The sequence below is a fragment of the Hetaerina americana genome, unplaced genomic scaffold (genome assembly GCF_022747635.1).
Source record: "Hetaerina americana unplaced genomic scaffold, ioHetAmer1.1.p SCAF_34, whole genome shotgun sequence".
Lineage (NCBI taxonomy): Eukaryota > Metazoa > Arthropoda > Insecta > Odonata > Calopterygidae > Hetaerina > Hetaerina americana.
In genome coordinates, this window is record NW_027286919.1 from 732,436 (window position 1) to 804,524 (window position 72,089).

Genomic DNA, 72,089 nt, shown 5'->3' on the forward strand with positions numbered 1-72,089 from the left:
TAGAGTAGGATGATGGATTTTGTGTTTTGTTGGGAGTAATAAAGTATTTGTTTGGTAGTTGTGTCCATCCAAAAACCTACCTTAACCGGTAGATTACCTTAAAAAAAAATTCATCGGCAGTGTGATGTTGAAGAATGTAATAGAGAGAATGGGAGGAGGGTGAATGTTGGGAAAACGAGGAAAGGGCTGGAATAGGATAGAGATGTTAGAGTAGGACTTTAAGTTGTGTTTTGATGGGAGGAACTTGATTTTAATTTTGTCGTTGTGTCCATGGAAAACATACCTTGACTGATAGATTACCTTTTATACGAGGGTAGCATATTTTTATTTTTCAGCCTAATAATGAAAAGAGAGTCAATAATTGTAAAAAAAATGGCTTTGTTGTTTTTCCAAGTATTCTCCATGATAATCAATACACTTTTGCATGTGCTCGAACCAATCTATCGTAACACTTTCTCCACTTCTATAGCGGTAACTCAAAAAATTGGTTTTTGAATGCATTAACGGCTTCTTCAGGCGCCGAAAAACGTTGCCTACGCAGTTTTTTCTTTATTAACAGAAAGAAAAAGAAGTCATTTACTGCTAAATTAGGGCTTACGGAAGATAGAAAGACGGAAGATAGAAAGACAGTAATTTATGTAACCCATCAATTTGATGTTTTGGCTAGTCAAGCAGGTAGTTGTTTAAGCCGATCTGTGAGAGCTTGCATTGTCAAGATGACAAATGATCCTTCCTTTTTCTACACTTCGCCAAGCACTTCTGGCAAACAAATACTCGTTCACCATTCAGAATACACAGTTCTGCGTTGCTCTAATGGTACGGTTGTCATGTGTCCAGGTATTCCCAAGAAACAGGCGATCATCTGCTTCGATGGGCTTCGTGAACGAATCACTTTTGCCGGAGTTGGCTCGTCTTGAAAGACCCATTCAGTGGATGACTGCTTTGTTTCAAGGCTCATACGCATAGATCCAAGGTTTATCACCTGTGTAGATGTTATACACAGCTTTTGATGCACCGCGATTATATTTGTTGAGCATTACTTTGAACCATACAACGCAAATCTTTTTTAGCTTCTATCCAATTATGCTGGATGTAAAGCGAAAAAATTTTTTCACAAATAAATTTTCATGCAATATCTTATTGATGTTCATCATACAAATCTTAAAGGATGCTTTGATCTCAAGATAAGTCACATGACTATCTTTCTAAACTAGTTCTCTGGCAAAGAACTGATTTTGGACGACCTTCACGACTTTCAACGTTGAGCGAACGGTGGCAATAATGGAATTCGTTATACCAGCGTTTGGCAGTGGCGAAGGATGGGGCTTCATCGCCAAAAGTGGCATTAAGTTGACTAATGCACTCTTGTCATGATAATTCATGCCGAAAGTGTAAAAAATCAACCCACGAAAGTGTTCACGAGTTAACTCAATTAATATATTATTATTAGGTAATCTACCGGTTAAGGTAGGTTTTTGTTGGACACAGCTCCTAAATAAAATTTTGTGACTCCTAGCAAAACACAACATCCTACTCTACAGCAGGTCCCTCTTCATCTCTGAATACCTTCTTCCTCCCTTCCTCCCGTCCAACATCCCTATCCTGTTCCTTCCCTTTCCTCGTTTGCCCAACATTCTCCCCTATTCACAGTCTTCAACCTCCCACTACCGGTCAATACCCCCTTCATCCACTTTTCCTGCCTCCATAGGATTTCTCTCAACAAACCCCTGTCTTCACCTACCAAACCAAGTAATTCCTCATTTGTTTTCATCTCTGTCCATTTAGCCTTATCCATTCTTCTCCACACCCGCATTTCAAAAGCCTCCAATCTATATCTATCCTCCTGTTTCAATGACCAAGTTTCATTGCCGTACGAAGCTGCGCACCATATCAAAGTTTTTACGAGTCTTTTCTTAACATCCTTACTCAAAGTCCCTGTCATCAACTCCCTCCTCCTTGTGAAAGCCTCTTTGCCTAGCGCAATTCTTCTCCTTACGTCCCTACTATTTTGACCGTGTTGGTCCAAAACACTACCGAGATACCTAATCTGTTCTACCTGCTCTAGTTTTTGCCCTCCTATGTTAATGTTAAGCTTGGCCTTTTTCTTTCTAGAAAATCGCATTACCTATGTTTTATTAATATTGATTCTCATCCCATACCTGTCGCGATGAATTTACAATCACTCAGCAATGCTTGCAACCCATTGGCTAACTGACAAACTAAAGCCTGGTCATCAGCAAACCTAACTGATTTTACGAATTCCCCGCCCACTTTCATTCCTACCTCCAGTTCTTCCCATGCCTCTTTAATCATTTCCTCTGTATACAGGTTGCAGGAACAGCAACGGTGAAAATGGCCCAACCTGCCTTACACCTTTTCTTAACACTGCCGCGGATTAGCCTCCTTTTCCTCCAATCTATTCCTATTTTCTGCCATATACTCATTAGTTTTTCCCAATTCACTCCATCAAACGCTTTTTCGAAATCTACGATACAGGCAAATACCTCCTTGCTGTATTCTATATTCCTCTCGATTCATAATCTCATTACTGCAATGGCATCACACGCTCCTCTCCCCTTTCTGAACCCATACTGATCATCCCATAAGTAATCATTTTCTCTTTCCCTACTCTTTATCCTTTTTTTTATGATCCCGAGAACAACTTAAGCTGCGTGGGATATCAAACTTATCGTCCTGTATTCCTCACATGATTTAGCCTTTACCTTTTTCGGAATATGAACTAAAACTGATCTCACAAAGTCTTCCGGCCAGATTCCCTCCTCAGAAATACTACGAATCAGCCCATATAGCCTCTTCCTCCCACATTTTCCTAAACATTTCAATAGTTCAGCGGGAATGTTTTCCCCCGTAACGGCCTTATTTAGTTTCATCTCCCTTTATACCCTTTCCATCTAATCGCCGAGTATGCCCGGACCTACGCTATCTTCCTCTACATTATTTTCCTTTTCTATGTCTTACTTTGTTGGTGTAAGTTCTTTACTATACAGTTCTTCTTGATATTTGTTCCATCCCTCTTGGATCTTTCCCTTGTCAACTATCTTACCCACCTTATCTCTAACTATTAGCATATATCTTCCTTTTCTTACTTCCGGATAGAGATTTAACTTTGCTATACAGCGCACCCATTTCACCCTTCCTCTGCAGACTTTCCATATCCTCGCACTGCGTCTTCCACCAAGCTTCTTTTGCTTTATTTGTTACCCACCTCAATTTATTGTTTAATTCTTTGTACCTCATTTTCCCTAACTCTGTATTTACACTCATCCATTTTCGCCGCTCATCCATCTTGGTAATCATCTCATCCGTGATCCATGGTTTCCTAGTCCTTTTAGTGTTAACGGTTCCAATAGTGCCTTTTGCGACTTTGGACAACCCTTTCTTTATACTTTCCCATTTTTCTTCGATAGTACTAGGCTCTTTACCATCCTCCATGATTTATTCTGCCGCCTGTTTGTATTCCTTCCATTTCAAACTATTTAATGCTTCTACATTCTATTTTCTAACCCGCCGCCTCCGCCTTATCATTTTGAAACGGACGCTACATTTCATAACAACTAAATTTTGGTCAGAGTCCGCATCCGCTCCCGGGAAGCTGTGCGAATTTATCACACTGTTCCTAAACCTATACCTGACCAGGATATAATCTAGCTGATTTCTTCCTGAGTCACCTGGCATTTTCCATGTGTACCTGCGTCTTTTGTGGTGTCTAAACCAAGTGTTGGTGACGACTAAGCCCTGTCTCCCGCAGAACTCTACTGCTTTCTCCCCGTGGTCGTTCCTCGTGCCTAAACCGTAGTCCCCGAACTCGTCACCATCTCCTCCTTCGCCTACCGTCGCATTCCAATCCCCCATCACTATCAAATGTTTCCCTGCGGGAACACACGCAATTGTGTCCTCTAACTGATCGTATATCCTATCGACCTCTTCTTCCTTATGGTTGCTCCGTGGCATGTATACCTGAATAATGACGAAGTTCGTCGGTTCTGCTTTTATCTCTATTGGTAATAAATTATCCGTTACCTGCTCAATGTTTACACCGCTTCTTCCTACCTCTTAATTCAATACTATGGCAACCCCTCGCAGGATCTCGTCCCCGCCGCTGTAGAGTATTCTATAACTATCACTCCAGTAATCCCCGCTATCCTTCCATCTCACCTCGCATAGACCTAAAATATCCATATTTCCCCTTTCCATCTCTCGCTTAACATTCTCAAATTTCTCTGTCCTCATCATAGTCTTACCATTCTACGTTCCTATTCTAGCTGATGTGGTCTAATTCTTCTGCGTCTTCCTTCCTGCTGCTGCCGGTTTTCCCTTACAAGGGTTTCGTTGGATGGGAAGTCGTACCTAAATGTCTCCATCCGCCTTCTCGGCCCTATCATCCCCATTACCCGCGCCCCTCATTCTATGCACCACGGACGGGGAGCAAGGGAGATTGGGATTGGTGCGGTGGCTATCGTACTCGCTTCCCACCCGGAGGGCTCGGATTCAAATCATGGCGGTATTGAATATTTTTAAGAGGTATTTTGAGCCTTTCTTGTGGTACTTTGTGGAGGGTACTTTGATTGAGTACGCCGCCCGTCGGATGGGACGTTATGCTGCGGACACTTGGCGCCTTTCGCAAAGAGCAGGCTTTTGCCGACGGCGGGTTTCTCTCCACCCTTCATCCTTTCCTGTCCATCCCTAATGGCGCAAATGACCTCAGCAATCGGTCGCCTCCCCTAAATACTACCACTACGGGGAGACGCGAACGGCAAGTAGCTCACAGCGTGTGCCTTGGGATTTCGTGCGTAGCCATCGCGGTCCGATCCTACAGATCTGGTATTAGCTTGATTGATCCCAATAATTCAATGGTGGGATGCTGTTTGAATAAGGTTCCAGGGGGGGTTTAAGAGTGGTCGCGCAACAAAGGAAAGAGCAGTTTCTGAATCAGGCTCTGATAGGAGGGAATTAAATTAGGGGATTGGGAAGGAGATGATAAGAGAAGACATTGCATTTAGAGACGTTGAAGACAGGAGAGAAGGTAGGCGTATATTAATTAGTGGCCGATGAATAGTTGTCATACTTGTAGATAGGTGGACTAAACGTACCAGCAATGATTGATTCAAAAGAGTTGGTATCACTCCACAAGAGTGAGAGAGTACAGGGTCCGTACAATAAGTATCGAGACTGGCTCGCTGTAGCCTTAACGGAGCGGTGGATGGGTTTCCGACCGGTCGGCTCGGTAGAGGGGTCCCCCACCACTCAGGCACACTTCAGTTCAGTCGCCTCCGGGCATGCGTTCAGACGGGAGGTGGATTTTTGTGATGTGTGATTGTTTGTGGTGCCGTCGCTCGAGCATGGAGTGCGCTGTCGAGCAACACCACGCTGTCAAGTTTTGCGTTAAACTCGGGAAATCCGCGTCGGAGACCCTTAAACTCATTAAACAGGCTTATAGGGATGATGCCTTAAGCCGCACAAGAGTCAATGAGTGGCACAAAATGTTTAACGAAGGCCGGGAGCTCGTCAGAGAAGAGCACCGCGTCGGACGCCCGACGACCGCTCGAACCGATGCTCAGGCGGCCAAAGTGAAAAAAGTTTTGGACTCTAACAGGTATTTAACCATCGCCCTTATCAGTGAGGAGACCGGCCTTTCAGTCGGAACCGTCCATACCATTTTAATAGAGGGCCTTGCGATGAGGAAAAAATGCGAGAGGATGGTGCCAAAAGTCTTGAGCGAGGAACAAAAACTGTCGCGAGTGGAAATTTCGTAAGAAATTTTGGACTGCGTGTAGGAAGATGAATAGTTTCTCGACAATGTTGTTACTTCAAAGGATAGCACAGAAGGAGCTCAAAGGATATCAGTTCGACTCCATCGAGGTGGTTCAAGTGGCGACGACAAAGGCTCTCCCCAGTATTCCGGAAACAAACTAAGCCGAACTAAGTGTATCGATGCTGGAGGAATGTATTATGAAGATTATTAAATAAATTTAATCATAAATGCAATAAATTTTGATTTCTTGAACCAGTCCCGATACGTATTTTGCGGACCAAGTATTCTTCATTTTTATTTCTACGTCCGCCATCCAGGTAGATAAAAGAGTGCGAATGTAACATGAAATCCCGGGAACACCAGCAGATCAGTACAGAAGCGTGCGTTAAAAAGTGATTCGTCCATGTTTATTCGAAATTCTGGAATAATTTTCGATGTTGTGCCATTCTCTTAAAGTATAATTTCAATGAATGTTCAATCCTGATTGTGAAATATTAATTTGAAACCCCAACTAATGTGGGAGGCAAAGTAGTTGATAAAATTGATTGGAATTGCACCGACTTAATAGTAATGTTGATATCAAGTATGGCAATTACAAAATTCATGATCAAAACAATTATAAGCACTTTGCATGTCCATTCTACCAACTTGGGAATATATTTTATCAGCATTTGCTCGAATTCTTATGAAAAAGCTGTGGCTCACTAAATGAGGTGACCTAATATTCCTCTCCACAGGAAGCCTATGTAGATACACTGCAAAATGTCGTATTAAACAAAATCGTCTGCAAACATTCCTTTTTCTGCTCCTTAATCATTGACCCCTTTCCTCATTTGCAGCTCCAGGGTTACTTGCTAATCATAAAGGATAGTGTTCTCGGCTGCCATCACTACAGGTGTATTCAGTGAGCTTTTCAATTTTTCGTCTCAGGCGACTAACTTACAACTCTGTAATCATCGCAGTGCGCAATGGTGCTGGAGGAGACACCATCCAGAGGTGACAATCCCAAAGCTCCAATAAATCATGACACCAGCGGCATCAAGCACGAGAAGCAATTGGCAATTCAACCAGAGCCTGCTTTTTTGGGAGTCCGCATTAGTGTGAGAAGGGCAGACAAGAAATTATGAGAAACGGGGAGAAGGCCCGGCCGAAGAAGGATAGGAGAAAAAATTACGCGGGTGGGACGGAGGGATAGGAGGTTTGAGAGGGATGGGGGAATCCGTCCCGGATGGGACTCATTTATTATTCCAGCGGCCCCTCGTGGCACTCCTGATCCCAGGGTCCTCCCACCCCCTCCATCTCTCTCAAAGTCTTTCTCCGCCACACCTTCCACCCCAGGAAAAAGTCCACCTTCCCTCTCCACACCTTCGCTCCGCTTCGTGCCCCATCCCTTCATCCCCCCAACGGACCCTCCCCACCCCCCGTCGCCCCTCTCTTCCTCCCCTCCACACTTCGGATGCAATGAAACCTCTCTTTGAGGGTTCAGTAATCGGGGCTGAACGTATCGATGATTTTTTCGCTTACTCCGATGAGATGTGATGTGTGTAAAGCTATTCTGGGACTAAGTTAGCAGCTGAAATTGCGTCGGTGAACAATTTTGTTATTGCCAGCGTGACTCGTTGCGCTGTTTTACTCTGCGCAGGCTACCTCGCGCCCTTCAATCGCCCGAGACAAATTTAAAAAAAGGCTTATTTGAAGGCATTGGGGGAAAATCCATTCTGACTCTTGGCTGATAATTTACAAAAAATGTACCAAAATTCACAAGCGACTTCAAAAGATAAAGGTCTGCAGAAAATGACGTGGTTGCTGGCAACTGGATGTTTGACTATATTGGATAGAATAATGGATATTAGTGTGGACTAAATAGAGGATGCATTCCCAAAGGAATGCAAAAATAATAGTTTTTCATAATAAATGTATTGAAGAGATTTGCACAAACACTCAAAATTCTTCAAAGTACTGTCCTTGGGCCTCTAAAACATTTATTCAACCTCGCATTTTATTATTATTATTATTAAAATACACATGTGCTGATAGACATTGTCAGGTGGCACACAAGTCCCAAATAATCACAAAAGATAATACATAAAACCAGACTTCAAAACACAAATCTCTTTAACAAAACAAGTGAATCCCCATCCCATTTACAGCCATTAATCAGCAAGAAAAAGAAAAGATAAATTAAAAAAAATTAAGCTATTACATATAATACACCACACATCAATCAAATTCTTACATATATGCCTTACATCTATTCTTAAAAGTACACACTCTGTTAGGAAAGGGCTCGAATATTTTTGCAGGTAAGGTGTTCCATTCAACAATTGTTCTATTTAGAAAAGAATTTTTTTTTTATTTGTTCTTTGTGCCCGGCATTTTACCTTAAATTTGTGATCATTTCTGCCTATAAAATTTGGGTTCCCCGCCTCTTTCCTAAGATCTGCCCAAGCTTTCTCCCCCTTCAAAATTCGGAACATTCCACAAAGTCTGCTTACTTTCCTTCTAGTTTGTAGAGGTTCCCAGCCCAGCGTTTCTAGCATGTCAGACACACTCTCCATCCTCCTATGCTTCCCCAGTACATATCGGGCAGCCTTTCTTTGCACCTTTTCCAGTTTTTTAATATGACCTTCTTCATGAGGGTCCCATACATAAGAGGTGTACTCTAAAATTGGTCTTACTAGGGTCTGATAAGCCTTCTCCTTGGTTGCTCTAACACTCCCTTTGAGGTTTCTCATCACCCAATGAATGAGTTTATAAAGCTTTCTTATAGATGTACTCCACATTTAGCCCCCACCCTAAGTCCTTAGTTAAATATACACCTAAGAATTTGCAAGTATCACTTCTAGGAATGACATTTTCTGAGAATTTATATTCCCTATTGTTTCCATTTACCTTATTGCTAAAAGTGATGGATTTGCATTTACTAAATTTAATATCCATCCCATTTTTTGTCACCCAATCTGCCCAGCGACTCTGCCATGGCCAGTACGCGCTCTGGAAGGAGTCTTCGGGGACCTCTCGCAAGGTCTTCGTTACCGCTGATTGGATCTCTTCTTGGGACGAAAAACGGGTTCCTTTCAGGGCTGCCTTAATCCGAGGGAACAAAAAGGCGTCTGCTGGGGAGACGTCAGGATTATAATGGAGGTAGGGTAGCGTTGGTACCTGATGTTTGGCCAGGAACTCGCAGACTCATCTACATCTACATAATACCCCGCAAGCCGCCGCAAGGGCGTGTGTTAGGTCACCAACCGTAAAAAGGAATCATGTCGAAATGTGGCAAACATCTAAGGCATGAGCTTGGCGTACAATTTTCTCATCGCTATATCTTCAATAACAATGCGAACCACTACAGTAGACGGCAAATTCAGTTCATTGGCAACCGTCCTGATACTCAGTCGACGGTCAGAGTCCAAACATTGTCAAACATGAGCTACATTGTTGTAAACTTTGTTAGCTAACGGCCACTCAGAACGTTGTTCGCAGTGTACTTCCCGGCCTTCCCTAAAGGCCCTTAACCACCTCGAAACTTGTGAGTAGGGCAGAGCAGAGCCTTACGAATCATACTTTTAGTCTCCTCAAGAGATTTTATCTGTTTAGCACAAAAGATAGTAATCGCGTAACGTTGCTCGATCGTCGATTCCATTTTTTTCATGGCAAGGTCGTCGTGCAGAGGTTTACAATAACTGCCACCCTACAGCTTCCACAGCTTGGAGAGCACTGAGACCGATTCCACGGCAAAGCTTGGCGTCCCCTTCACCTACTCCAAGTAGTTTGATCTCACTGCAACCAAAAAATGCAGCGTGAGATATTGATTGCATTACTTTTGGAACACAACCTGTGTATTCCTGCTGCACATCAGGATGGCAATTTGTGCCCATCTAGTTATGAAAAAAGTATTAAATAAAGATTAAAATAAAAAATAATTTTTTTCTCTCCCACTTCTCAGCCCATTAATTAAAGATGCGATCTTTATTTTATACAATTAAATCTCTAGTGAATATCTTTCGAAACCCTTTTTTTCGCCTTTAATGCGATAAGAAATAAATTATGCTCCAAAATAAATATTTCCTTGAGGCTGATATCATATTTTTATCACTTAGCCATCATGCACACTATAATATTCTTTAAATGGTGCCATCTTTTGAGTTGGCAGAGGAAAAATTGAGAGAATAGGGCTTCATTTTCTTTATTTTTCCATCTATGAGTGGTGTGCTTGGAGCAGTATTTATAAAATGCAACTTTTCAGAAAAAGCAAACATATATATGAAAATAACTGAGAAAAGATATATCTTCTTAGTAATGAAGAATAAACTGAATGTATCGAAGAAAACTTATAGTCTCCGCTTGTTCGTATTATTTGAAATGTTTATTTTGGTTAGTATTTAAAGATAGATAAATATAATCTCCACATGGTAAATCATTCCAACAAACACTACAATAATTAGATATTTTTAGAGGCATTGCACTAAACGTAATTATTTTTGAGAAACTTGGAAAGAAAGGAAAATTACGATCTCAGGTATAATATTTCAAAGTTTAGCTTTCAGGCTAATTAGTTTAAGCCTAGTAACCTTTAGGAGTAATTTAAATAATCTTGGATAATGACTTTTCATGAAAACAGCTTAAGAAAATTACCCAGAACGTAATTTCTTCTGCCCGTGGCTAATTTAAAAATTTTTCGCATGTAAGTATTCAGAAATTCACTTCTGTCTCCAATTTCACATTTTTTCTCATGCTTAAAACTTGATAGCTTCATCCCAATAAAATACGTTGAAACAAATCGCGGCCCCTGATGAAAGGTTGATGGCGTTCGAAAGCAGAGAATATTGTTTCCTAGAGTCAAGACAGGAGGCGAGAGCGCATCTTCTTTGGTGAATAGATATTTAACCACCATTATACCAATAGACAATACCTGTCTTGTTATGGTAAAGGGGGTCTAACGGATAAATGGTTTCGTTTATTTTTAATCCCTTTTTTCGCACCAAACATAACTAATTTATAAGGTGAATAAACCACTGTTTTGAATTTATTTTTTCTCCAGCATGTATACACATTCGCACGTCTTTTTAATAATTTTTATCGAATATTTTCCCTTTTCCCTTCCTCTCCAATATCCTTCTTTACCACCCTTCCTATCTGGTGCTTGCACCTTCCTGCCACACACTTTTTGTTGGATTACTGGGTATTCATGTATCTGTTGATACGAGTACTCGTAACTGAGTAGAGAGAATATCGGCCGGGTAAAACTGCAATTAACAGGGAGCAATAAATTAAATGGGGTGCCCTTTAACGGTTTTATTTCATTTGTATTGAGAATTAACACTCTGCCTCATTATACGAGTACTCGTACTTCATTTAGAAGAAGAGATGTTTTGTAAACAATATGTATGGAATAATGGTTTTAAAATAATTTATAAAAAGCAGAGAAAATGATCATAGTAAAACATTATTAATGTGTACACACCTACGATTTATTCTTAAAAATAGATAATGTCCATCTACTGGAACGAAGTTTTTTATTTATAATTAAAATTCCTAGAAATTAGGAAGTCCAAAAGTATTTGTTTCACTTCCAAAATTGACGTATACAGGTATGGTGACTTTAATGGTTATTTTTAGCTTAACTAGTTCCTCGATGGTAAAGGCAAGTGTTCTCCCAACCATTCTCACATATCCCTATTTTGTGCCTGTTTATTCATGGTAAATAAGTTTTCTCTCTCTCATAGTTTTACTGTTTAAATCTTCAAAATCATTTTCCTATTTTAATAGAATGTCAAAATTTGCCATGAAATAAAATTGCACCCAATATGGCCAAACACATGCATTTTTCTTTTAAATTAATGGTCCTCGTAAATTAAATCTCGTAATCCTCTAATCTCTCTTTTCTTACTATTTTTTCTCTTTTGAAATATTTCGTCTTCACGTTATGTAATAACTATTTATTATCATTTAACTCATATATGTATATTTTCCCACATTTTTACTATCAATCTATAGCACATCAATTTCTCCATTTGCTTCACTTTCTCATTCCTCTACGGCAGGTTATTTCATCTACATCTACATAATACCCCGCAAGCCGCCGCAAGGGCGTGTGGCGGGGGGTGTTAGGTCACCAACCGTAAAAAGGAACAATACCACATGCAAAACAACAACGTGGGAAATTACACCAACAGCAGCGCAAACACTCATGCAACAATCCTTTCTTCCTACACTCATGTAAACACATACATCTACATCTACTCAATACCCCGCAAGCCGCCGCAAGGGCGTGTGGCGGGGGGTGTTAGGACACCACCCGTAATTAGGAAAGAAAAAGAGAAAAAAAAAACGCAAACCAACATAAAACTGCACCCCAGGATGCAGCACGAAAGCCATCCAAGAACACGCAAGCCAGGACACAACAAGCAAGAATGTGAAACACCACTACCACATGAACATGCACCACAAAACACTCTACCCCCCAAAGAGACTGTAAAAGGCAGGGAATGCGACCCAACGTTGCAGGTAGCAAGAATTTGCCCCCGCGGAGAGGGACGAGGGATTGAAAGGGAGACTTAAAAACAGATGAACAGAACACGAATGAGGTAATTCCGAAATAATGGGTTATTATAACAAAACACATAAGGTTAGTGGAAGAGCATGCATTTGAGTAGAACTAATTATTCCCTAGACGCTGAGGGTGGCAAGTGGAATTTTTGCTATCTATAACCCTGCAGTTGCTATCCCGTATTGTCCGTGGGAAGAAGGAGTCCTTGAGTCGGCTAGTTCTGGCATCTATTTCCCGAATTTTATATATGTACATGATCCAAGCGACCAATGTATGCAGGAGTACGAATAATTTGCAAGATCTCGGCGCTGAAACATGCGGATCTGAATTTATTTAATAATTTCAATTTTGCATTGAATCGTCTCTCTTCTAATGATTCCCACCCCAACACCATGAGCATTTCGGTGACACTTTGCGTTTTATCGTAAGAATGTTTTACAAAACGGGCTGCTTCCAATGAACACGCCTGAATCTTGGAATCGGGGGAAAGAAACAAGTGGATACTATTTCCTTGGTTTAGAAAAGGCCTTTTATAAAATTCCATTCGCTAAATCGTTGCGAGGCCATGGAATAATCGACTATGTAATAAATTCAATTCAGGATTTCCTCACAAACCATGCACAAAATGTGATGATATAGGGATCTACATCTACATCTACATAATACCCCGCTAGCCGCCGCAGGGCGTGTGGCGGGGGGTGTTAGGTCACCAACCGTAAAAAGGAAAAATAACACATGCAAAAAAAACAACACGGAAAATTACACCTACAGCAGCGCACACACTCATGCAAAAATCCCTTCATCCAATACTCATGCAAATACATATACCGCAAAACAACTAAAAAAATGCACCCCATGATGCAGCACGAAAGACATTCTACAACACGGAAGCCAGGACACAACAAGCAAGAAATTGAAACATCACTACCACATGAAAATGCACCACAAAACACTCTACCCCCAAAGAGTCTCTAAAAGGCAGGGAATGCGACCCAACGTTGCAGGTAGCAGGAATTTCCCCCGCGGAGTGTTTGCATGTGTGTGGGGTGTAAGTGTTCTTGCATGAATGTATGCCATGTTTTTTGTGAATTTTAAAATTTGTGGCTCTTGCATGCCGGGTTTTTTTCCTTTCTAAATTACGCGTGGTGTCCTAACACCCCCCGCCACGCGCCCTTGCGGCGGCTTGCGGGGTATTAAGTAGATGTAGATTTAGACGTAGATGTAGATCTCTTGCCCTTCTATTAGAAACTCCATAAAACTTATTCTTAATTTCTACAAGTTTCAAAGGAATTCTAATCATTAAATAAACTCGAAAAATTCAAAACATGAACTCACAGGTCAAGGTGAGTAATTTCGATACGATGATATTTCCATGTTAGTGCGTACCTGTGGATTATTCCATTCAAGTAACTTACACGGCATTTCCTCCAGCTCTTTAAATCCATATGATTTTTTATTTAAACGTTAGTCAACTGAAAAATTGTGTGAATTTGCCTGAGAATTGAGGGAACCATAGCAATGAGTGAAAAACACATTGGTGTAGAAATTTGACTTTATCATATAATTCGCTCAAGTTAATGTCGTGCTTCCCGTGGAATAGCAAAAGATAGAGGTGTGGTCAAAGTTTGATTTAATGACTCATTGTTATTAAATGAGCTCGCTAGTGACTCCAATTGCAATTATGTGGGCAAATTAATGTAGGAATTAAGGGGTTTAAGTAAGTAAACTGATGAGCAGAGAGAGAGAGAGAGTGTGTGTGCAAATCATCAGTTGCTCCCTCGTAGAGGCCATGGGGTTGGGCGCAGTGCAGGGGTGATCGACGGGGGTTTGAGTAGAGAAGGGTCGGGATGGGCACCGGTGGGAGGAGGCGCGGAGGGAAAGGAGAAGGGATATATACGAGGCCGCGCCAACCCATTCTCCAGTTATTCACAAGTCTGCTGTATCTTTATCATCATCCCTGTGCGATCCACTCACGTCACTCGTTCGCCCTGGAGGGCAGGTTATTCATCGTCAATTTATCCGGGAAAAATAGAGTCAAATCTTAAATCATAATCATATAGAAATACTTAAAATGTTTTTATATAGAGTCAGCATTTATATCAAATGATTCAATTAAATACAATAAATAATAAAAGGGGTGAAGAGTAATAGAACACTCATAAAGTCATAAATATTATTTTAAGAAAATTTTTTATTCAATTACCACTATGTTAATTTTATACCATAGAGGAATGCTCCGAGGGTAATTATTACTTATATAGAGTTTTGAATGTAATTGTTACTTATATAACTGCCATGACCATCGTCATGGTAATAAACATTAGGCTCACCATTATAGTGATTGATGCATTATATTATTTAATGATTGCCGAGTTTAGAAAATGTTTGATTAATTAAAACACTCGTCTTCATTTCTTGAAGAGTAAGATTCTCATTTTCTTTTCTCGTGATGACTGATATTATTATCAGTGAGTAATGAGAGAGATTTTCATGTTTTGCCCTTAGCAATCAAAAATTTTAGTTTCATCGTGAAAGGAATTAAAAAAAGAAACAATATAAACTTATAAATTATATGAGAAATATTCACACCATAAACTCTTTTTTTTAGGCAATATTAAATAGCTTACTACGCAAAAGCCTCCCTCTTAACCTTAACTGGTCAATGTATGTCAAAATAAGTAAGAAGAGACCGGGGTTTTTCCTCTTGAGATTCCAATTATAAAGATTATAGTGAATGCCGCAGTGAGGACTGGTCCTTTGGGGGGTTCACCGTAACTGTTCACAAGGGGACGGCCCTTCCCGGAAACGTTAGTCCTGAAAAATACTTTATGGTACGATACCAGAAGGACATAAATATATAGCGTAGGGACTCCATTCAGGAATACGCTCTCCTCATCCCTGATTTTATTTCCTGCGCCCACATTAACATTCAAGTCGGCAAACCACCGGGAGTGTAAAAAACACCACAAATTTCGGGATTTTCGGAGCGTAAAGCGGAGAACGCAAAAGGAAGGATCCGAAAGTAGGAGGGCGGGTTGGGAAGGGGAGAGAGGGGGAGCGGGTAGGGTAGGAAGAGGAAGGGAGAGGAAGGGTGGGAGGGAGGGAGATGGAAGAGAAATGAGAGGAAAGAGAAGCGGTGGGCTGCGAGGGATGGGAGTAAAGTCAGCGAGCGCAGAGCGAAGGGAAGCCGATAAAATGGCAATTCAGAGCAGAAGAAATGCACCACCTGAGGAGCAGCTGCTACCGCCATGGTGGCCACCCGCGTTTACCTAGAATATTTTCTGAAAGGGTTAGTTTAATAAGAACGATTCAAATGCAAAGAGCACTGAAACGATGCCCATCCCTTTGAAGGTGCAATAAAGATTTTATTCAGAGAGTTCATTTAGCAAGCGAGCCCTCATTATGTATTCAAAAATGATTTCAGTATATTTTCTCAGAAAATGTTTTCTTAGTTACAATTCTTGAGTAGGCGCATTTATTAAAAGAAATCATGGTATAAATTATCATAGTGTTAAATCATAATTGTTTTTGAGGAATCTACATGTAAAGTAAGATCGGGACTGATATGTAAATAGCTTTGCCAGATTGAAAAATATAGTACCAAGAACTGTGCGATGGCACTCATAAAAGCAGAATTTTATCGGATCGCGTCCTGAATATTTAAGAGTCATGATAACTGATGTGAACTATGAAGAATTGCGACCGTTTGGCTCCATTTGAAGATGGATGAACAACGGTAAGACGGAAATTGCGTGTCGGATGAAAAATGGGAAAGCAAATGAAGACTATTCCACAAGACGAGTGAAGAAGATAAATGAATTTCCGTAACATAACGAACGAAGTTACTCCCTGGTCTCGGGCCGTTTTTTTCAAGTATATTCAATACACCTACAAAATTATAACATTCTCAGCAACATTCTGGGTGAATTAATTGTGTCACCGAGGAGATTATTTTAACCTGTAGGAATTTATAAATTTTACGGTGGTGCTTAACAAGTGCTACCAATCAGATATTTTCCTGTAATCATTGGTATTTCACTGCCCTTCTCTACATTATCAAGTTCAGTCGTGGACACACAACCCATTTCTAAAGCATGAAAACAGGTGTCGCCTACCTGATGTCCACCGCTGTTCTGAAATTCCACCCTCCCTAAATATAAATGACTTGACTTATCTCGCATAGAATACGGCCACCCATCGGTTCACCAAAGCCCTTTTCCCAACTCCGCTCACACTCCTCTCTTTGATTCATCTTGTCATTTTACATTCATGAAACAGTTAAAAGAATGAGGTATGTCCTCATCGGATATATTTTCAGACGCGATGACCTGAAGAAGATAGTCGCCAAGGCAGAAACTGAAAGGGAAGAGATTGGGCGAGTCCGGAGTTGGGCGATGCATCAGTAAAGAAATAATGGCCGGCGTCAGAGCAAAGGAATATGCCTTGGCCCGAGGAGTTCATCCGACGAGAGAAAAATGAAGAAGGATGCATCAGGTCAGTCGTACGAGTGATGTGCGGCGATGATGACCATATCCATCCAGTGCGAATGGTTCAACGGTAATGGCACTAATCAACAGCAGACATACTTTTATTTTCTTATGAAATAGGATGCCAGCTTGTTGCTACATTCCTCAGCGAATAACAATGCACTCTTTCAACCATCTCATAATAATCCTCTTCGACTTTCCCCCATTATTCTAGGGTCACGGCAGCATGGATTCGGCCTCCAAGGGAGCACACTTATCAAATCCTCCAGGTGAATTTATAGAAGCTCCATCGGACCAAATCCAGAAAACAGACGGGTTTTGATTGACGGGAAACACACACTCTCAGTCATTCGGCAGTCCGAAAATATAATATGATTAATTCTCCACAATAAACGGAATCGAAAAATTAATAGTAATCTAAAACAAACAATTCATTTAAGTAATGTATTTAAATAAAAGAAATAAAAAATCAGCCGAGGTGTAATACATTTCCCGTCCATTCTGAGGTCCTTTTTAAGATGGAAAAATATTAAGCATGGATGAAAATCATATCATCTAAGGTTGCTCTCAACATCGTTAGCAGGAGGTATAGCGACAAAGTTGATTTTTAAAGAATAGAGTAAAATATTTGTGAATTATATATATATATATATATATATATATAATCGTATAAATATGATCACATTTTTATTTTTCTATTCTATTCTCAGCAAAAGATTTTGTTAGAGATGTGCCATAAAAATATCGATTCAACCTTTTACTTCTTTATAAGGTATTTTGACATAGAACTAAACACTTTATTTTTAAAGGTGACGATACTCAGGCTTATTTTTTACCAAATCAAAAAAAGTTGACTGCAGTCATGAAAAATTTTATTTCTAAATTGCTCGATCCAATTTACCAAATTCGAATGAAATATTCTGTAGTAGGTGATTTCGAACGAATATTCTGTAGTAGTATAACATAAACGAGGCCGGCTTTAAAAGTTTCCAACCTAACAAAGAAACAAGACATTTTTTCGGAATTTTTTGAAATTTTTGAGGTCGTAAACTTTTCAGACCACCCATTTATACACGACATGTGATGCCATCAAATATTACTGTCAATGAAGTCATCTTGAAGGATCAAATGTGTCTCATCTCATTTTTCAACAAGATAATCCTTACCATGGTTGTCGAAGTTTCCTTCCACAGAGAAATAATCAAATAAAATCTAAATAAATGAACATGGGTGTGATTTCTTCTCAAGGCAATTTCTCGGGGGATTCTAAATAAATATCCTTTGAAACATTGATTTCTACGCCAAACAAATATGAAACTCTCCAAAGTCTGCTTTCATGCGTATACATGAAATTGCATGACTCTTTACGGGGCCTATCATACCCTAATCCCTTAAATTCCGAGTACGTTTATGCTCGATGATTTGATTCGTCTTTTTTGCAAACGTGTTCCCGATTGACAAGCCACTCTTGAGAGTAACGCAAAGAATGCAAAAATTTCGGAATGTCCACCTTTGGTCTTTTCCACTGTCCCTTCCTGAAAATCAATCCCCTTTGATGTAGCATACTTGCTTATCCTACAAAATGTTCTCAATACTACCTTTATTATCTGAAGCTTCTCCTTGATGGAAGGAAACGTCTTGGGAAGGAGGGAGGAAAGCGTCCTCATTTCTCACACAGTTTTCCTCTCCACATTAGGTCACCCTCAGAACCCACTTTCACACCGTCGCATATACGGAGCAAGTTATCCGATTTGCTATTTTTACACATTAATGTGTTTAAGAAATTTGATCGTTTGGGAGGAAACGTAAAATATTCAGTGACCATTTTACCTAGATGGCAGGGAAATTGTACGGATAATATAAATCTCGCGTTAAATCATACATACACGGCATCACTTGAGCATTTCAAAGATATTTCTGTTGTGTAACACATTTTGAATAAATACTAGGTTTCACGTAGATCGGCCTATCGCCTGGTTGCAGCATTTGGTTGAATGGTAAGGGTGGAGTTTCATTCAAAAATATGGATGAAATCGATTTTCGTGTCGATCGAACATTATTTTCTCAAAAAAAAATAGCCCAAGAGGCTATGGAGGAGCATGAAAATTATTAAACTAACCTTTTTTCTTCAATGAGAAATTTCAAGAAAAGTTGTCTCAAAATGTTTTCAATTGACAGTATGAACAGATGTAACGAAATTTCTAGACCCCCAATAGAGGTAATTACATATATACATCTACATCTGCTAAATACCCCGCAAGCCGCCGCAAGGGCGTGTGGCGGGGGGTGTTAGGACACCACCTGTAATTTAGAAAAGAAAAAGAAAAAAAACCATACATACATCTACATAATCTATAACATACCCCGTAAGCCGCCGCAAGGGCCGCAATTGGGATTTATTAGACGCATTGTCGGCAAAAGTGACTCGAAGGTCAAGGAACATTGTTACCACGCTCTTGTAAGGCCTCATTTAGAATACGCAGCGTGTGGGATCCGAGTGAAAAAGGCCTCATTCGAGAAATTGAAAAGGTTCAACGCCGATCAGCCCGTTTTGTAAAAAATTCTTACGATAAAATTCAAAGCGTCACTGATATGCTCATGGAGTTGGGGTGGGAATCATTGGCTGAGAGACGATTCAATGCAAGATTGAAATTATTAAATAAATTTAGATCCGCATGTTTCAGCACCGAGGTCTCGCAAATTATTCGTACTCCTACATACATCGGTCGCTTGGATCATGCATATAAAATTCGGGAAATAGATGCCAGAACTAGCCAACTCAAGGACTCCTTCTTCCCACGGACAATACGGGATAGCAACTGCAGGGTTATAGATAGCAAAAATTCCACTTGCCACCCTCAGCGTCTAAAAAATATTAGTTCCACTTAAATGCATGTTCTTCCAATAGCCTAATGTGTTTTGTTATCATATCCCATTCTTTCCGAATGACCTCATTCATGTTCTGTTCATCTGTTTTTAAGTCTCCCTTTCAATCCCTCGTCCCTCTCCGCGGGGGCAAATTCTTGCTACCTGCAACGCTGGGTCGCATTCCCTGCCTTTTACAGTCTCTTTGGGGGGTAGAGTGTTTTGTGGTGCATGTTCATGTGGTAGTGGTGTTTCACATTCTTGCTTGTTGAGTCCTGGCTTACGTGTTGTAGGATGGCTTTCGTGCTGCATCCTGGGGTGCAGTTTTTTGTTGGTTTGCGGTATATGTGTTTGCATGAGTGCCGGATGAAGGGATTGTTGCATGAGTGTGCGCGCCGCTGTGGGTGTAATTTTCCACGTTGTTGTTTTGCATGTGGTATTGTTCCTTTTTACGCTTTGTGACCTAACAACCCCCGCCACACGCCATTGCGGTGGCTTGCAGGGTATTATGTAGATGTAGATGTAGAAGGGCGTGTGGCGGGGGGTGTTAGGTCACCACCCAAAAGGGAAAAAACCTCATTAAAATACAACACATAAATGCAAACCCCTACCCACAGTGGCGCATACATTCATGCAAAAATTCCTATTATTTTACTCGCATGCACATATACTATCATCTAACAAATAATAGCCCCGTAGGGTACAGTAAGAAATTTTTCCAGCAAAGTTCAAGCCAGAATTTGATAAGTAAGAAGGCGCGATTCCACTATCACATGGAGATGCAGCATTCAACGGTCTCCTCCCCCATGGACACAGGTAGGGAATGTGACCCAACGCTGTAGGTAGCGGGAGGGTCTTGAAAAGTAAACTAAGATAAGACTTCATATCTGACTCTGAAATATGATTGTTAAAACAACATACATTGTAAATCAATCCATCTAGCGTATACCGTTAAAATAAAGATCACTAAGTTCCGAACTGGCGCTCTAACAGTAATCGAGGGATCACATTAGAAAATAACCAGTAGGACTTCTTAACAAATCACACAATGCATTGCTTTGCACCGATAGTAAAACAGATAATGGAATAGGAACAGAAAAATCACGGTAATAATTATTTCCTTCCAATCACCGAAACGTTTAGACAGCTAAGAGTTTGCGATAAATAATTCCAGTCTATTGCTATCCATGTGATGGTGCTAAGGTAAAATTGTACCAGCGATTTTAAAAATAATTCACGCTACATACGGAAACTAATTTGTAGATCGTGCTGCAAAATGTCCCAGAAACTGAGTAATTGCCGAGAATTTGCTTCAATAGAAAAATGTTTGATAATGCTGAATAGGCTATCCTCGATTACCGGGTTACTTATTTACTTAGTTACTTATTTACCAAAGGTTTCCAATGTATAATCTGCGCGCCTAATGTTTATTATTCCCAATGGGCCATATATATTTGGTTTTAGGTAAGTCCTCCAGTTTCTTGAGATGATTAAACGAAGGAAGTAGTCATAAATAAGCCAATTAAGATCACAAAATATGTGGTGAAATTAAATTAAAATATAATATATATACTTTCAGTGTTAATTGATGAAAAAACCAAATAAGGGATGCTCATAGATAAATCGCTGCAATATCCATTGCACCAACTATTGAGAGTAGTATGAGCCCCACATCCCGAATCTGTGTGGCAGAAAGAGGTTAACCCGTGTTATGTGCTTTGCTACGCAAGTAAAAATTTATCCCTTGGAGATTTTTAGTGTTATCTACCCGGATGAAATAAATTATGTCTGCAAAATATTGTCTCTGTTCATCTGATTTACCGTCAACATCCGAAACCTCATCTTTAAGAAGTCATGACTCGTAATTTCCCACAGTAACGCGATACGCAAAATACACTCCCAATTGGTGATGGATCAAAATACATCCCAATTTTTTTTCAAAGATTGCTAGATCCGATCCAGATTTATGAATCGTTAAGATATTTTCCAAGATTATTCGGGTCTCCCACCGGGTCCACGTTCGTAGGTTTGCCGACGTTTCGATGGCCGAGTCGTCCATCGTCTTCAGGGCATGTCGTTACTCAGGTATTTGGCCGCCTTATATAGTTTGGTCAGGAGGTCAGGTCACGTCTGATTGGTCGGACGCTTTCCGCCTCTTGTTTTCCTTGATGTTCCTCAAAATGGGTTTCCACGCGTTACTGAGGGAGTATCCGCTGTCTCGGTTAATGGATTTGTTTTCGAGCCGGATCGCTATTGCTTCCTTAGTCAATCTTTCCCAAAATTTCTGTTCTCGGCACAGGATCCTTGTCTCCTCCCACCGAATGCTATGGTCGGAGATGATACTGTGCTCTGCAATGGCCGACTTCTCAGGTTGGCACAGTCTGAGATGTCTCCGGTGTTCTTTTAACCTTGTAGCAATGGTCCTTCCGGTCTCTCCCACGTAGACTTGGCCGCACTCGCAGGGTATTCGGTATACTCCAGGGGTCATGAGGCCACAGGGGTCCTTTGCCCTTACTAATTCGTCCCTGAGTTTGTTACAGGGACGGAAGTCTCGGGCAAGGTCACGAGAATACTGAAGAGGTACAACATCGACACCTACTTCGCAAAATAATGTTCGCCTAAAATATATGCCTCTAAGAATAGGTTGGTTACCACAGTTTTATATTAAAACTCATTCATGTCTAATTTTCTTGACAACGAATCTGGGCTATAATCTAACTTAACAAAGCCCTTCAATCTAACGCACTCTCGCAATTATAGCAATTTCCAATGGCGCATTCGGAGGATAATATGATTCAAAGGGATATTGTTCAAAGCAATGATGATGTTGTCTCAAGGATATATCATGGAAAGAAGTGGGTTGATATAATTCAGGAACGAACACGTTACTAACCATTTGAATGGAAGTCAATCGGAAATAAAATAAATTCATGTCTTTGTTTATGTGCTAAAATAAATCCAAACATTTTAATATCCTTCCAAGATGAACAGATATTCTTTTTCCCGGAAAAATATGCGCGAGTTACAACGGCAATGCTCGATCGTCATTTAGAGCTATAAAGTTCCAATGCAGTGTTTAAAATCTTCAATTTCTTAGAAATTCGCCGCACACGTGATGGCCAAAACTTTCCTAGTCCTGATGGCTGCCGGTTAATTTCTTCGTTTGCGAACCAATAGGTCGCGGGATCGATTTTCGTCTTTTAAGTTTCCACCACTCAAGGACTTTAGTGTTTGCAACTGTAGTTTTTGTTGTCACATCATTAATATCTGATATAAATGTTGAGTGTTTTCGGGTTAGTTCTAGCCAAACAGAAAAGAGTCATTGACTCTCCCGTTTCTTTTATTTTTTTTCAAAGAAAAAGTTTCTAGTGCCACCAACAGGCAGTGGCTAGTGCCACCGACCTGTCAATTACACGACATTATCATCCTCACTGAAATCGGCGCTACCCTTTCGGTGAAATAAGCTCCTATGGAGAACTTCGACTGCTTGAATCGGAAGCAAAGCAATATGCTCATACATTTAGCAGGTTTCATCCATTCAGCCGCCTTGAGCCCCATTGGAACTGCTCTTAGCTCACACTGTTCATTCGAAGCGAATATTCTGCCTTTCTGAGAAGTTCCCGTTTTACATGAGGGGAGCTAGGAAACTTATGACCCTTTTGACATAAATTAATAAACCATAATAGCCCTCATCCTTTTAGTTTCAAATTATACTCCAGGTGCCTAAAAAACTGTGGAGACTGAGATGTGACACGTTCCTTTTATAAAAGAACGAAAATCCTTAGCTTGAACTACATTTTTGTCCCCATATTTCTTAAAAGATAAAATTTAAATTTAATTTCAATACTCATAGACAGTTTTAATTTAAATAAAACTTTCTCCTTAGACATTGTGATATTCCTTTACAGATTAATTATCGATAGAAACATCTTTCAAACCACAGTTACCATGACACACAACTCCTGGGTTCCTACGCAAGAGTATCATAATTAGCACTCTCTTCCCTGCTCAGAATGGAGGGGAGGAAAATGAGGAGGGAAGGGGAGATGGTAATAAGGAGCGAGATCATTTGATTGACTGCTCTAATTAGGAGAAAAGGAAGGATTTAAGTTTCATTTGAAATAGCATTAAATACCCCAAAGGGACACTTGTTAATGAATACTTACATAATATAATTATAATTCGCTCTTATCATTTCCCAACTTTCTTCCCACTCTCTCTCTCTCTGTCTTTTACGCTCCTCCTTTCTCATGGTTCCTTCAACATGGCCCTTTCATCTTGTGCATATATACAAGCGGATTTCCACCATTTTCTTCACATATATTCCACTTTGGGTCTTTGAAGTGAAATCTAATAGTTAATTAATCAAAATAATATCCGTGTTAATAATGCCACGCTTTGGGGAAGGGTTAAAATTTATTTTTCCATTTTTCCATATTTTTTTCTGTCGCATTTACGGTTAACTACTAAAAATTAGTCTCCCTATTGGTCCTTTTAATCTTTCTTATGAAATTTGGAAATAAATGCTGATTTTATGCGGCAGAACTGGCAGGGTACCTTTGCAATGCCTGTAATACGATTTGGTATTTTGAATGCAAAAGACACGAAACGGAATAATTACATTTAATTTTTCATCCGAGATCGCACGCGATCGTAAAAGCCCATCCCATTCCCCTTAACCCTAAAGCGTTACTGCTGAAATAACGAGCACAACCTATCCTTAAGATACAAATTTGACGAGGAGTCCGAACATTAAAACAGTATTCTCAGCTCGGTAGGAACGATTTTCCGTTGGTTTCCACGTCCTACGGAAGAAAAGCAGCTCTAATTATTTCGTAGCAGTAAATATTACATATTTTATAAATCCATAAGGGGTTGAAATTATTCCTAATTCATGGTTGTATTTCGTAAAAAATTAGATTGTACAGTTGCTTTTTTAAGTATTTATATTTCTGCTACTTTTTCCGAATGGACACTTCTTCCAATCAGTATTTCTCATTAGTGAGCAGGTTAATTGAGAAAAGAGATAACCTTGTTGTTTTTAAGCCAAAATTAATTCAAGACATAAAAATCTCCACATGTCTCATTCGTAGTATATAATCAGATATTATAAAAAATGTGCCGCGATAGCCAAATTTGATACCAAGTCTCAATAAAATAAGGACCTTCCTAAACATTTGAAATACATGCCAATCCTAATTCAAATCTGATATAGGTCCAAATCTGTTACGGGTCCAGCCAGCTTCATACACTTTTTTTATACTCACGCTTATTCCCTAAACAAATACTTACACATACTTACAAAAGCAGATACGAGGGTAGGCTGAAAAGTAATGCACACATGCTTGTAGGGCGTGAATAAAAACTAATAGCAAGATCAGGCTAATAGTATATTGCAGTTCAATTCTGAAGCTTCAGAATCGTTTATTTATTTTTCAACATAGTCACCGCTAAGGCTAACTTAATCCTCCCAATTTTTAACAAGTTTTTTTCATTCCATCTCTGAAAAACTCTTCCGACGTTTCTCGAATCCATGACTCGACAGCTGTCTTCGCCTCATTATCTGAGGTGTTATGACTACCTTTGAGGCGTCTCTTGAGTTGAAGTAGAAAATAAAAAAAAACCAGGTGCAAGATCGGGAGAATAAGGAATGTGTGGAATCGGTTCGAACTTCAAGTTTTGCAGGCCTTCTCCAGTTGCGCGCGAGGTGTGTGGACGAGCGTTGTCATATTGCAAGATTATTGGCTCTGAGGCTGCCTTTAAAACGACAAACTTCTTCTTTTGGCAGTCCAATATAGTTTGCGATACGCTTTTGGGTGATTTTCCAGTCATTTTGAATAAATTCTTCGACGAGTTTGCGATGTTTATCGTCTGTGGCAGTGATCGGGCCCCCCCTGCGAGTTTCATCTGCAATTGTAGTATTTCCACGCTCGCAAACACGAAATTTTAATATCCGTTGATTTACAGTAGACCTATCAGCAGTATCGTTGCCATACACAGCCTTGAAACAACGATGAATCACAGTAGGAGTCACTTTTTCAGCTGATAAAAATTCGATAGCAGCACGCTGTTTAGCTCGCGTAGGCATAGCACTAGAACACATCTCCATACTTCCGCTCTCCAAATACATTGGATGTATGAAACGGGCTCAAACCTGCGCTTGCATGTTGAGGGTAAATGTTAATTTCACGTGCCACCAGGAGTGCTTCTGGAGGTCTTTTTGTTCGTGGTCTACAATGTGCATGTTTGCATTGGTTTTCAGCTTACCGCACTAGGATTGTACTAGCTACTCCATGTACTGCTGATTCAGACGGGCTTGATTTTACAGTTCCCTTAAGTAATTTCCACGTTAAATGTCAAATGTTATGCATTGATAAAATATCAAATGGGAAGGAAGTAAGATTACGGTTTAGTCGTGGAGATTATTAAAGTTGGAGAGGTGAAAAGCTGATGGATGTCGGAGTAAAATATTGAGACAGGGCAAGCATTTCACGGAGATGTCAGCTGGTGAGAGTCACGAAGAATGACGAGAAGCTGACGGTGCCACAGCAGTGCATCGTATTCATGGAGGTGTTAAGACGACATTAAATTGCCTGCAGAGTTGCCTTTAGTATACTCGGACGGCCCAAAGGGCAATGGACCAGGGCACACGCTGCCGTTCCCATATTCAGCATTGAGTATGACGTATAAATGGCTAATCCTGTTACTCACCGATGCATTTGGAAGTCCAGAAAAGCTCACACCCTGACCTGGGCTTAAGCCAACACGCTTTCGCAAGCCTGAGGGCCGGATTGTGACGCAGGAGAGAAAGTGGGGGAGGGAGGGGCGGAAGTAGGGGAGGGGCACTTGGGTCGTAGTTTATAAGGTGTCTCGATGAATTCGAGAAGAGGGAAAATGAAGTCGTTAGCGTCGGCTCCCCAGGGAGGAAACGCGGGGAGGGAAAAGGGGAGGAGGGGTGGGATGGGATGGGGGGTCGCGCAGAAGGGGCGAGGAGGGGTCGGTGGAGCCTGGAGGGGAGGATTGACCCCTCTGAAACGCTCTCAAATTCTGACCAGGAGTCACCAAGGGATTTTATCCTGAGCGCATATTCAGGAACTTTTCATTCAATAAACGTCTCATAAATTGGAGGGAGTTGCTGTACTATTTGTCCTACCGTAAATAATGTTTTCCTAATACAGTCAAATGATATACTATTAGGCAGCAATGGACACTTTTTGATTCATAGTACTCAGAGACGGCAGAGGTTTTCAATACCTACTTTCTTTCTTTTATAGACTTCTCTTCTCCTGTTGCTTTGACAACTTTGTATATTTCCAGGTATTTATATTTTCCAAAGGTTTTTATTTTGAAGGTTGGGTGTATAGGTGCTGACCAAGTTACCTTAAAATATTCCAAACTTTGTTTTAGTTAGTTAATTCTCCTCAATGACGAATCCAACTGTCTAATTTAAAGTATTTCATTTATTACCTTCATTGTTCCATAAATAAGATTCAGTAACGTATTAAATTAACTACTTTATTCTGTCCACACATTATTTTCCATTAACGGCCGATTCAGGTGATTTAAGAGATTCCGTATTTACTCTATTTTCTGTTTTGCTTTTCCCATTGTATGGTTTTGCTGCCAAAATACCAAAACAATGGCATTTGCTTAAGAATCTATCCCTTTGATAAAAAATATCGGATTCGTGTAAGTAATGGGAATTATTACATAACATAAGCAAATGCGCAGTTTTCAAAATTTTGGTACAAAGTGGTGAAAAGGGCATAAACTACAAAATAGAGGTTTCAGTGTTAATTACGGCCAATCAAGTTAAATACTTGGGGGTAGTTCTAAAATCACACCTCTCTTGGAGTGGACACACCAGGACAATAAGCGAATCCGCTTTGAAGAAACTCTGCTTCATTAAATGGGTGGTGAGGAATCGTAATGAACCAGGGGAAGAGAGGTGTTATTTGACTTTGGTGAGGTCACATATCGAATATGCCGCAAGTATTTAGGATCTTTGGGAGAAAGTGTTGCTAAAAGGAATGGATAAAATAGAGAGGAAATCCGCGAGATTCGTGAAAATGTTTGCCATAAGTAGATGCGTGCGACCGGCCATTTAGGTGAATTAGTCTAGGAGCCTGTTGAGATGAGAAGAGAATAGGTGAGATTTAAACTTTTAGCATGGTTAAGCACAAACAAGTTTAGCAATGAAACTAAAGAAGTGTTTATTGCCCTATACTAATTAGGTATATTAGACCACATAGATAACATAAGGGAGAGATATATTCCAGCATACAGATGTTCGTTCGTTCTTCGGGAAAACAGGAAACATAAGATTAAAAATCAAATTCATTATAGAGATAGAAAAGACATTGGATTTAATAGTCAGGACAAGATTAAACGCTGCGTATAAATGAGGTGCGATATATTTGTAGGTGCATATACATGTGTATGTTAGTTGCCAGTACATATATGTATTTGCGAGTAAGTAAAAATAGTTTTTTTTCGTGAATGTGCTCGTCTCTGCGGGTGCTAATTTGCATTAATCTAGCACCACCCGTCACACGCCCTTGCGGCTGCTTTCAGGGCATTACATAAATGTCCCTCTACACCCTTATTTGACGTTTACCTTCGTTTAAATCGATGAAGAGCAGATCTATATTTGCGTTCAGACATCTTGCGTTGACATTTTATGTCTCAATGGAACTCATCATGCAGTTGTTATGTGACTATTTGTTTTCCTCAGATGATACTCGCCTTTAATTTCCATGCGTTTTTACTATCTACGCGTTCTTGCGAATTTGATTTCTCTTCTTCCTGTGAATAATTTCATGGAACTTATGATGGAGGAATTCAGTCAAATACTACTTTAGATTAGTAATAGTTCCTATTCCAAAAAAGGGAAACGCAGCGGCATGAGTGGGCTACGGAACGATAGGTCTGATTTCGCACGCAGATAAATGAATTCTCAGTGAAATCAACAAGCGGGTCGGGATAAAAGGAAATGAATACGTACGGAGTGAGCGGTTTAGGTTCAGAAGGAGAGAGGCACGCGTGATTCCATTGCAATAATGAGGCCACTGATAGAGCGGAACATATAATACAACAGGATCTAAATGTTTGTCTTATAGATTTCAAAAACCGTTTGATTGAGTAAATTGTACAGAACTGATGAATGTATAGAAGAAAATAGGAATAGAGTGAAGAGATAGGAGACTTGTGGCAACCTGTACACGTATCATATCGCGTTAATGCAATGCTTTACGATATGAGGGTTATATTTAGAATTAATCCGGTCCAATTATTTCTGCGAGAAACCTAAATCCTCGTATGGCGGTTGGAGGGAAGAGGTGTGGAAAAAATTATTTTCTTCATACATAGTCCCTAAATTGTAGTGACATTTATTTTGATTTATCCATTACTTTAAAAATGCATTATTTTATTCTATAGCATACCCTATACGGAGATTTTGGAAAAAAGTCAATAAAAATTCTATTTTTAAACAAATTTATGAAATGCATAAAACACATTTATCAAGTACATAAACACATAAAAAGCTCTATCTCTCCGAACTTATTTTTTAGTGTCGCCATCAATTTTGTATTGATCTTGTGATATTTTGTACTGATGTGGTCGTATAGAACACTCACTCCAATGTTCACTAAATTATCGAATGAGATAGAGAGCAGGAAAGGGGAGCTTGGAAGTACTATATGTTTTGAAGACATGTCCAAATTTCTGGGAAAATATATATAATAAGAGCGCGTTACTTGACAATTTAGAATAGGTATCCCACAACACAGGAAGGTATTAAGTGAGGCTAAGGCAATTGGTAATGTAAAAAAGGACTATTGGTTGAATACATCTGCAACAGAAATATTCAAATAGAAGCTACAACAGAAACATAAAGTCAAATATATTTCTGAGAGCTTGGGATGTAGGCCCTCGCCTATTTTTATCTATCTTTCGCACTCTATTTAGGACGTACAGATTGCTTACTCTTTCCTGCAAATATTTGCGATGTATCTGAGCGGTAAATTATTATGATCAAGGAAACTATTTTTATTAAAATTTTAATCATCAAAAGAGTTTTGATTCGGCCTGCCTTACGCCGCGGATAGACTGGTATGGTGTCACCGTGGAGACTGGATTGATATTTTTCTCGAATTTATAAAATAATTCATCTTTGATTTGCATATGAGTCTCTTAAAATTTTGAGGTTGATTGATATAAGTACACCAATTAATTTTATTCCGAGCATAAAGTAGGGAGTTATAAATTGAAAAATATTTCATAATCACTTTGTCGTGTAAAAAGAATATCAAAATCAGCTGATTATTCGAAACTATTTTAATTAGATGCTAAATATAAGATACTAATCACGTGAATTTTTGCAAATATTGATCGTTTTAATACCATAGTGATCGTACGAGAGATGATTTGGCATAAAGATTAGCGAATATATTTCAATTAGAAGCGTTTTCTGGATCATCCCGTTATCAACGAAGCCCCCTACCCCCGATTCCCATCTCTCCAAGGCAAAATATGGGCATGGCCAGATGCTCTGAGAGCTGACGAAGGCGTGGGCACGCGTGGTGACCTCCCTCCCTCCCCCAGCACCCTCGAGTAAACCGAGAGGGCGAAGGAAAAAGGCATCGAATTCAGGGCCATCCGAAAGAAATAACATTTGAGCAGGGGTCTGAGGAAACAATTCAGCCTGTCGCGAGTAACGGCCCGCCCTCAACTGACAAAACTCTAGAAGTGTCCACGTCCAAACTTATCCGTATCAATTTACATTTGTTCCCCATCGCGCATGCTCTCGCACTTTAAACTCCTCTTTCTTACTGATATAATCGTGAGACACTGAAAGACCTGCACCACTCTGCCTAGAGTAGGTTAGTGCTCTATTTTCCTAATTTCTTTTAACATAGGTTTGTCCAGAAAACTTTGGACTTCAATTCAATGACTTGTACTAGTAGTAGTATTAATGGGAGGTGAGTGACAGCTGAGGCCATTTCCGCCATTAGGGATGGATGGGAAAGGGTAAATGGTGGAGAGAAACTCGGCGTCGTCATGAGCCTTCTCTTAAGGAAAGGCGCCAAGGGGTCCGTAGCTTAGCGTCCCATCCCACGGACATCGTACTCACTCAAAGTACTCTCCACAAAGCACCTCAAGTAGGTATCGGGATGCCTTTGAAAATTATCTTCCGCCGCCGGGATTCGAACCCGGGCGAACCCTCTGGGTAGGAAGCAAATACGATAGCCACCGTACCGTCCCGATCCTCTTCATCACTCGTTCTCATACCCAAAATGGAAGAATTATTGTATGTTTAAACTCATTATAAAAACTACCTGCTTCGTCTTAATTGTCATCACAATTTATCATCATAAGAAGCTCTTATTTAGATATCAAAAGTATTTTCTAAGCGATTTTACAGAATGTTAAGCCATCATATTTTAGATGATTTGCATGCTTTAATAAATCAAATGCCACCAAAACTTCCTTATTTTTTGGACTTAACTCGCGAGAACAAAAATTTCATCAGACTTCGTTTTCGAGAAAGAAAAATGTATCAGGTATTTTACCGAGGTTATCTTTTCAGATGAAAAATTACTCACACATATTTGTGTTGGCTATGTATTGGTCAAAACGTTGAAGTGAAAAAAGAAAATGCGTGCAACGCTTAGAGGAGAGTTAGTTGTATAGAAGGGTGTGTGTATTCAGCTTATTTGAATATTAGAAAAAATATCCCACGTTTAGAATTGAGTGTATCAAATGTCACCGAGGTCGGATATTCCATCGTTTAACGATATCGAAAAAGCATCCAAATTGATCGTCGAAATACCGAAATTCATTTTTCCTACAAAAGTTTAGGCTCCCTCAAATCAGTTAATGGCTTACGTAGAGGCGTGCAGACACTACACCACAACTGCTGTTCATGAGCTTTCTTTAAACTCCAAAAAAATTATTTTGAATATAAATGGCCGTGAAAAACTAACTTTAAATAAAATTTCCTAGAATTCTTGTCAGACAAAAAGCTGGAGAATAACTTCCTTAGTTACAGAAAAAGAGTTTTGTAAGGTTTTTTTGGTGCGTTGAAATGACACGGTGGTGCCTTTTATGAGAAAATCAAACTAAATAAAACGAGGTGAATTCTGTACTTTATTGGTTAGAGGATTTTTAAAAACATTTTTAGTTTAAGTTGATGTAAGCAAAAATTAAAATAAAATCGTGTCATAATAATATATGTTCCATCATTTCACCTAAATTCTTTTAATTAATATTAAAATAGAAAAAAATACTAACAAAATGTGAACTTCATAACACCGTGTTGATAACTCCTAATCATTGTTCATATTGACCTTTTATCCGAGTTTTCTTACAATGCAAGGGGTTGATATTTCAGGACAGCCATCTCTGCAACCAGAAAATAGCGGGGATATATCGTGTTCACCTCTATCGGTTGACACCAGTCAGATATTGTTTGACTGGCGGGGAGCTTTTGTATGAAACCAAACCGCTAGATATTACATGAGCTAAGTTAAAGAGTTCGCTTGAAATTTTGAGCATTCGTCGTTAATCATACAAGTTATATTTCTGCATTATTGATGAATTAAGTGATGCAAGAATGGAGACATTTTGAATATTTCTAAGAAGATCAATGCGTACATGCGCACAGCGATATGTCCATTTTTTAAATAAAGTAGAATGTCTTAAGCTTAAAGGGGATAAATAAATCGCAAATAACCCAGGAGTATAAAGTTGTGCATTCTCTGAATAGATAAAGCGTAAGGGTGGTTATAATTAAATGAGGCGCGTCGTCGAAAAGAAAATGCATGATGTAAAACAAAGAAAACTGAGAAAACGTGATTGATTTTGAGCTTCGGCTTCCTCCAGATTCATGGAAACAAATTCCAGAATGGCTGAAGTAAATTTTGATATTTTCAAACAATTTTAATGTAAAACTCTCGCCATTATAACCAAATTAGTTCTACCCACTTTTGATTGTTCGTCAAAAATAAAACTCCTAACTAAAATCAAATATTACTATTGAAATTTAATGGATTTATACTATTATATTTACCTTCTTATTCACAGAACTGTGAGAGAAGCCGTGAAATGAATTTTTGACTGAGTTATTCGCTAATATACATTGAAATTGATACACTGTACCTTTGCAGACTTCACTTTAAATCAATCCAAAATATCGTGCTATAATTTTTTAATAAATTTCACAACCTATATCCATACAGATATTATATGAAATAGTATTACTTGCCGCAGTATTGAGTTATATTTGAATTGTTTAACTAATTTCAACAAAAATGCTAATTCCTAACTATACTATTTAGTCATCAATTCATCGATTTGCAGCTCGATTAAATTATCTATTTATTATCTCATTAACTATAATACGAAGGTAATCCCAGAAGTATCAACCCTAACAAAGAAAACACCAAAAGTTTGGAAAAATATGCATTTGTTTTTCAACTTAATTTTCTTTCAGCTCTATACACTTTTCCCAGCGATTTTCAATAAGTTCGATACCCTTTATATAGTAAGAACTGTCTTGCTCCTCAAAATAGCCATTGACTGCCAACATCACTTCTTCACGGTTGGAAAATCTTTGACCACCGAGGCATTTTTTCAAGTTTGCGAACAGAAAATAATCCAAGGGGGCTAAATCTTACGAATAGGCTGCATGAGGTAGTAATTCAAACTTTAGTTCATTAATATGGGCCATTGCCTTAACGGATTTGTGAGCTAGTACATTGTCTTGATGAAACAACACTTTATTTCTTAGCCAAATGCGACCGCTTTCGCTTGATTTCTTCGCTCAAACGTTGCAATAAATTTGCATAATACTCGCCATTGATATTTTTTTCCCTTTTCAAGATAGCCCATGAAAATTTTTCCCCACGTATCCCGTGAAACCAATGCCATGACCTTTGCCTGCAGATGAAACGGTCTTCGCCTCCTATGGGGCCGGTGCCGCTTCTCCCTTTTGAATCTTTTTTGATTGTTCTTCTGTCTCGGGTGTGAAGTAATGGACCCATATTTCATCCTTGGTTATTAAAGGTCGCAAAAATTCTGCTTTGTTGCTGTAAAACTTTTCTAAACATTCAATTAAAATATCTTCATGACACTGCGTTTGTTCAAGTGTGGGCAAACGCTGCACCCATCTTGCACACAGCTTTCTTATGTCAAATTTTCAATTAATATGCGATGAACTGCACTTTTTGAAATACCTACTACGTCTGCTAGCTCGTGCAGTTTCAGTCGACGATCATCCAGCATCACTTTGTGTATTTTCCTGACCGTTTCCGGAGTCGTCACCTTATTTGGTCGATCAATGCGATGCTCGTCTTGACAGCTTGTACGGCCTCGTTTAAACTCTGCTATCCAATATTTGACTGTTCTAAACAAAGGAGCAGACTCAATCCGAGTAGGATCCAGTTCAGCCATTACGAGTATATTGATTGGGCTAAGGCCTCTCCAATAAAAGTATTTTATCACATAACGATGACCAATTTTCTCCATTTTCACTAATTCACTAAAAATATTCACTATTGATGGCTGCCAAACAAATGCTAATCAACATAGCGTCTTCAAACTTGAAACATGTGCTCAATAAATTGTGTACTTTCTATTACAGTGATATATTTTAAACAACAATCCCCATTTATAGGTCAGGCTGGGTACTTAAAGGACCACCCTCGTACAATACATTGTTGAAAGCCATTTTGCAGAGCTCACTTCAATGCACGCCTCAATTATGAGGCATTTAAAACATAATCACAGGCAAGAAGCAATATTTGTTATTCTGTTATGAAATATTGATATGAATTTTTGTAGAAAAGTGTTAAATACATTGTTATTAAAAACTAGTCGTGCTTTTCCCTCGTCTTCTTGCCTTCTCTTACCATCAGGCGAATGATCCGTTTGATAATTATTTCATAAGGTAACTGAAAAATAATTTTATATTCATAAAATGAAAATGCATAAAATATTCTGAAATTTTTATTCATATCTCGAACTCACTTATGTATTGTCAAAACCCATCATCCTTTCCAGTTTTTCATTATTTTTCGAAGAAGTTTGCCTTTCATTAGATTTTTCCTGAGTTTTCCCTTGTCCCTGTCAATGTTAGCATTAGGTATATCGTAGTCGTACGGCGTTTAATAGTTTCAACCGGCAATCCTACAAGATGTTTTGGCGCGTTAAAACTTCTGCGAAAGTGCAAAATTTACGAAGTAACGGTTAACGATTCATTGCTATAAGCCAAAAGGGCAAAAATTCTACGAAATTCGAAGAAAAAGCTGTTTCGCATTCCAAACGGTGTATTCGAGGGGCGCAAATACTGGGAATTTGATCCCACCCTAGAGATGCAAATGGGAGTCGCGAAACTGCAAATGCTTGAGAGTGGGCGGTGGAATGGTTGGGTCCTCCCCTCCTGCCGCCCCGGGGCTATGGAAGGACGGCAAACGGTTATTCGCACTTCAATAGGATATACGTCTTATGCTACTGGAATGATTTTTCCCTTGAAACTCCGATGTTTCGCGAAGAATATCATCAAAATCCCTCGTGAGAACGACTGTAACACAAAAGGGACATTTATGACTCTTTTCAGCCTTCGCTGGCATCTTCAATTAAAGTGGCTATAACCCCTTTAAACGTTTTAAGAATTGTTAATAGTTGGCGGTGCAAGGCTAGGAAAAACCCTCGTTTTAGCGAAAAATATCTCAGGTATAATAACAGGTAAATGCAACCCTTCCCAAAGCTCTATCGTCGCAAACATCCTGAAGTGAAAATTGTTCCATTAGGTTCCAATGCCAATTGAATACTATGTACTATTTTATGTTACCTGAAATTAGCCATAAATTGAATTATATTACTGTGTATGAGAATGCAAATAATTATATTTTGTTTAGTTATTATGTTTGATGGTGAGAAATTATCACAGAAAGTAATGAAAGATTATGAAAAAAACAAATTCTTTCAATTTTTGGTTATTACAAAACTATTTATTGTTAACTTGTAGCTAAAATTAATATTAAAAATTTATGAAAATTGGATTTAGCATTTTCTAGTATTAGACTCTCTTTCCAAAAACATTCTCGCAGCTCTTTTATTATTCATATCTACGCTAAGAAAATTTGAATTAACAAAAGTATTAATTCTTAATCTGATCATAAAGAAGATTTCCTAAAATAGTTATTCCATCAGCATATTTTATTTTGATAAAGGGATATAATAGCTCAATGCCTTTTCTAATTTAAAAGTTATGTGTTCCAGTATTAATGATAGAATATTGACTAGTTTGCACATGTTTACTTGTTTAAACAGTACAGGGTAGTTCTACTATATACTCTTTTGTACATATGTCCATTTTTTCCAGCAGTCAAACTGAGTTTTCATTTTTGTTAAAAAATTCCATTTTATTGGAATAAGAAATTTTTTAAGTAACATCAAATCCCTCCCTTATAAATATCGTCAAAATGTTTCCAAAAAGTGACACATATAATTTTATATTAATATCAGGTTTTTAATTTGTAATGTACGCGCATGTCGGATTATGAAGGAGAGGCACATTTTCCGCTAGGTGAACTAGAAATATAAAGCGTAGAGTATCCCTATGAACATTGGTCCGCATTCGAATGAAAATATTTAAAAAATGATTAAAGTGTTCATTTGAGAAAATATTTGATTCAGGCATAACACTTCTTGGAAGGTCTTCATTACTCGTCCGTTTAATCGAATGCGATGGGTTGAACGGAGTGTAGCAAGTAGAAGCCAGCCAGCACTTCTTCCGCAAAAATGTCCACGTCAAAGCCCCCTTCCACTTCGCGTGCTTCCGCGGACAGAGCTAAACGCTCAGCACATTCTGAAATCGGTAATTGCGGCATCGACGCGGCGAGTCGCCCCAGAGCTCGGGTGCGTTTCGGACAAGTACGCACCACTCGCGACTTTCACCAAACACCAAAAACGCCGCGAGGCCAATGAGCACGGTGCGTCCAAATGCGGTGGCTTAATAAATCTCCAAATGAACACACCAGCAATCGCCGCTCGGTTTGTACACTTCCCATTGCAGCTCACTGAAAAGGCAATCCATCAAGTTTTTAATATGGGATGCGGGTGATTAACTCGCTCTAATATGCCGCCTGAGTTAAAAAAAAAAGCTCTTGTACACAATGAAAAATGTGCTTATGATGTTTTCCGTAAGATAACTCACCGCCATTGATAACTGAACACCCCTTTTCGACTGCGCATGCATAGCCATCCCCAATGAACTGAGAATGAACCATGGTTTCATGCTATTTGGAACCTCCTAAGAAATCAAATTTCAATTCAATCCTGAAATAATTCCCCAATGTCATCTTGAAATTAATGAAATTGGATATATTCATTGATTGACATTCATCTAATTGATTTATATTCCCTACGAGGGTTGCTATTTATATTTTCAGGCTAATAATATAAATACAGTAATTTTTTGTTGAAAATAGCTTTTAGTTTTTTTCGAAATATTTTCCATGATTATCAAAACACACACTTATGCATGAGCTCGAAGCAATTTTCGTGACACTGTTCCCACTCCGATTGAGGTACCTCCGAAACATGGTTTTTAAATGCATCAAAAGCTCCTTCAAGTACCGTAAAACGTTGGCCATGTAATTTTTTCTTGATAAGCTGGAATTGAAAGAAGTCATTTGGTGTTAAATTAGGGCTCTACGGAGGATGACCCATCAATTCGACGTTTTGGACAGTCAAATAGGTAGTTTGTTGTTTCAGGCGATCTGTGAGGGTTTGCATTGTCATGATGAAGAGTGATCCTTCGTTGCCACTCCTTTTTCCGTATTTCACCAAGCACCTCTGGCAAACAAATGCTCGTGTACCATTCAGCATTCACGATTCTGCGTTGCTCTGACGGCACGGTCGCCACATGCCCAATTATTCCCAAGAAACAGGCGATCATTTGCTTCGATGTGCTTTGTGCACGAATCACTTTTGGCGGATTTGGCTCGTCTCGGAGGACCCGTACAGTGGATTGCTGTTTTATTTCGAGGCTCGTAGGCATACATACAAGATTCATCACTTGTATAAAAAACTTTCGATGCACCGCGATTGTATTTGTTGAGCATTTATTTGCACCAATTCGTGCACGAATCACTTTTTTCGGATTGCGAAGCACTAAGTGTTGTCAAGGCTTTAGATATAAATAGCAACCCTCGTATATACAACGTAATCAAATATTTCATAGTTCTCCTGGTCCAAAAAAGGATAATCAGACAGTCAAAAAGGGAAAATTAAATGCCCTCATTACTAAGAATAAATATGAATTCTAATGAACTTATATTAAACAATAATAATGAAGGCCATAAAAATGAATAAATATATACTAAAAACCATAAACACAGTAATCAACCCGAAGGTCGGTTTAGTAGGTGATGGTAGAGATCACCCAGTACCAAGCCCTATACGGTGTGTGAAAATTCACACACCAGGGTAGGGGGGCCAGTTCCTTTCCCTGTGCCGGTTATGGTTTCCCAGGAAGACCTGGTACCCGACAAATCACATAGCTTGGGTGGAGCTGCAGGTGCCCAGAGTACCTTGTCTGGGAATCGAACTCGGAACCCTCCGGTCGGCAGTCCAACGCTCTACCCACTGGACTACCGCGACCCTAAACATATACTATATAGTAATAATTAAGTTTGAAACACTATATAGAGGAGTGATTCATATTATGAAGTAAAGAGGAACCCATTACAGAGAATGGTCTCTGGTATCGTCGTTAAAGAGACTATCACCCTATCACTATTTTCCTTGTTTAATGATGAACATTTCTTTATTCATATATTTCTACCGTTGCTATTACTTTAACTTTTAATATACTTTGGAATGGGATTTCGTTATCTTCACAGATCTAAATAGGATATCATGGCACCAAAATTCTAAAAGAAGACACACCTGATTCGAATTATAATTCCTAAAATTAAACATGTGTACTTTCATAATTAAAGGGCTTAAGGCGATGGTTTATTTGTAACTGAATTTACCCAACAAAAGCAACTCAAAATTATATGCGCAATATTTCTTGGCAGAAATTGGAAAAATTCAAGGAGAGATATCCTTCCAAAAAAAAACCTCAAACTCCGAAGAAGAGGGAAGCAGACGGCACCAAATCTCTCTCGTGCTATGTTACCACCTTTCCTCCGTGAGGCTCGGCGCACCTCCCTGCCCCTCCCCTCCCCCGCGCCAGTAGTGGAGCCAACCCCACCATCACTCTTCGACACGGGGCAGGGTGACGGAAGGGGGAGGAAGAGAGGATCAACCCTTCCCCCCCCCCGCTCGATCGCCGCGAAATGAGGAGACCTGCCCGGGGAGAAATAGGTGGCGGCCCGAGCAAAAGAATAAGAGACTCCCCTCGCCACGCCACTGCCTGAGCACGAGATGGCCGCCCTAGATAAATCCACGCGCACGGCGCCGGCTGGGGGGCGGAGGCCGGTCGGGGTCGGCGGGTGCGAGCCCCACCGCGCTTGAGGGAGGGAGGGAGAACAACGGCGCGGAGGAGAATCAAGTCCCTGCCCGCGGTCCATTCCGGGGGAGGGATCGGGTGTGGCGGCGAAGGGCGGGTCAGAGAAAGGGCCGGCATTCCCACTTTCCCGCGGTCTCCGTAGATCCACCGTCTCGAGTGTGCAGAGCAGTGTGATGCGGGGGAGGTTGGTTTTCTTTCCTCCCCCTCTTTGTGCGTGTGCGGCGAGACGGTGTGGGCGAGGGAGGTCTCGCAAAACTACGCGCACACGCACGCATGCACAAGGGGAGGGAGTCAGAAAGGGGTCGAGGGAGGGAGGGGCGTCATTGGCCCGGGAGGACCAAATTGCCAGCCCGCATTCTGGTCGTTTCCCCCGCCATCTCCCTCCCCTCCAATCCCTTCCAATCCACCCCTTCCCAAAACAACCCTCTCTCAGCACCTCGAGCTATCGCATGCAACCCTTCCCGCCCTCTCCCTTATTTCCTTACCGTGTGAGTGCAGGTATTCCTTGCCTTCTCTCTGCAGTTCTCCTATCTGAAGGCAACCTTGGAAAATGTGTGTTTCAGTGCATAGGTAGACGGTCTTCATCCATTTCCGTATTCTTAATAATTAATTACTTCTTCACCTGGTTTCACCTGGCAAGAAAGCTGAGTTCGATCCCTTTCTTTCTCCCTCTCCAGTACTTCACCCTTGAGGCAATCTATTCAAGAATCTATTCTGAAAACACTTTGGTCCGATTGTTGGACAACAAGTGCCCAGGAGAATCAGTCGGTATGCTCTTGCAAACAATCAATTGGAACGAACTGTCACTGTCGTATAGAGTAGCCAGTAACTCCCTATCAAAATATTCATTAACTGCCCAAACGGGCAAGTAACTAAAGATGGCTGGACACTAGATTAGGCTTCACAAAAATCTGTTGTAATTTACTACAACTCCGAGGGAAGTTCAAAATAATTTTGGTTTTTTTGCCAGTTTTTTCCAGATCACCCCGAAAATTTACCCTTCCGGCATTCCACCCAAGAGCTTCGTCACCGTTGACGGTCGTGCCGGCAAAATTGTTTCTTAATGGTAGGATTCCACTTCAAGAGCTGATATGGAAATGTTAGTTACATTAATGTGGCAGTGATTAAAAAGAGACGCTTCAGGCGTGATATGTCGGAATATCATAATTAACTAAAAATTGGCATATTGCCACCAAATAAAATGTATTACGACATGTTTCAACATAACCACATTATCATCATCAGTTAACAGTCAACACTCAGGGTCAAGTTTATGTACAAAAGTATAAATACAATGTGAGAGTGAGGAATATCCCTCCACCACCCTTCGGCTAACCCTCGGTAAGGAGTGTCCCCTGGACCTATAATATACAAGTGATCCCAAATCCCTATTTACCGGTGTTTACCCGTTTTGCACAGTGCTTCTTTGTGCTTTGATACCACGCTCCCAGTCAACCCCCGACCTCACCCGCTTCCTCCACAGCCCTAAGAGTATGGCGCCGCTCCGAGGGGCACACTCCCAACGGGAAATTTTATTTATTTATTTTTATTTATACAGTATTAGTCCGAAAACAGCACATTTTGGCCTTTACATCGAACTATTAACAACGATAACAATGGCCACATTTACAAACACCCGAGCCCTAGATGGAGGGAAACTCACCCAGGCGGGAATCGAACCCGCGACCCTTGGAATGGCAGACAAGGACGTTACCCCGCCGCCACCGGGGTCGGCCAAATCCCCCTACAAACAGCAATGAAGTTCTCTCCGGACTTTGAAGGACTTGGCACCTAATTACTTTATCTTCCCAACACCCTTACCCCTCCCCCACTTACATAGTTACCCATGCTGCCTTCAACCTTTCCTCCCTCTTCCCCTCTTTCCCACTACCCTCCCCTTACTTGCTATTTTGTATACTGGACTTAGAGTGAAGACTGTTACCTGATGATGATGTTTTTACATTGAAACCGGTTTTATTGAATTTTATTTTTCGCCAAATTGCCAATTTTTCATTAAATGTGGCAGTGACTGCCACAATTTCACACAAAAACTGGCTCGTTTTACGTAACCACACCTCATTATTGCACTCTTTAAATGTATCAACCTCCCTTCAGATCATGAAAGAGAGACACGAGATTCTTGTGACCGTAATAGAACCGCTATGGCCAATCTATTTGCCAACCTACGGTGTTGAAAGCGGGACAAGGAAACAGCCCGACGTCTCCCCACTGGAGTGACCCAAACCTGGAATGGAAACGTGCTCGTCAATACGATGCTGTGATAGGTAAGAAGTACTCTTCGGCGTAAACAAATCTCTAAAAGAATTTTAACATGTTTACCGATGATATTTTTAATAGTTATAAAAGATAAAATATCTCTCCCCGCACATTTTATTATTAAACATTTTATAAAAGTCGCTGCGGAAAAAATTATCGTCCCAAAATATTTTCGCAAGTTCGATAATTTTGGCTTAGTAGGTGCTATACTACTCTGTCGAATAAATACGCGGACTGAGGCCATCAAAAACTTTATTTTTCAATATCTAGTCTACATTGATTTGTTCCCATTCTACGTTTTCTCTATTTGTTACTAAGCACGTATTCCCTTTTAATTTCTACTGCTTAAAGCAACCTTGGAAGTCCTCGGCAGTTAGGCTTTTTAGTTATCCTGTCGTTTCTTGCTTTATTGTGTCCACATCTTCCTAGTGATGTCCCCTCATCACATTTTTGCGTTTTGGGAATAGGAAAAAGGTCCAGGGGGCTATATCTGGCGAATAAGGAGGAAGATCACGGATGGTGATTGAATTTTTTGCCAGAAACTAAAAAAAAATCAATGTTGAATGCCCAGGTGCATTGTCATGGTGAAGGGTCCACCCATAATGTTCGGTTAAAATAGTATGCACTGTGGATTTTCTTAAATTCAGTTCATCAGCTATCATTCGAACAATTTTTCGACAATCGCTTAGGAAAAGGGACCGCACACGATCAATTTTGTCGTCAACACAATTGGTTGAAGGTCGTCCCGGCCTTGCATCATCCGTGGCGTCTCATCAGCAATCTTTGAAACGCTCAATCAACTTGAAAATCGATGTTTTCCTCAGAGCATTAGCATCATAAACGGCTGTCAACGGTCCATTAATTTCTTGGTAACTTTTACCGCACTTCACAAAAACTTTTGCAGCTGATTCGTTTCTCCGTGATTTCACCAATCCATTTTTGACGAACAGTAAAGACAAGGACAACAGACACTAACATAACTGGCACCATGCGCACAGCTCGACGATCCGCCAAGCACAGACGGCTCATTGGGTCTCAGGCAACTAGCGCCGCTTGTGAGCGGGGCTGTAGTTTACATTATGGCCACCATATTGCACCAGTTCATGCATTTGTAGCATAGACAGCGTCTACCCAGGTGATGCATTGCATGACCATGGCAATCATACTCTTATAGCAATAGGTTTATATCCAATCCAGGTATCAGTATTCCTTATCTACTTTCATAACTGTCCCTGCCGCCCACCGAGACTCGAGGATTGCTCCATGTATGCAGTTTCATTCAATACTAGAAATATATTTTTGAAACATCAGTGTTTATTTCTCTTTTTAAGCGATTGGACTGTCTTCACAAACGTACAACCAGAGATATTCTTTTGTTTTCATTTGTCTGGGTTTTTCAAAAATAACTGGAAGTTATTTCTGCATAAAGTTTATTCGTTGACAAACATGAATAATTATAAATATTTTAATGCACCTATGTTTGAGTCCCGTCAGCCGGGCGTTGTAATATGAGTAGAGGCTGGTGGCCAAGGCATTAGATACCTCTAAATCTCTTAATTCTCTCGATGAATGAATAACTGTTGTCAATTGCAGTTTATTGTCCATCTTGTAATTTATAATATTGGCTACGGGAACGAAATCATCACCGATTCAATATTAACAGCCATTATTCCATTGATATGCATTGGCCAAAAAATTTGAATGTACCCAAGAGGAAGTTTTCTGTTAGTACCGCAAAAGTAATTAATTAATGTAATATGCAGAGAAATGCCCTGGTAGTATATTAAACTGGACGTTAACGAGTGGATCATGAGGGCTAAGTTACCATTTCAAGGTATTCATAATGAAAGTAAAATAAAACTTCCTCTATTGGCAGAAGCTTTTGATACGGACGACAAAGACTTGGAGATTTCGCTACATTGAAAATTATTAAACATATACCATATTGTGTAAGAGATTAACGCTTTAAATTGTTTGGATGCCAAAAAAAAGTTCTGCTGAAACCAACATCAAAGAGTTCATTTATTACTCAAGAAAATAAATTATGAAGTTCAGAATTAATTTTGGCAGTATTTCCCATGCAAAAGAGAAAAAACTACGAGTAGGAAGATTTGTAAAAACAGGGAAATTTATGTGAATTTTATATTAATCCGGTTCATTAAATTACAGCCTTATCATAAATTTTCATTAAGACATACATTATTCCAAACGTTGAGTATTAAATGGCCTTAACAAAAACAAACACACACGCACACACACTCGCGCGCAAACACACACATTCAATCACGAATATACCGCCAAATGGCGAACGCATATTAATTCAAATGGATATTGATGAAAGGAAAATGGATAGGAGCACACCTAAATGACAAACAAACGACTCAGACAGAAGCAGTCTACGGTCAACTAGAGGCTCATATTCCAATTATTTCCAAGTGTCGTGACTCTACTTCCTTTTTCATATCAACTCTTTACAAACCTAGCTTCTTTACGCTACACTCGATCTAATTATCAAATCTGGGCCAAAATAAGCCTACTTCATGAAGATCCTATACACTTACTGCATACTAAATGTGGGGCATAACTAACGTGAAATAACAAAGCAAATCGACCGGTTCATTACAATTCCCAAGCATTCTCTTTATGAATCCTAACTTTTTATTAGTAATTCCACCAATTTCAAGAATGTGTTTTCACGAGGACATAGCCGTAGTTATCGTTACGCCCAAGAATTTTACCGATTCTACGCGTGTTATGTTAGTACCCTGTATAGCGTGTTTTTGGGTGTTATACTTTTCCTCCAAAAATTTATCGAGACATATTTATTCAAATTTAAAACTAGCTCCCATGTCTCGCACCAGTTTGAATTGCTCTTAGGTCGTTAGATAATGATGCTGTATCTTAATGACTAGACAGTTCCCTATATATTACGGCATCGTCAACAATTAATCGAAGTTCACCGTAAACTTGGCACCCTAAGTCATTAATATCTAAAAAGAACAAAAGCGGACCGATAACACTTCCTTGTGGGACACCCGTTCTGAGGCTTACTGTTTCCGATGATACTTCATCTATTACAACCGCTTGCTCGCGGCCTAATTAAAAGTTATTAATCTAGTCTATTATACTTTTATCAATCCCGTAGCTTCTTTACTTTTGGAGCAAATTTTTATGAGGGACTGTGTCAAATGCCTTTCTAAAATCTCGAAATATAGCATCGATCTGAACATTACTTTCTCCCGAGATCAAAATTTCATGAAATAAAAGTAGCAGTCGGGTCTAGCAAGATCTACCTTTTTGAAAACAGTGTTGGCTTCTTTCTGTATGGAATCGGTTTGTGAGAGATGGGTTGGTAATTACTCAGATCTTCTCTGCTGTCTTTTATTAAATATGCGGTAGACATTGGCTGTTTTCCAGGCTTTGGGTACTGAACGATCATAAAGGGATTTATTTAATATTGTTTCCAAATAAGAAGCTATTTCTGACGCCATCGTTTTGTATGCGTGAGTAGGGATTTGATCAGGGCCTGGTGATTTGTTTGGACTGATGTATTTAAGATGGTGTTCCATTCCAAAGGAAGATGTTAAAATTTCAGACATAGGTTCATGGGAGCGTTCGGATAGTGACTGGTATTGTTCCTTTGAACCTTTTTGCCCGTTGTTATTTAGGGATTGCCATGTCGACTCGTTTCCCTAAACCTACCATACATATGACCAAAAGGCTATTAGATTATCGTCCAAATATTGTCCTAATCTTTGATTTTTAAATTCTGTAAAGCCTGACGACATATTTTTTTTTGCTAATTCTATAACTATTTTATACTTATTTATTATTTCACTGCATTTATTGTTAGACTCGTCCTTGTGTGATCTCCTCATTTTTTAATACCATGGTTCTTTAATGTGTTACGTACTACTACCTTGTACCACCTAGATTCCGTCTCTTTTAATTTTACTTTGCATGTGTTTTTCTATTCAAGTCCACGTGACGTCGAGAAAAGTACTCCGCAAAATATCACTTTCTCTGTTGCTACTACTTTCTTCAAATGTACCATTAGGCTGCTGCAGCTGACGCCTTAATCCCTCGTAGTCGGCCCGGTCAAATAAGCTTACTTTCTTTTGGATCTCTGATTTTTCATTGTCATCATGTTAATTTTACCGAGCACTATTCTGTGGTTACCAAGTCCGTCAAGTGTTGCTGTGTTTCGGAGGATTTCGGATAAACTTGTGGCTTCTAGAACAAGTATACTGTTTACTCGGATGGGTGCTAGTACTAATTGGTTTTACGAATGCTATATGAAAACACGAAGTAATAACTAGCATGACTCCTTGTCCCTATCTCCTGCTATGAGACTTTAGTTTTTCCAGTCTATAAAAGGAACATTGACAGCCCCTCAGACTATTTTTCTCCCATTGGGCAAATGGGAATTCAAATTAGCGACCTCTATTTCTAGTTCTACAGTTGATGTATCTCCAAAACCTTGGTTTCTGTAGTAGGCCCAAATATAGACTCATTACGATCCAGGGCTTTATATTGAACACCAAACACTTTCTATGTTGCTATTAGGGAAATACTCACTTTTACTTTCGTGAATATCAATAACAGTTAGGAACACATCTCCTCCAATTCTATCTTCCCTGTCCCCTCTGGAAATTCCCTAGCATTTAGCGATATCTCCTCACCTCCAATGTCTTGCGATAACCAGCTTTCAGTTCCTATAACTACATCAGCTTCGGTACTCCTATTCATATTATGAATTGAAGCTTTTCTGTTATTCAAAGTTCGGCAGGTGGTTTTAACAATGGAGATAGCTCTAGCCTTTATCAAATCATGATAACATTCCTTTCTGATGCTACTTGCTCTATGAGTTATATTTACGTGATCATATGGAAGACCTAAATCGAGAAATGCATACAAATAAGGGCTGCATATAAACACTTGACAAAAGAAAAACTGATATTTGCTGGAAGAATGTGGTTGCTCCCGGTGCCGGATACACCTCGTCCGTGTGGTTTAATTTGTTTTTCAGAATTGCTCTCCTTAAAACATTATTTTCGATGATTTCCCACTCTCTCTTGCGTTCCATTAATAATTTTAACCTTCTTTATATTAGACCGGTTGGGAAATGTGATGGGGTCTGTCTTACCAACGCAGCGGTCGGAGCAGAGAGACAGACATCTCCGTGGAAGTGTCATTTTCGACTTTGTAATACGGCGTTTTGGAGCATTCGCTTGAACAGTGATACGTCAAGGCAGCTTGGAAATAATGCAGCCGAAAAATTCCAGATGTTTCAAGAGACCTTGAAGAACGACCGCATTCATAGGTCACAGTCCAGGAGGTGGCACAGGGAGTTCAATTAGTTATGCACGCATAAGTGGTGCATAATTCTATTGAATTGGCGTTAGCCAACAGAAATGTAGGAAAGAACATGGAAAAGACACGCACACTTATTCAGAAATTTTCTGTGGCAAGGCCCATCTTTATGTGCAAAAAGAAGGAACCCAACTCATTTCACAAAATTGCATTTCTCATAAAATATAATACGGCACAATCATTCTTAGATTTATTTTAAAATAGAAACTTTGCCACTAAGGACAGAATATTAAATGTTGCGATGTATCGCTCAATAATAGGCGACCTAAATTGAATACAGAATATCTTCTGAGGACGCGTACCTTTTTAAAGGAGGGAATAAGTCTACCGGGGACATAAGATTGTCACATAATATCGTGACTTTCTGCCTTCATCAATTAAATTACACGATCGATTAGAGAGCTATAATTATGTCCAGGGGCATCACATGGTCAGTAAACAAAGACCCTTTAATTGTTAGCCAACCCCGTCTCTGCGGATTTAAACGTACTGAAAATCATTTAATAAACGATAGCCATTATTGTTTCGAGAGTAATGCAATACGCCGACTGCCGCGCCTGGTTATACCATTAGATACTTTTTTCCGTCAAGTTGAACTTTTACGTGATTGTGAAAGTTGATTGTGGATGCGACCGACCGATAAGATCATTTGCTGGTAGGGTAATTTGATAGATATAGAAGGAAATGGGGTATATAGGGATTGGAGTAAGTGTGGATTGCTTGAATGATTGACCTGTTATTAATCGCTTTTGTTATTTTCCTGAGTGTAGTCTATCGCGATTCTGGGAAATTGTCTGCCAAAAAACAATGTATCCATGCACATGTATTTGACCAAAAGCAATTATAAACCCGTTATTTAAAATTCACCTACTCTAAATGATATACTTCAATGGGTGCACTATTTTACGCCCCATCTAACCGACAGCGTACTCCACTCGAAACGCTTTGTACGTGGGACACCAAAATTGGAATCGCAATGCTGCCGAAAATTTCTGCCATTTCCTGGATTAGAATGAGTCCCCGGGGTTCGTAGCCAGTACACTGGCCACCATGCTGTCCGGATCCCCTAGGGTTTCCTTATTCATCTATAAGGGCACTCACTAATCACTATGCCGCATGCACGCACTAAATCGAACCGGGGACAAAACAGACAGTCCATCATTCCCATCTAGGCAGGAGTCTTGCTTATCCACCTCAAAGGGCCTCCGTAAAAAAGCGATTGTGACACCATAGAACCGGCCGTGTAACAAACATTTCCCAGCCAACCTTCGGGAGACGGGTGTAGCGACAATTGGACGCATCTTGATTTGGAATTTCAACCCCCGGCGAATGCAAGTCCATTGATTGGCGGTGCATTCTAACCAATGATCACGGTGCGGGGGAGGGATGAAATTATTCAGGAGGGGATTTCCGCGAAAAGATATAAGGTATCCACCAGGGTTTGGTAATGTGGAATGCGTGCGTGCTTGTGCGTGGGTGGGAGGGAGGGAAGGACCGGATGGGTTTATTATTTGGGAGGTCAGCGGGGAGAGATCTCCGCGCAGAAGGATTTCATACTCGGGCATCCATTAGCTGGAGATTATTAAGGGTCAGTCATATTGGAGTCAATAGGGAATGAATCGGGTCGGAATGGGCCGCAGTGTCGAGAGGGCGCAGGCAGGCAGTTAACTCCCAAAGCCAAAGGAAGGAGAACGAACGGGCGACTAATTTGATCACTCACATGGGGACGGACATTTTTACGAACGTGGTACCAAGGCTTCCCTGCTTACATACTTCTAATCACCACCAACAAACGATCGATCATCAATGGTATGATCATCTACGATTAAACCACAGGTCATGTACAATGAAATCTTTAGTGCTGCAGATACATGGTGTACTATTTATTCAAAATTTCTTCTGGCACGTTGCGCGAAATTGTATCATAATATGGGAATTGAAATGAAAAAGAGAAAGAAGAATCAAATCAGTATGATCATATTACACTTCATCAACAAATTTGTTACGTCTATTTCCATGTTGTAATTCGGATTCCGGGTTCTCAATGATAAAACGACAATATTAACTTTAATGACTAAGTTTTATTAATTCATTTGTCGCGTTCCATTTGTCATAAACCAATAGTATTTTTGATTCGGTGATTGTATTATGAATACATATATATTGCTGCATTATACCGGAATCTGCTAAAAAGTAACGTTTCAAATGTCATCTGTGGAAATAATTTTTATCGTATCATCCCGCAGTGACTTTTTGTTTTGCTTTTTTGACAGGCTTTCCCATCTCTTGTTGTTATTCACATCTCCTAATTATAATACAGAACTCGTTAGAGCAATATAACATTTGGACAGCATAATAGAAAACAAAAAATGTAATAGAGAGCACGTAAAATGACACTAAATTTTCAGAAAGTTTGAGCTTTCGGCCATCGCTGGAACCTTCTCCAGATCAAACTCCAAGTCTGACTTGTTACGTGTTCTCTATTTATATTTTTTGGTTCTATTACGATGCCGTCATATATATATATATATATATATATATATATATATATATATATATATATATATATATATATGTACCCTCCCCGGACTAGAAACGACGTGGTGGAAGGGCTTGGGCGTTCCAATGACCCCTAGAGCTGTGCTGGCGGGCGTAATAAAAATTGCTCCTGGTACGGTCACCCATGCCAGAGAGGTCGAAGGTAGTCCACGCAGCGTCTGTTCCTCAGTGAAGCGGCTGCAATGGCGTCAGACCCCAGTGGGGCGGCCAGTAAGTGATGGTGTCACGTTAAAAACACTATTGAGGAAGGCAACGGGAAACCACCTCAATTATCATTCCCTAGATTTAAATGCTGGACAAAACAGAGATTTTGTGTCCGGGCAACTACGGGGCTCGGCCCAATCGGCCGTGTGTCGTGCCCGGCAGTGGGGGATGCAAGGCTTCCGCGGTCATCATCACACGAAACCCTTGCAATGGAAAACCAGCAGCAGGAAAAATACGCAGGAGAAGAAGACCAAATTAATTAGAGTAGGAACGTGGAATGTTAGGACAATGATGAGGACAGGGAAATTGGAGAATGTTAAGCGAGAGATGGAAAGGGGGAAAATAGATATTTTGGGTCTATGCGAGGTGAGATGGAAGGATAGCGGGGATTACAGGAGTGATAATTATAAAAAAATATACAGCGGCGGGGACGAGAGCCAACGAGGGGTTGCCATAGTGTTAAATAAATAGGTAGGAAGAAGCGTAGTCGACATAGAACAGGCCACGGATACGTTTTTACCAATACAGATAAAAGCAGAACCGACGAACTTGGTTATTATTCAGGTATACATGCCACTGAGGAGCTATTAGGAAGAAGAGGTCGATAGGATAATCGATCAGTTAGAGGACATTCGCGTGTGTTCCTGCTGGGAAAAATTGGATAGTGATGGGCGATTGGAATGCGACGGTAGGTGAAGGAAGAGATGGTGACGAGGTCGGGGCTTATGGTTCAGGCACGAGAAATGACCGCGGGGAGAAAGCAGCAGCAGTAGTCATCACCAACATTTCGTTTAGACACCACAAAAGACGCAGGTATTCATGGAAAATGCCAGGTGACTCAGGAAGGTATCAGCTAGATTATATCCTGGTTAGACACAGGTTTAGGCACAGTGTGGTAAATTCGACCAGCTTCCCGGGAGCGGATACGGACTTTGACCACAATTTAGTTGTTATGAAATGTAGCGTCCGTTTCAAAAAGATAAGGCAGGGACGGAGGATTAGAAAATGGAATGTAGAAGATTTAAATGGTTTGAAAAGGAAGGAGTACCAACAGGCGGCAGAGGAAATCATGGAGGATGGTAAAGAGCCTAGTACTATCGAAGAAAAATGGGAAAGTATAAAGAAAGGGTTGTCTAAAGCCGCAAAAGGCACTATTGGAACCGTTAACACTAAAAAGACTAGGAAACCATGGATCACGGATGAGATGATTACCAAGATGGATGAGCGGCGAAAATGGATGAGTGTAAATACAGAGTTAGGGAAAATGAGGTACAAAGAATTAAACAATAAATTGAGGTGGGTAACCCATAAAGCAAAAGAAGCTTGGTGGAAGACGCAGTGCGAGGATATGGAAAGTCTGCAGAGGAAGGGTGAAATTGGTGCGCTGTATAGCAAAGTAAAATCGTTATCGGGAAGTAAGAAAGGAAGATCTGTGCTAACAGTAAGAGATAAGGCGGGTAAGGTAATAGTTGACGCAGGAAAGATCCAGGGGGGATGGAAGGAGTATATAGAAGAACTCTATAGTAAGGAACTTCGACCAACAAAATTTGACATTGAAAAAGAATATGACGTATATGAAGACAGCTTAGACCCAGGCATACTAGACAATGAGATAGAAAGGGAATTAGGGGAAATGAAACTAAATAAGGCCGTGGGAGTGGATAACATTCACGCGGAATTATTGACATGTTTAGGAAAATGTAGGAGAAAGAGGCTATATTGGTTGATTCGTAGTATTTATAAGGAAGGAATCTGGCCGGAAAACATTGTCAGATCAGTTTTAGTTCCTATTCCAAAAAAGGTAAATACTAAATCATGTTAGGATTACAGGACAATAAGTTTGATAGCCCACGCAGCTAAAGTTGTTCTCAGATCATAAACAAAAGGATAGAGAGTAGGGCAAAAGATTACTCAGGGGATGATCAGTTTTGGTTTAGGAAGGCGAGAGGTTCGCGTGATGCTATTGCAGTAATTAAATCATTAATCGAGATGAATATAGAACCAACCAGGAGGTATTTGCCTGTTTCGTAGATTTCGAAAAAGCTTTTGATAGAGTTAACTGGGAAAAACTAATGAGTATATTGCAGAAAATAGGAATAGATTGGAGGGAAAGGAGGCTAATCCGCAACCTGTACATGTCTCAGACTGCTCAGGTGCGGGTGGGAAACGGGGAGGCCGGATGGGCAGTGTTAGGAAGAGGTGTATGGCAGGGTTGCCCATTATCACCGTTGCTGTTCAACCTGTATGCAGAGGAAATGATTAAGGAAGCATTGGAAGAACTGGAGTTAGGAATGAAAGTGGGCGGGGAATTCGTAAAATCAGTTAGGTTTGCTGATGACCAAGCTTTAGTTTGTCAGTCAGCCAAGGGTCTGCAAGCATTGCTTAGTGAATTGGAAATTCAGCCCGACAGGTATTGGATGAGAATCAATATTAATAAAACAAAGGATTTGCGATTTTCTAGAAAGAAAAAGGCTAAGCTTAACATTAAAATAGGAGGGCAAAAACTAGAGCAGGTAGAACAGTTTACGTATATCGGTAGTGTTTTGGACCAACACGGTCAAAGTAGCAGGGACGTAAGGAGAAGAATTGCGCTCGGCAAAGAGGCTTTGACAAGGAGGAGGGAGTTGATGACAGGGACTTTGAGTAAGGATGTTAAAAAAGACTCGTAAAAACTTTGATATGGAGCGTAGCTATGTACGGCGCGGAAACGTGGTCCTTGAAGCAGGAGGAAAGACGTAGATGGAGGCTTTTGAAATGTGGGTGTGGAGAAGAATGGAGAAGGTGAAATGGACAGAGAAGAGAACAAATGAGGAAGTACATGGTATGGTGGGCGAAGAGAGGGGTTTGTTGGGAGAAATCTTATTGAGGCAGGAAAAGTGGTTGAAGTTGGTTTTGACCAGCATTGGGATGATGAAGACTGTGATAGAGGGTAGAATGTTGGGCAAAGGAGGAAAGGGAAGGAACAGGATAGGGATGTTGGATGGGATGAAGGGAGGAAGAAAGTACTTAGAGATAAAGAGGGACCTGATGTAGAGTAGGATATTCCGTTTTGCTAGGAGTCACAAATTATTGAATTAGTAATTATGTCCATCCAAAAACCTACCTCAACCGGTAGATTACCTAATAATAATAATAATATATATATATATATATATATATATATATATATATATATATATATATATATATATATATACTTTCCGTGGGGGGAAATTCCTGCTACCTTCAACGTCGGGTCGCATTCCTTGCCTTTTACAGTCTCCTCGGGGGGTAGAGTGTTTTTTGGTTCATGCTGATGTGGTGGTTCGGTTTCAAATTCTTGCTTGTTGTGTCCTGGCTTTCGTGTTGTTGGATGGCTTTCAGGCTGCATCCTGGGGTGCAGTTGTGGGTTGATATATGGCATATTTGTTTCCATGAGTTTTGAATGAAGGGAATTTGCATGTGTGTGCGCGCGTTCCGTGGGTGTAATTTTCCATGTTGTTGTTGTTTTGCATGTGGTATTGTTTCATTTTACGGTTGGTTACCCAACACCCTTTGGTGACCACACGCCCTTGTGGCGGCTTGCGGAGTATTATTTAGATGTAGACATATAGATTTATATTTATGCATATATATATATATATATATATATATATATATATATATATATATATATATATATATATATATATATATATATATTTATTTATTTATTTATTTATTTATATTTATATTTTGGTGAGGCGAGGGGCTTGCAGTGCGACTTGCCTAAATGGTGGCCGGGTTCAATTGAACCACTAGTCTTAACCGAACTAACTTATTAGTTTCAGGTTTAATTTGGAAGTATTTGTTTATGTTAAAATATTTGACACACGTACTCATTATCTAAATAAATACTTTTGAAAAATATCTCTGTTTCTTTTTTCTTTTTTACCATATTATGTGGAAACATACCTTTGAAGTCTGTGTATCATTGAAGAGTAGACAAGTGCAATACTCGTATATTGTTTGTCAATTATCCTGGATCGAAGGGCAGGATTCCCGGGATCTGATGACTTGAATGATTTCTTATGGTTTTTTATGTCACAAATAATGGTCTATTTTTCAATTTTAAATTTTTTTGCAACATAATTTTAGTAATCTACTTTAGAATATGTTTTGCTGGAGGGAAAAATGTTCATCTTAATTATCTACACCATAAATAATCTATTCGATCGGCATATCGGCTCCTGAGGAACGTAAGATTTTATAAAAGAGTTTGCATTAATATTTAGATAAGCATAAAATATTTCATACCTTACCTGCATAAGAAAACAATTGACATTTATTCTTCAATGTCTCCGATTTTGGCCCAATATTTTTTCATGAAATTTCTTCATTTACGTTTTGTCAGTAGCGGCTGTTTTTAGAGGAACAGGAAAACCTTCAACATTATCAAGATAGTCGCAAGTTTTAGCATGACAGTATTTTACAATATGTGTTTTAATTCTGCGCGATCATAAAAAATCTGCAGAAATTCCACGAAGTACTGCAATTAAAGCGCTAACATCACGTGGGTTAGCGGAGAAACCACACAAATTTGCTCCTTCTGTCTAGCTGAGGTATAATGAGGAACCGTGCGGAATTGCCCAGCGCAAGCAATTACGGACGGTGCACAGGAATTATCCAAACACGTTTCTTGGAATTTTATTACTAATTATAAACAACGTATCCGGCTGGTAGAAGTTTTAATTATACTCCACTTCTTACTCCGTAATGGATTTTCTAAATTTGTTGAAATTGATTGTTGCTGCGGTTTCTTTTGCGGTTTGTCATCAGTGGAATTTTAGTGCAACCTTGAGAGAAAATTAATGTAAGAGTTGGTTTGTCTGTCAACCCATCTATCCTTAATATTCCGGAGGTGGACTTCGCAAGAAAGACAAATTGATTTTTAAGATATTATGATCTTATTGGTATGATGTAATTGAAGGTAAATCTTGAAACAAAATTGAAGTATACCGCGCGAGGGCGTTCTTAGACTCTATAGTGGTATTATAAGTTTGTTCATAGTGTTATTCAAATAGATTTACTTGTAATCATTCAGGGGTGACTTTGTTCTCTACTAAAAAATATTTTATTACAAATGTCTGCGACAATAGAAATAATATGGCTATGTGGACTTACCAGTTCAGGGCTTGTTTTGCAGAGTTAAATTGGGAATATTTATTCATTTTACATGTACGTATATTTAAATACGTAAATTTAATCTGAAACAATATGTGAATATATTTTTACAATTTTTCAATTTATAAGGTGCCATTACCTTTCTCAATTAAATTACCATTCGGGATAATAATTAAAATTCATAAAACGCTCAAACATATATTAGAAATATATGTATTTACATTTTGTAAGTATGTATCACATGCGTATTCGTGCAATACATGCCAAATGAAATTAAATATAATTCTTCACTCTGAGAGGATACATAAAGGACAAAGTGTGGCGTATGCTTTAGCCGTAAAAAGCTTTGATTTGGTAAATCACTTTCGGGCTATATTTGTGTAATTTTACCTTATCTTATAAGCTATATTTTTCTCAAAAGCTGTTAATTTATATTATTTCCTTCACATTAAAAGTATATTTTAATGTATACCCTCATCATAATGTTATGTAATGTAATAATGTAAATGTAATAATGTCAATGTAATAATTTGATTGATGTGTGGTGCAAAATTAAATGTAAGAGTTTATTTTTTTTGTTTTTTTCTTGCTGATTGATTGTTTCTAGTAAGATGGGGATTTACTTGTTTTGTGTTAGAGATTTGTGTTTGAAAGTTTCGTTTAAGTATAGTTTTCTTTTACTGACTGATTATATATATTATCTTTTGTGATTACTTGAGACTTTTGTGCTACCTGACCTTGTCTATCTGCACAAGTGGATTTTAATAATAATAATAAGTCAAGCACTGAATAACCCTGTCTAGTAAAATCCCTGCATTTTTCTAACACTCAAGCAGAATGGCAATAATTCTTTCGGGGGTATTTTTTTAAACAGGGAAAGCATAAAAAATAGCTGTTAACTTCGTGTATTCTTCTACCTGAGTTCAGTACAGCATTATTATAGTATAGTCCAACTGTTTTCTTACGGAGTTCTGTACAATTCAATAATGTTAATGGTTTTTCTATAGTATCAGGAGTAAATAGAGCTGTTGGATGAACAGCGGTACCCCCTTGGAAAGTACAGGACACTCCAATTGCATGGATTGAACCAAAGGACTACGGTAATCAGATGCCGTTTGAGCCTGGCGTCTATGGCATCTACTCCCATCGTACGGCCATGATGAGGAGAAATTGTTTACTCTTATACGCACCCTGCTATCTGCGTATTGGGCTCTAATTGAAATTCACAGGAACTAATTAAAAGGACAAAATTCACAAATGCCATTTGGTACTCCTGAACTGTACTCCTAATCTTGAACTAAAATCAATGACCGAATGAAAGTCATCAGATGACGACGGTCGAGCCGTCGAAACGTCAAAACTAGATATTTAAGTGTCCTTTCCTTGTATTTCTATGTTATAAAAATCTACATCTCTGTTTTTATATATTTGTACGCCGCAGAAGAGCGTTCCATTTTGAAGAAATTACATATATATATATATATATTTATTTATTTATTTATTTATAAAGACTGTAATAGAGGGGAGAATTTTAGGCAAATGAGGAAAGGGCAGAAACGGGATAGGGATGTTGGACGGGATGAAGGGAGGATGGAAGTACTCAGAGATGAAGAGGGACCTGATATAGAGTTGGATGCTGGATTTTGTGTTTTGTTAGGAGTCACAAAATGTTTTATTTAGTAGCTGTGTCCATTCCAAAACCTACCTTAACCGATAGATCACCTAATAATAATAATAATACCTATACATATAATTAAATATATGTGTATGTTATCCACAAAAGGCAAAGAAGGGAAATATTTCGATTACTGAATATTTCGCATGCACACGCCATGGAGGAGATATGGGTGGAGGATATCTAAATTAGGCTGGAATGGGGGTTGGGATATTAGGAGAAAGGCGAGGGGGGGATTTTGGAGTCGAGTTAGAAGACGCAAGTAGGAGACGTGTCAATGTTTAATGTGTATGCTGAGTGGTTTGGTGTATTCTCAACTTTGAAGGAAGAGAAGAGCCTAGAGAATGAATAAAGTTAGGAGTAAATAATATTGCGTGAGGTGCTGGAGGGAGGGGAGATTAAAGGGAGGGAAGTGGCGAAGACGGGTCGTTCGGGTCGATGGCAGAGGGTCCTTGGATTAGTGGGTAGCGGTCGATTTAGCTTTGGTGGATTTTAATAGGGCATATAGAAGAGTGGATAATTTAAATGTGGAGATGGGAGATTTAGATAATGTGTTTGCCGTTATTTTGTAGTTCATCAACCCGATTCCATCATCCCCTCTTGCCCATCGGTCGGACTCCCAGTCTTTGGGTAAGGCGGTAGACTTTCCTGGTGTGTACCATGGAGCACCGCGCATCGGCGAGAGGGATCCAGAAAGGAGGAGTGAAATCCTTTGGAGAAATTGGAAGTCTTTGCATGGCTTCCTCGATCAAATTCCGTCTGGCTCGAGCGTGTTTTACACTTGGCGGCTGGTGAAGGGGGACGCCCTGCCTCACGCGAATGGCCCTTTCTCCTTCCTCGCTCGCCCCACTCCCCGGCGCCCCTCCCGCCCCCAACCGCCCTGCCGTCGCCGAGGGGTGTACGTGACGGGGCGCAAGCCTCCCTCTACCCGAAGACCCTCGAGTCTACCTTTAGCATGCAGCCGAGTGTGGAGTGAAGGTGTAAGAATTTGGATTTATTGGCTGGATCGGGATGATAAAGGGAAGCGGTCGTTCCACCGAGAAGTATAATGACAAATCCATGGTCCTCTAAACACAAGATTAAAGCATCAAAGGGCAATAGCTTCAAGACGAGTAATTCCACAAACGCACTGGTGATGCACCATGCATATCTGGCTGAGAGGGCACGAACTCGGGTTTTTTATGCGATGTTTATTCTCAATGGAAATATTCATAATTGTTAACCCAAAAATCCTATTTTTCATTTATGGTAAGAAAATGTAATTTTAATAAATGAGATTAAAAATATTTTTTTTAAGTGTTCATTTTATTTTATGATTGTTATGGATAACGTGATTTGAGGTGTTTTAGCTCTATTTCATAGTTTTCTATTACTAACAACAGTGCGCACAATAAGAAAAACTTTAGTAGATATGTTTTCGCAAAAAATCATTTTCTTCGGGATTTTGTCATCGAGGAAGATGTAAAACCTGCCCTATTTTCACCACTCCACCCCACTCCATCCCACCATTTAACTCTCTCCCACCCTTCCCCCACTCCTCCTGCACTTCCAAGAATGTTGTTTATCTTCTCACCTGTAAACTCTGCCCGGCCTTTTACATAGGCTAATGTTCCACACCCCTGAACCTTAGGATTAACAATCACCGCGCCTCGTGCAATCCCTCCTCCCCGTCCGCGGGTCTCCCCATCCCTAATCATACTTCTCATCATAAAACCCCCTTCAGCCAGTGCTACAGTGTTTCCGTCTTAGCGTCCATTTCCACATCCGATAACCCTATAGAATTAAAAATTCTTGAAATGGCATTCATTTGGCTCTGTATGGCCTATCAGCATCCGGGCCTCAATATCGTTTACCAATGAGAATGGTCTGAATCGTCACTTTGTGGAAACGATGCATATCGGAGAGGTGAATAAATGATTCTTCTGCATGAGTTTTGGTGTGCATGGCAATTGTTTCGACTTGCAGGGTCTTGATCACGGCTTTGTAAGATGAAACCTCGGTCTCGGATGTTGCAATAGTTGCGGTGAGCAGATTGTTTTCTTTTCCGATTTTGTGTCAATTCCACCTCCTCCCTCTCCCTCCTTCCCTATCTCCGCTCACCTCTAGCCTCTCCTCTCCCTTTTCCCTCCCCCAACCATTCCTCTTTCCCTTTCTCTGCCTCCCATTCTTCCCTTCCCTTGGCCCCCTTCCCTTTCTCTCGCACGTCTCACCTCTCCTATTCCAGCTGTCATTACTTCTATTTCTTCCGATGATGACGAAGCTGAATTCCGTCAAAATGATCAAGAAATAACGTGTGAGTGATCTTTTATGTGTTCGTATATTGTTTATTGCTGTCCAAGTTTGTTAGTCAACACTTCGGTGTTACTTTTACGAAACCATATTTTATGTACATATATGTATATGTATATATATATATATATATATATATATATATATATATATATATATATATATATATATATATATAATGTATAACACTTAGCACTAGTGGACACAGACAAAAACACAGAAACACACAAAAAAAGAGACTCACTATTTTTCGAATTTTCGGTGGTCGTTGCCACCTTTATCAAGGAAGAGAGAGACAGAACTCCCTCAGAGCTCCCAGAGTTCTGTCTCTCTTTCTTGATAAAGGTGGCAACGACCACCGAAAATTCGAAAAATAGTGAGTCTCTTTTTTTGTGTGTTTCTGTGTTTTTGTCTGTGTCCACTAGTGCTAAGTGTTATACATTATTATTCACGTCCGTGAGACTTTCAAAAAGTGTTATATATATATATATATATATATATATATATATATATATATATATATATATATGTGTGTGTGTGTGTGTGTGTATATGTATATATATATACATACATGTCCATATATATATATATATAATGACGTATGACCTAAAAATTCTTTTATTGATATTATTTTATATTTCATTAAATTACCACAAAGATTTGGCAACCATTTTTCACAGACATTTATTCTGCTGATTTCCCTTTAGCCGATTGCACTTCTCAGAAACTAATCTTTTTCTTCTCTATTTGGATTCAGGCCTTGAATATGTAGCATATTCAAGGTCGAGCAAGGTTGTAGCATATCCCCGTCTAGAAATCATTACTTTTAAAAGTAAAAAAAAGGCAATTATATATACTCCTTTAAATCTTATCAAATCACTGGTCTTTATGTTCAAATTTACTTTTACCCACAGCCGCTCAATAGCTTTTCATCAATTCAAGAGCGAATAATGAGCCACTTTTGAGTTCATTCATAATTAGATTGGAATGATATTAAAGGTTTTAATTTTAAGAGCGCTCATATGTATGCATATATCTTCAGCGTAGAACATGCGACTTACGCTATTCTCCTGTTTCGCCCGCCATTCGGATACAAATCTTTGTGTCGAGATAAAAATGCCTTCACCGCACTTTATATTCCTCAATTATGAGCAAGTGTGTCCAGGGTGGACGGTTTCGACCGATTGCGAGTTCCGCCCGCTGCCATGGGAGTTAGTAACCCGACAGAGAGTACCCCCCCTCCCCCCGGCCACTGTTATCTCCCAGCCCCCTCCCCATCACCCGTCTTCCGTCCCCGGTGTCTCCTCGAAGGTGCCCATAGATCTTTATTCGAGTGGCCGGGCTCTGTAAATCTCGCTCGCGAGAAAGGGGGCCGAGGGGAAGGGGGAGTGGGGGGGTTGAAAACATCACGCCTCTGCGCTGCGATAGGGGATAACAAAGGCGGCCTACGACGGCGCAGGGACACGAGGTGCTCCGCAACACTCCATTCCCCGCCCGGGAAAGGAGCTAAGAAAACTACTGTCCCCGCAGATCCCTGCCATAAATCTCTGCCCTGATGCTCTGGGCAAACCTCTTTTCCCCGCACGTTTAATTCTGCATTTTCCACAGACCGTAATTCCGACCCACAAAGACCAAGGAACAACAACCGTCGGGCGAATTTTATGCCTCCGGGGGGATATTTACTGCATGATAGAATGGAAATTTTTAGATTTTCTGCCGGGGGTTTACCTTTGAGTGAATTGAAATTTGGTAAAACGTACCACCTCTGTTAAGGTACTCTCCCTTGGAATCATCTAAAAAGGATTCGATCAAGTCCTTCCTCATTTGATCGGAAAAGACCGTCAGAAAAGCTAGGGCTAAGTAATTAAGATGCAATAATATTAGAGTTTAAATATCATTCGCCTTGACCGGGATTCAAACCAGGTTCCCTTGATGTCCAGCCGAGTGTTTTAGCCAGTTAAGCGAAGGCGTCCTCTTACACTCCGGCATGTTCCAGTTGAACGTGAATGGTTTTGGCATCTGAAATTGTTGCATTAATTCGCATTTATCCGTAATACATATATCCGTAATATTCATATATCAGTGAGCACATTTATGCGTAATGTCTCCGTTTTAAGTTACTGCCACGGTATCTTCCGCAGTTTCTTGGAATTAAGTAATATATATGTATTTTTATGCCTGCCCATATGCGGATAATCAGTGATTAAGCTTTTGAGTACGATGTGTATATCCCTGAAATGTTTACTCCCTTTAACGTAAATGCAAAACGCACACTCTTACAAATATTAATGGAGAATCTGATGTTTTTATTTTGCATCGATTAGAATAAATTTTGTTGTAAATTGGTTCATTAAAGCTGAAAATTGTTATTAGAGTTGCAAATGCGTTTTTTTCGTATTTCATTCAAAACAATTACATAATGGGAGATTTTATATCTTTAACGTTCATAACTTAGCGCCTCAAAGTGTTTTAGTGACCTAAACGTCCAGTATTATTTTTTGTAATTGCTATAATTGTCCGAAAAATAAATGAGGTAATATGCTATCATTGATGTATGAATGTGCAGTTATTATGTAAGGTAGTGCACAAATGGGTATCATCAGAATAAACGTCTCTTTATAAACAATAGCCAGAAACAGTTTAACTACAATCTTCATTACCAAAATATATTAATAATATATTCGGATGCATAAAAATAACACTATTTTACCATGAACAAAAGGTAATTTTAGCCAATTGAAGGAAATGGTACATTTGAAAAAATCTAAATATCATTCTTCTCCCTCGTCCATCGGAAAAGATACATTGTCTTCCGACCCTTCATTTGTTTTCTCCCGTAATGTTGCCGCCCACTTTGTAAACTAATTAATAAAAAACAATATAAATAATTATAAAAATTAATGAGCTTACTGGTGTGTCAGCATAACTTTCTGATTTTAAGGGGATTTGAATTCAAATCAGTGAATTATGCCCCCGACCCTGTGCTACGGTTTTTATAATGATCATATTTTGAGGGAAGTTTCGTCAGGATTAATTTAAATAATTTGATTAAATTTCTTCATGAATACGAAATCCTAAGCATACATTAATTAAAGTTTCGTAATTGTTTCCGCTGGTTGTGCTCACCATTTAGATGAACGTTTTAATGAGAGGAAATATTTTATTTCTTATGAGTTTAACTTCTTGCTTCAAAAGTACAATATCGAGGTAAAAATTTTTATAAAAAGATAAACGTAATCAAAAAGAAGATTTCCTTGAAGCTATTGAGTACAAATGGTCTCTTTACTCTAAATTTAAAAAAATCATTACGTCAGATTTAATACCCCTTAATTATTAAGATAGTTCCCAGAGTCAAATCCTGAATCCGTGCCGTTGCAAACGAGAAAAGAGCTCATTTTTAAGGAAGACCTCAACGTTGATATAATCAGCAAACGATAGACTAGGAATCATATTTAAAAAATTTAATATTCCCCAAAAAGACATGAATGAGTTTTGTCAATATACCTAGAAATCGAAGACATAATAACCTAGGACAAGAAAAGCCATTAGCGTGCATTGGAGGAACAAAAATATCGGACTCACGGGCCTGGATGAACCCAAGAACACTAAATATTGGGTTTTCATATAAATTATTTGTTCAGTTGTCAGACTTAGAATTGTTTTTTTCTCTGTATAAAAGAAAATTTATCTTTCAGATTATTTTAAATTAAAAACCATGATTCGACTATACGGATCAGGTAGAACTTTAATAGACTGAAAGTACAAATTTAATTTCGCACATGTCACGTGAAACCGAAAGCTGAAAGTAGTCCTTGGGACATTAATGGGATAGTATTGATTACAGTCTATCAACTTGTATTTCCAAACATTGACGAGGCATCCTGCGAGGGCCAAAACCTAATAAATTAAACAAAATGAGTAAAGTACAGGAATTTCAATTACCGGAGGGTATTAATGTTGTGTGCAGTATTAACTTCAGAAAGTGACCCAATAATACTTAAGGACCAAACGTACTTATTTTAACAATAATTCTAATTAGCACTCTATTCATATCCATCCGTAAAAGGCTCAAACAATAAGGAATATTCCAAAGAAACTGCGGGAGATGCCGCAACAGTAACTTTTAACGGAGTCATCCGCTAATGTGCATTTCAATGCAACAATTTCAGAGCGTAAAAATCATTCGCCTTGACTGGGACTCGAACCCAGATCCCTCAATATCCGGTCGAGTGCTTTAGCCACTTAAGCTACCGAGGCGTCCTCTTAAACTCTGAAATTTTGGGGCTTTTAAGGAATAAGGAATATTTTAATATAAGGAATATTTCAAGAGGGATTTTTATTTCACTACCATGAAAATAAAAAATATTGGCATATGCGATTTCTAAAATATCTTGGCGGTTGATTCATTTAACCATGTTTTAAAATTGATTTCAATACTTCAAATACCAGTAACAAACTAATCCCCGATGCTTGTGTATGTATTCTTCTAAAAACCAGATTTCGTGATGTAGACTTACCACAACCCGTATATGTAGTAAACTGATTTCGAAACTGTGGGACCGTCTCATTTTTGAGTTTCTGAAACTTTTTTCTTGCTGTGAGGAAAAGTATTTCCGATAATATCGTAAAGAACCATTTTGGACAATGTTATAAAATATTTGCATTGAATATGAAGTCAGGGGGCAGCTTAAATTCGAGAGGTCCAATTGGAAGGCAGGGGAAAATGTTTGAAGGTGTTGTAGGCGGGGAACGAGGAGGCACGGGGAGATGCGAAAGGAAGAACTGGATATGAAACAAAGGAAAGCGAGATCATAGGCATAAAATAAAATGTCTCACTCAAAGGAGCGACATAAGCAAGCACTTCTCCTTAAAAAAGGGCAGCATAGATGACGGGAACAGATTACCTGAAGGCGTTTTTAAATCTCTCCTTTCTGTACACACCAGGAGCTTGAAAAAGAGAATAACAGAACACATGGGCTACATAAACTCTTTCTGAAGCTTCGATTGACTAATTACTCGTCTTATTTCTAATTATTGATCGGTTTGGCTTTACCTTTCCACTTGGTTGATTTTCACTTTCAACTCTCATTAATTATAATGATTAATTATAGAAGTGACATTTATTTTCAAAAGGCTGAAAACTCGGAAAATATTTTTAAATAATAGAGACCTAGGATCTGCGCAATAACAACAGGCGCAAAGTTTCATAACATGGGGACATTTTATTCATTTTCCAGTAAGAGTTTTTGTTTGTGTATGCGCAGAAATGATTATTGTTCCAAAAGTAACGTAGACGATGTTATTACTTTATTAATGAGATAAAGAGCAATACTTTATTCTTTACCATATGTCCAATACCATAAGTGCCTATGCCATTGTAAATCAACGTTTATGAAATATATTATTTGGGTTATTTGATTTTAATGCCTAGCTTCGGAGGCCGTAAGAAACTTGCCAGTATGGTGGGAAAGTAGCAAGAGGGTGTCATGAGTAGTGCTCGTTATATTTTGTCTTTTATATAAGCCGTAAACCCAAAGGTTTCTTAATTAGGAAAGGGTAGAGCTCTCGAAATACTAAGAACGGCGTGTAACATGAGGGTGGGGGGGGCTTAATGCCCGGGTCGACAGTGGCCTCTCAGGAAGACCTGGCGCCGGTGAAAAACACAAATTGGGTGAATGTGAGGGCACCCAGAGGCGTCCTCGGGAATAGACCCCTTGCGGACTGGCCAGAGCCCAGCGCTCCACTCGCTGGACCACCAATTCCAGTCATTTTTCGTTCCATGCCGCCATCTGTAATAACCGATGGATCATATTCTTGATTTTAGCAACAGTCAGGGAAAGAAATGCATGGCGGGTCGACAGCACACGCTCAAGTCTGTCCGCCAGTTCTCTGTTAAAAGCTATCGTTAGTGCAGGTGATAGAGGAGGAAAAGTAGGGTAGCCATTCATGATGCGTCATTTACATGACAAGCCTAGCTTATTTCACAAAAGACATTTAATTGAGCACAGTATGTGATCTTTGAAAAGTATTTCAGCCATAAAAGACAAGTAGCAATGCTATATCACTAGAAAGGTATTTATAGCAAAGACTATAGACACATTATTCAAAAAAATGATCTTCTTAGGAACCGTTGACACGTTTACACTCTTATCTTGTGCAAAAACATAACATTTTCAATTCGTCCAATTCACAGCTGTCCTTTAATCTTTATTTAATAGTCTAATCAACTGCAACTATATTACTTTACAATAAATCGTTCATAACTGGTGAAATTACAATTAACATAAATATTCAAACATTTCCAAAGTAAAATGCTTTAAATAGTTACACATTATTTTACCCTTGAGTCATTACACTAGCCAATATATTCTCAGCCATCTATTCGCTAGATTTCAGGATATATTTCATCACATTAGGTTATAATGACACATTTTATGTTTAGTTAAATGGAAATGACTCATGTCACAATCAACTTAATCCTGATATACAAAAAACTTGCTTATAATATAGAAGAATATAAAATATAAGTTTATTACACCATTTAGCCACCCCCGATGATTAATTAAAGTATATTAATATTATGCGAGATTGGATTAAATTTATGCATCATATTTCACGGAATTTAAAAGGATATGATTTTGCTTCACGAAGTAAGTATTCTATCAATATGTGTGCGTTCGAAAATGGAATATCTTCTAGCATATTCAAGTCAAATGAAAACCAGTATAAATTCCGTAACATCATAGCTTTCTAATTAAACACCAGAAAAGTTATCGCGCAAAAATAACCCCTTTGACTGTAATATAGAAGAAAGATGATTTAATTTGATCATTACAGACCATTTTGAGTCAAGCGAGCCTTATCATTCGCCAATTTCCGATTCGAAAGACTCCGCAGTGATCCGATGAAGAGAGGACCCCTCTCGGTTCCAAACACCTCCACTCACCACCTCCCCTTCAAACTCCGCATTACCGTGAGCGACCTCAATCAAGTGACAAATGGAAAGCAATTCATCCACCTCCTCCCCCACCCAAAATGCTCCCTGTATTCAAACTCATGATATCGATTGCGATCTTTTTGTTCTTCGCTTGAGCACGCTAAAACCCAAATCTCTCTTCCTCGCCTCCTTTACCACTCGGTCCCCACTTCACCCCTCTCCCCCGCATCTCACCACCTCAGTTCCCCCCTCGCTCCCACTCGGGTCCTCCACTGATAAACTCTCCATCTACACCGCTAGCCGCACTCCGCCAAATTTGCCCTCCAAGGCGATCGACAGAGTGGGGAGGAGGCCCTTTGTCCCTTTCACCCCGCGACTTATTTTCGACGCTACTTCGACGCAGCAGCACGTTTCCAGCCCTCGCCCTGGTTTACTCCCCCCTCCTTAGTCTGCCAGCCCTACGCCAGTCCCTCTAAACCTAAATCGGACGAAGAAATGCGTCGGTTGCCTCTTCCTCGCCTCATTCCTCCTTCCGAGAGCTTTTTCGTCCTCAATGGGACAGAAAGTAAGTGCTTTTGAGCGGCTCCCGGGCGACGACGAAAATGGATGAAAAATTTGAGGACTCCACGTCTTATCATCCGAAATTCGAAATGTTATCAATTTTATAATGTTGTTCTAGTCAGCCAGGTGCATTGAGTTAAAGTAACATATACCTGCAGCAAATGATGGCTGGCACAGATAGCATTTGTTAATCATAAGCCGATGTTTAACACTGGAAGAAGACATTGTTACAAAACAAATAATGGATGAAGATCAAAGGAGCAAATTGTATTTAAGAGCATTATTCCTCAAGATTCAAATGCATCAAGTCATCGTAATACACTGCCCAATAGCCAGGCAGACAAAATAAATTTATTAATAGGAAACAGTTTTTCATACATAAAAATGAAATATCAGTATTTGTTAACATAACATATATACATTTATTTCTTTATATATACAGGTAAATATATAACAGTGAATATATATATATATATATATATATATATATATATATATAGTATATATATTGAATTGGGAAAAACTAATGAGTAACTGCAACTGCTGTAATGAATATATTGCTGCTTATTAGTAGGTTTTGTGTGAACAGAGGTCAGGAATTTGTTATTGCTAAGGGAAATATTTACATCGAGGAAGGTAATCTGAGAGGATGAATTGGTCGGGGTGAAAGACAGAGATGAGGAATTATTGAGTTGGGAGATGAAGGATTTGAGGGAATCTATGCTGTGTGGCCAGAGTAGAAAGATGTCATCAATGTATCGGAGCCACAGGAGCGGTTGCAGAGAATAATTGCAAAGGAAATTCTCTTCAAGGACACCGAGGTGGAGGTTTGCATTTGAAGGGTTGAATCTGCTGTCCATTGCACAGCCCTTTATTTGGAGGTAATAGTTATTTTTGAAAGAAAAGGAGTTGCGGGTGAGAATGAAATTAGAAAGATCAATGAGAAATTCGGTGCCGGGGATGTGAAGGGGTAAGGCATTTGGAGAGGAAGTGGCGTAGGGAAGAAAGCTCTTCTTGGTGAGGAATGGATGTGCGTAACGAGGTGACATCGTTCACTCAATGTCATTCACTGCTGGGAATGGCCTGAATTGTCTTTATGTGGAAGCGATGCATATCGTAGAGTTGAATACTTTGTCTATCTGCATGAGTTGTGGTGTGCGTGGCCTTTGTTTCGACTAGCAGGGTCTTGATCACGACTTCGTAAGTTGAAACCTGGGTCTCGGATGTTGCAACAGTTGCGGTGAGCAGATTGTTTTCTTTTCCTCTCTTTTTCTTTCTTTTCCTCACTAAGAAGGCCTTTCTTCCCTAGGTTACTTCCTCTCCAAACGGCCTACCCCTCAAATCCCCAGTACCGATTTTCTCATTGATCTTTCCAATTTCATTCTCACCCGCAACTCCTTTTCTTTCAACAATAACCATTACCTCCAAATAAAGGGCTGTGCCATGGGTAGCAGATTCAGCCCTTCATATGCAAACCTTCACCTCGGTGTCCTGGAAGAGAATTTCTTTTCAAACTATCCTCTGCAACCCCTCCTGTGAATAAAATTGTCTGAGGCGTCACTTTGTGGAAGCGATTCATATCGGAAAAGAAAGAAATACTTGGTTGTTCCACATATATTTTATTAACACGACCTAGGTTTCGACTTACAAAGTCATCATCAGGTAAAGAACAGAAGACACAGGGCTTTATATAGTGGATAGAGAACTGGAGAGGGGAGGTGTTTGAGAAGAGGGAGGAGGGGAAAGAGAAAGGGAAATGGTGTGTAAGTTTGGGGGGAGGGGGAGAAGACGGTTGTGTATGGCGTCGGGGTGGGAGATTACGGTTGGGTACTGCTTCAGGGGGGGAGAGGGGCTGAGGAACAGAGGGAGGTCCAGGAGGGGGGAACGGGAGGAATAAGTTAGGTCATTAACTAGAATACCCTTAAGGTGACTATTCTTTGAAATTTCCAACCGTTCCAAGGCATCTAATCTTAAGCCTTTTTTCTCTACATGCAGAATTTTGGGGACAAAGTCACTGGAGTGGTTGTTTTCTATAAGGTGCTGGGCAAAATTGGATGACATATTTCCGTTTTTAAAACAAGCGTAATGTTCCTTGACACGATCACTGAATTTCCTTCCGGTTTGTCCAATGTAGAAGGCAGAGCACTCACAACACAATTGATAAACTCCACTCCTTTCCAATGCGGGAATTTTGTCCTTGCAGTTTGATAAAAGGTTCCCTAAGTTGGCTCTATTATAGAAGGCAGGTTTAATATTGTTTCCTGCAAGGGATCTGGTGACTTTACGGGAAATATTCCCCAGGAAGAGAATTCTTCTCCACTTCGAAACGTCTTCCTTGGGGATGGATCCGAATATTGATTTGACGGCTATTTTCTCTAGTTTTTTCCGATACAAGTTATCGACTAATTGGGAGCAGAAACCGTTGTTTTCAGCTATTGTTTTAATGATTTTAAGTTCGTTTTGGGTATTTTGTGGCGATAGAGGGATGCTAGTCAGACGGTGGACCATAGAGTTGAAGGCCGCTAATTTTTGTGGGAAATGATGTCTTGACGTAGAATGAATGATATGATCCGTACAAGTGTCCTTCCGGAAAATGGAGAAGTCCAGCTGCCGATTATTTTTAGTGATTGTTATATCTAAAAAGTTAATGGAGTTGTTGAGCTCTTTCTCCATAGTGAACTTAATGTTTTTATCCAAGGAGTTAAGGGTTATCAAGAAGCTATCCAGTTGTCTTTGTGAACCAGCCCATACACAAAAAATATCATCTACGTAACGGTGCCAAGAGATTATGTTTTTCACCAAGTTGTTGGAAGAGGAGAACAGAGTACTTTCCACCTGGTCCATATAGATGTCTGCTAGTAGAGGGGAAACAGGAGATCCCATGGCCAGACCATGGGTTTGTAGGAAATATTTTCCGTTGAACTTGAAATAGTTCTGCGATACACATGTTTTTAACACCAAACACAACTCACTGATTACTGGGAACGGGACCCCCTTCCGAAAAAGGATTTCTTCGGCTAACTGGAGGGCTTCCTGCGTGGGAACACTCGGGAAAAGGCTGCACACATCGAAGGAGACAAGGATGCACTTGGGAGGGAGGACTAACTCTGCAAGGCGGCGGGTCATATCGGAGGAGTTTTTGATACCAAATTTTGGGACGAACTTGGTGTGCTCCTTGAAGATGGCGTTTGCTCTTCTTGCCAGGTGGTGATTAGGGGCTGAAATATTGGAAACCACCGGCCTGATGGGAATATCTGGTTTGTGAGTTTCCTCCCTGTGGCTCCGATACATTGACGACATCTTTCTACTATGGCCACACAGCATAGATTCCCTCAATTCCTTCATCTCCCAACTCAATGATTCCTCATCTCTGTCTTTCACCTCGACCATTTCATCCTCTCAGATTGCCTTCCTCGATGTTAATATTTCCCTCAGTAACAACAAATTCCTTACCTCTCTTCACACCAAACCTACTAATAAGCAGCAATGCCTTCATTACAGCAGTTGTCACCCCTCCCATACCAAGCGCTCCCTCCCTTACTCTCACTCTATCCGCGGTCACCGCATTTGCAACCATCCCGAATCCCTTAACAAATACCTTAACAACCTTCACCACTCCCTCCTCCAACGAGGATACCCTGATTCTCTCCTCCTTAAAAAAATACTTAAACATTCCTACACTCCCAAGCCTGCCTCAACCACAGACTCCCAGCCTCTCTCAATCTCTACTACCTACTTCCCAGGCATTCAGTCTCTCAAATTCATCCTCAAAGACCTATTCCCCATCCTCAAAAATCACAACACATCCTCCAACCTTCTTCCCAATTACCCCTCTGTCACCTTCAAACGTCCCGCCATCCTAGCAGATATCCTCAAATCCACCAGGCCACTCTCAAAATCCCAATCCCCTCACACACCCAGAGCCATACCCACTCCATGTCATCGAGCAAGATGCAAAACCTGCCCTATTATCACCACTCCACCCCACTCCATCCCACCATTTAACTCTCTCCCGCCCTTCCCCCACTCCTCTTTCACTTCCAAGAATGTTGTTTATCTTCTTACCTGTAAACTCTGCCCGTCCCTTTACATAGGCCAATGTTCCACACCACTTAACATTAGGATTAATAACCACCGCGCCTCGTGCAATCACTCCTCCCCGTCCGCGGGTCTCCCCATCCCTAAACATGCTTCCCATCATAATACCCCTTTCAACCAGTGTTATAATGTTTCCGTCCTAGCGTCCCTTCCCACATCCGACAACCCTATAAAATTAAAAACTCTTGAAATGGCATTCATTTACATCTGTATGGCCTATCAGCATCCGGGCCTCAATGTCGTTCACTGATGGGAGTGGCCTAAAATTGTTACTTTGTGGAAGCAAAGCATATCGGGGGGTGGACACTGTGCTTTTCCGAATGATTTTTGGTGTACGTGGCCTTTGTTTTGACTTGCGTGGTCTTTATCAATACTTTGTAGGTTGAAACATGAGTCTCGTATGTTGCAATAGTTGCGGTGAGCATGTTGTTCTATTTTCCGATTTTGTGTGAATTCCACCCCTTCCCTCTCCCCAAACATTCCTTTCATCCCTCCTTCGCCTCCCGTTCTCCCCTTCTCCTGCCCCCCTTCCCTTTCTCTCGCACCACTCACCTCAACGATTCCAGCAGTCATTACTTCTATATCTTCAGAGGAAGACGGATTGTTTCCGTCGAAATATCAAGAAAATACGCGTGAGTGTTCTTTTTTTGTGTTTCTATATTGTGTATTACTGTGTATTGTACTATATATATATATATATATATATATATATATATATATATATATATATACATATATACATATTTTATATATTTATATATATATATATATATATATATATATATATATATATATATATATATATATATATATATATATATACAGTCTCACTTGAAGAAGGCCTCTGAGAGGGCCGAAAGCTCGAACAATTTACCGTGTGAGTGTCCGTTTGAATGTTGATGTTCTATTTGTTTTCTATTGTGCCGTCCCATTATATATAAATACATAGATATGTACATGTGTTTATGTGCATTATTTATCACACTATTTTCAAATAATCATGCATTACAGTTCACTTTTCCTGGAAATTTTAAACAAAAGGGGTTTACACAGAGTTAACAAATTATTCATAAAATCTCCTTGAAAGTGAAAGGGCTTGTGTTCTTTAAATTTCATCTGATTTCTCTTGAGATTCAATGAATCTTTTTTTCTGACATTTATTCCTTCGATAAAATATCTACTTTGAAATAGATGCGTATGGTTATGATGCTGGAAAATATTTTAAACATTTTAAATGTCAAGTGTATTAAATTTTTCTCCTAATTTACAATTATAATAATACACTTTTTATGACAAGGGCTAACGTAATAAAAATGTTAAGTTGTATACTTGTTGTCCAAATAATATCGAGCTTTGAGGTGTACAAATCAGAGGGCAGTGTTTTCACGACTATTTCGTTCCCCAGCAACGACTCCTTTTATTTGTATTTTATTTTTATACCGATGAAAAATTATTCTCAAAGAAGCTACCAAGTCAGATAGGTTTTCGTAGAATGAATTCGGATTCCTTTTAAAGCCTAACCTAATGTCAGAGCAGCAAAAGGCGAAAGAAGGCCGCGCAGTTATCTGATAACAGGGTCGGCCATGAATCGTTCAAATGTAATGTAAACTTCTCCTTATCAGGGCACCAAACGAAATTTTTAAAAACGCCGAAAAAATGCTATCAAAATTATGATTGCATTAAAATTCATTTTTAACTGTAATAGATAGTATTTATTGAGGAAAACAATGAATTGGATGTCACAACAATTTCGATATAATATCAACATTCAAGG